This window comes from Pleurodeles waltl, chromosome 5, assembly GCF_031143425.1.
Source record: "Pleurodeles waltl isolate 20211129_DDA chromosome 5, aPleWal1.hap1.20221129, whole genome shotgun sequence".
NCBI classification, from domain to species: domain Eukaryota; kingdom Metazoa; phylum Chordata; class Amphibia; order Caudata; family Salamandridae; genus Pleurodeles; species Pleurodeles waltl.
Window position 1 is genome coordinate 1,672,358,822 of NC_090444.1, and position 72,089 is coordinate 1,672,430,910.

The following is a 72,089-nucleotide window of genomic DNA, read 5'->3' on the forward strand; positions in this document are numbered from 1 at the left end:
GCGTTCATCTGTTGACAGATGACGCACCTGTGGCAAGTGATTTCCGCGGCATGTCTGAATTTTGGGTTAAACCAATCAATTTTAAAGGATCTGATCATGGCATCTCTTCCCAGATGTGCCTGCCCATGATAGAGCCGAACAAACTGTGACAAAAGGCTATTTGGCAAGACTAATTTTCCCTCGTCTGAAACCCATAGATCATCAGCTCTTTGTACACATTGCATTCTTTGCCAAGAGCGTTTTTCTTCTTTCCTCGCACGACTTTGTAATGTTTTTAGTTCATCTAATGTGTCAACCACCCGCAATGCTAGGTTTAAACATGTGTCATTCTCAGTTTGTGGTAACAACGTGGTTCTAGACACGATTTTCTCACGTGCTTCTTGACAACCACCCGATCACCGGCTTGTAGAGAGTGGCCTGGATCGCCAATCGGCGGCAACGTGTTAGCTTCCACCTGGTGAGAAAAAGAGCGAATCACGTCAGCCAGACCTTTGCAGTAATCCAACACCATATCATCTGTAATATTCACTAGTGCATTTGCAGGTACTGCTGGCAATCTCATAGCTCTGCCCATGAGAATTTCATGGGGGGACAATCCCGTTTTCTTGTCTGGGGTGTTTCTCATTGACATCAACACTAGAGGTAAGGCATCTGGCCACTTCATATTAGTTGCTGCGCACATTTTTGCCATCCTTGATTTCAAAGTACCATTCATCTGCTCTACTAGTCCTGATGCTTCAGGGCGATAGCTACAATGCAGCTTTTGTTCAATGTTGAGTGCGGCATACAGGAGTTTAATCACCGCATTGTCAAAGTGTCTACCCCTATCTGATTCTATAGAGACCAGAAACCCGAATCTTGGTATCAGTTCCCTAAGTAGTAGTTTTGCAACTGTAAGACTGTCATTTCTACGTGTGGGATATGCCTCAATCCAATGACTGAAAACACACACAATCACCAACACGTACTTCAATCCTCCACAAACAGGCATTTCAATAAAACCATTTGCATTTTGTTGAATGGACCTCCAGCTCTCCCAATATGACTAAATGTTACCACAGTTCCTTTTCCGGCGTTCATCTGTTGACAGATGACGCACCTGTGGCAAGTGATTTCCGCGGCATGTCTGAATTTTGGGTTAAACCAATCAATTTTAAAGGATCTGATCATGGCATCTCTTCCCAGATGTGCCTGCCCATGATAGAGCCGGGCAAACTGTGACAAAAGGCTATTTGGCAAGACTAATTTTCCCTCGTCTGAAACCCATGGATCATCAGCTCTTTGTACACATTGCATTCTTTGCCAAGAGCGTTTTTCTTCTTTCCTCGCACGACTTTGTAATGTTTTTAGTTCATCTAATGTGTCAACCACCCGCAATGCTAGGTTTAAACATGTGTCATTCTCAGTTTGTGGTAACAATTCCCATTGCTCCTTGAACGATATACAGTTCAATGTACAAAATCTTGCGACTTGATCAGCATAGGCGTTGCCCATGGACACAAAGGCCCGTATTTATACTTTTTTTGCGCCGCATTTGCATCGTTTTTTGACGCAAAAACGGCGTAAACTTGCAAAATGCCATTGTATTTTGTAGGTTTGCGCCGTTTTGCGTCAAAAAGCGGCGCAAATGCGGCGCTAAAAAAAGTATAAATACGGGCCAAAATCTTGTGATCTGATGTGAGCACTGCATTTCACCACGGCAATTTCGAGAGGTAACTGAATCGCGTGTAACAAATCTCTTATTTGTTCACCATTCTTCACAGGAGAACCAGAGGAGGTCATAAAACCTCTCTGTGACCAAAGTTGGCCAAAATCATGCACAATTCCGAATCCGTATCTGCTGTCAGTATAAATAGTGACTTTCAAATTTACAGCTGCGTGGCATGCTTTTGTAAGAGCAATCAATTCTGCCACTTGCGCGGAAAACACTTTTTCGAGCCAGGAGGCTTCGACAATGACAGTTATAGTACATACTACATAACCAGCTCTCAATGTTCCTGCAGAATCTCTTAGACAGGACCCATCGACAAACATAATGCAGTCATTTTCTTTCAATTGAGTGTCCTGAATATCTGGACGAGGCTTGGTGCACAACTCAGTCACCTCAAGACAATCATGTTCAAATTCTTCGCCATCTTTAATTTCTGTATTTTCATTTGGAAGCAAAGTTGCCGGGTTCAGTACAGTGCATCTTCTAAGAGTGACATTAGGCGACCCCAGTATGATCGTCTCATACTTAGTGAGATGTGAATTTGTCATGTGCTGCGTCTTAGTTCGTGTCAACAGAATTTCAACTGAATGTGGAACCATTACTGTCAGAGGATATCCCATGACTGTGCCTTCACATTGTAAAAGGCTTTGACCAACTGCTGCAACTGCACGCAAGCAACCCAGTAAGGCTGCTGCGACAGGGTCCAAGGTAGCTGAAAAATATGCTACAGGTCGATTTGCATCTCCGTGGACCTGTTTTAAGACAGACAAAGAACAAGCATCACGTTCATGGCAAAACAACAGAAAAGATTTCTCGTAGTTTGGCATTCCCAATGCTGGTGCCCTGCACATGCATTCTCTTAATTCCAAAAATTACTCAAGTTCTTCTTTTGATAGGGTTATAGTATATGGCTCATCCTTGATTTCCTTTCCTGTCAGTTTTATTAATGGCTTTGTAATGATTGAGAAGTTGGGTATCCACTGGCGACAGTAGCCCACCATTCCCAAAAACATCCTGACATCTCTTTTTGTTGTTGGGGGATTAATTTGCAAAACAGCTGTTATCCTTTCTTTTGATATTCTTCTGGACCCTTTCTCAATCAAATGTCCCAAGTACTTTACTTCTTTCTGACAATATTGTAGTTTTCTGGGTGACACCTTATGCCCATTTTTTCCCAGATGATTTAGTAATGGAATGGTATCGTATTTGCAACTGTCTCTTGTTTTGGACGCAATTAGCAAATCATCAATGTACTACACAATAGTTGAATTAAAAGGCAGCACAAGAGGTTCCAAATCCTTTTTCAATATCTGATTGAAGATGGATGGTGATTCAGAAAACCCTTGAGGAATTCTGCACCAACTGTACACCTTGTCCAGGAATTTGAAACTGAACAGAAATTGACTGTCCTCATGAAGAGGTATTGAAAAGAAGGGTTGTGATAGGTCTACTACAGTAAACCATTCAGCATCACAGGGAACCTGGAACATTATTACTGCTTCGTTAGGTACCACAGGGCAACATTTTATCACAATTTCATTTATTTTTCTCAGATCCTGCACAATTCGAACTTTTCCACAGAGCTTTTTTAATCCCATTATGGGAGAGTTACATGGACTGCTCAAAACCTCTTTCAAGACTCCCTGTCTGAGAAAGTCTGCAATTATTTGTGACACTTCAATTAAAACATCTTGGGTCATGTGGTATTGTGGCACTTGTGGGAACACTGCATTCGGTTTTATCTGAACTTTGACTGGTTTTACTCCCTTTATCAATCCTACTTCTTTCCCGGTCAAATCCCACACTTTCTCTGTTACCGTTTCCTTGCAGTTCAACAGGCAGATCAATCAAAGTATGCATTGGGAATAGAGTAATCAAAGGGTAATCTTCATTTGTCCCTGTTTCTTCCTCTAAAAATTGACTTTCGTCTCCCTCATCGTCACTATTTGTTTGCACCTCAATTCCATCATTGGAACAGGTAACTGAACACTTTGGGGATTATTCTAACTTTGGAGGAGGTGTTAATCCGTCCCAAAAGTGACGGAAAAGTGACGGATTTACCACCAGCCGTATTACGAGTCCATTATATCCTATGGAACTCGTAATACGGCTGGTGGTATATCCGTCACTTTACCGTCACTTTTGGGACGGATTAACACTCCTCCAAAGTTAGAATAACCCCCTTTGTCTTGCACAGTAAGTCCCTTCCCAGTAGGGATACTGGACTTGAGTCCCATACTACAAACCTATGTAGTCCCTGAAAATTTCCAATCTCAACCTGTACTGGATCTGTAATCGGGTGAGTCAGATACTGATTTGCTACTCCAACCACTCGTTGGTACAGTGGTAATCTCGGAACTTCCGCACTCCTGACTGTAGAGCGTGTGGCTCCTGTGTCAACCAGAAATAAATCCTTATAGCCCATCACCTTCCCCTCGACGTATGGGCCTCTCTGATCCACCTCTAGGGATGCTGCAAGCCTGCACTCTTCACTATCTGAACTATCATCTGACCAATCCTCATTCATCCCATTTTCACCTCGTAGTGGGAACTGTTGTACAGTGTTGCTTTGATTTGTTACCTGGCCTGTGACCTGCTGAGGAAGCATCACCTGTTGCTGTCCCATCAGAGCCATTGGTAATTGCATTTGCTGTCTAGGCACCATAGGAATCTGCTGTTGTACTGGTTGCATTTGTATTGACTGGAAACGTGGCATTTGCATCTGCTGCATGGGCTGTACCCCTTGCATTTGTACCAAATTATTCTGAAAATTCGGGTTTTGATGTCTCATTTTCGGACCTCCTGAGTTTTGTAAGGTACCAACATTAGTACTTTGCTGAACTGCACCATCCTGCACCATATTCGGACACTCCCGCTTCCAGTGCCCCACGCCCCCGCACGCGTGACATGGTGACATCATTTTCGCTCCTTGAACATCATTTTGAATAACGACATTATTCATGTCCGAACCACGGTTCACAAACCCTCGACCTCGGCCCCTCGGTTGGGACTGAAACACACATTCATTTGCGGTTGGAGCTGTATCATCTATTGAACTCCATTTCCCTGTATTCCAGCCTGTGCAGCTCTTATCTGCATCACCATCACCTTTTCCTTCAACTTTTTCTGCTTCAACTCAATCTCATCACTACAGTACTTTGCATACTGCAACACCTCATCAATCGGTTTAGCTTGCCAACAAATCAAATGATTCTTAATCATTTGGCTAACCTCTGGTCTCAATCCTTCAACGAATCTAAACACAAGGTGGTTCATGTCTTTCTGTTCAATAGTCTCAGTACCACTGTAATGCTTAAATGCTTTCTGCAATCTCTCATAATAAGCATGTATTGACTCCTTAACTTCTTGGGAAGTCCGGTCGATTTTCTGCCAGTCGGTTACCTTCGGCGACACCTTTTGTTTCAAAAACTCAATCACTTTATGATAATACTTCATCACCTCTTCAGAAGGTACTCCAGTCACCTTGTCTCTCGCTGGCTCCTTCGTCGGCCAATCTACCCCTCTCTTGCACTCGAGACACAAATCATGCGGAACAATAATCTCAAACAAAGTATTCAAGTCCTCCCAGAGACACTTTGCAAGTTTCACAAACCTGTCCGTTTGTTGATACCACTCGATCGGTTTGTCTCTCAATCTGGGATAATCATTAGTAAAGGATAGAATATCTCCTCTAGTCCATGGCACATGTACTAAAACACCACCAGCTGTCTCTCTCATAGGTAATATTTTTACTGATTCCAAATCAGGTGAGGTTCTAGCTTGATTAGGTCCTGGGGTATCACCCTTTCCCTTATCTCTTTTCTTTGCCCATCGTCCTTCCCATTTCTCCAATGCACCCCAAATTTGTGCACTCTGCAACAGTTCTCTCAGATGTGCTTTCATGCCTGCAGATCTCATATGTTCACAATCTTTTGAGTCAAAATCTAGTCTGTAACTCCTTTTCAAATGCTTAGTGTTTCTGATATCGATATTGTATTTGTCTGCTAAATTCGCTAATCTCTGATGTACTTTTCCTACTTCCTTGGTAATCTTGGGACACAAGTATCTCAATTCTGCCTCTGTGTAGGACTCCAGTCTATTTACTCCCATTGTCCCTTCTACCAACTCGGCAGCCTCCGCCCCTAATCGTACAAAGTTCAGGTATTCATCTTGCTTTTCTTTCTCAGATTCAACTGTAGTCACTGCAGTCTTCTGTGAAGTATAAGTTTTTTCTAACCATTCATTTAACTGTTGAACTGTAAAACCCTGCAGTGAAATGTTCCCTGCATGTATCATTGGAGAATGTGAGGTATTCGTACTCATGGTTTGCAGAGTTAGAACTCCCAACCCTGCTTGACGCATTGCTTCGAGAGGTGCCCCCACTGGACTAAGGTCCATTAAGGGTCTTGGTGGTTCATTTACTTGCTCTCCAGGGGCCATTATCTGTGGAGTTCCTATAGATCCTCCTCTTATCGCCTCCTGAGTCATCACTCCCTGGTCACACACCCCTGCTTTACCTTGTGCATATAATGGCACTGGGGGACCAACAGTGATGGGTAACGATATTGCGGCAGGTGTCTGACCTGGACCCAGACCTCTTGGAGCCTCAACACCATAGGTCTGTTCCATTGTACCCGGAACAGGTACTAACGGTGGTCCCGCTAAAGGGTTATACCCTGGTATCAGCTGTGGTGGTGGTTGAGACATTAATTTCGGAGTCGATTCAATCTGTATTAGCTTTGGCTTTGTATATATCGGATCTGGCGGCACAATCAAATTCGTAGTAGTCTCAAGTACTGGAACATCAGGGTAGATTCTCTTTATCTGCAGTGGAGGCTGTAACTGTATAGGCATGTCTGGTGCAGTGGGTACACTGACACCATTCTGTATCAAAGCTGTATCGCTAGTCTGTACCGTATCAGTAACTCCCTTTTCCTGCATCTGGTTCCCAGGGTCCAAGCTAGTACTTGGAGCACTGTTGCTCACCACATATGGTGGCGGACGATCATGTAACAATCTATCCATGAATTCCTCATCGTCTGAATCATCTTCCTCTTCCCAGGATCTTTTATTCTCTTTAGATTTGCCTGAGTCTTTGTCGGTTTTACAGGAGGCTTTCTTTCCCTGCGTTTCTTCTCCTTGTGTTATCGCTGGGAATAACTTCAACCCGTCTACAATTCCCCGTCTCCACATTTTGCTCTCATTATCCCACCTAGCCTCTGCATCTGATTTTTCTGCTCTTCTCAGTCTTCTCTGAAACCTTTCTTGTCTATGTTTAAGAGCCATCAAGTCCCAAATCGCCAAAGCCTCATATTGTGCCGGTCTTGGAGGTGGTTTCTGCGTACTTAACATCCACCTCAAATTTTCTAGCACCTTTGGGTTAAACGTCCCATGTTCTGGGAAAGCTAGACACCCCTCCTTTTCTGTTAATTTGCACCACTGTTTCATCCATAAACAAGGTGCAACACCTTTCTCTTCCATAACTGTATAAGCTGGAGTACCCTCAGGTGGTGTAGGTTCCCCATCGGTTGCAACAATATATACATCTCCCTTTAGAGCGCTCTTGAATGCTTTGACAATTTGTAATTCTCGTATTTAATCAGAAATGGCTTAGTTCCCAGGACACTCTTCACCTGCCTTTCTTAACCTATTGCCTCTCACGGACGGCAGCCAATCCGTGCGCGACCCCTCTCGACATCTGACCTATCTCAGCGCGGCACCACTGACGTCACACTCACACACACTGCAGCTGACAAAGGGGGTCAAGGACCGCGGGGGCCAGGGATGCGGGAGCACCGCCAACAGGCTGGCGGTGCCCCGCAGGGCATTCTGACCGCAGCGGTTTGGCCGCGGTCAGACAAGGAAAACCGGCGGTCTCCTGCCGGTTTTCCGCTGCCCTGGGAATCCCCCATGGCGGCGCAGCTTGCTGCGCCGCCATGGGGGATTCCGACCCCCTCACCGCCATCCTGTTCCTGGCGGCTCCGACCGCCAGGAACAGGATGGCGGTGAGGGGTGTCGTGGGGCCCCTGGGGGCCCCTGCAGTGCCCATGCCAATGGCATGGGCACTGCAGGGGCCCCCGTAAGAGGGCCCCACTTTGTATTTCAGTGTCTGCTTTGCAGACACTGAAATACGCGACGGGTGCTACTGCACCCGTCGCACATACCCACTCCGCCGGCTCCATTCGGAGCCGGCTTCCTCGTGGGGAGGGGTTTCCCGCTGGGCTGGCGGGCGGCCTTCTGGCGGTCGCCCGCCAGCCCAGCGGGAAAGCCAGAATGGCCTCCGCGGTCTTTTGACCGCGGAGCGGCCATTTGGTGGCTCCCTCCAGGCGGGCAGCTCCCGCCGCCCCCGGGGGTCAGAATGACCCCCAAAGTCTTGCGGCTTGTCCGCTCCTCACTAAACCCCTATAACTCACACAAACTAATGCAAATTATTGCGAGCACCTTAAAATGACAACACAAATCTGTCGGTTTACCACAGGAAGGGTAACACATTCGCTTCAGAACTTTACAGAGATTTCACTTGAAGCCTCAGCCGCTACTCTCTCCTTATCAGTTCCCGCATACGCAAGCAGAATTCGACCCGCAAATTCTACTCTCGACTTGTCAATGTCTCCTTCTAGTGCACTTTAGAATTTGTCAAATCTCCATCGAAGGTTTCATACACACATTATAGCTCAAACTCGACTTGTCAACCACGCCCGATTGACCTATTAAACCGCACAGATTACAACATAAACAACATTTATCTTCATACTCCGGAGTCTTAGACCTCAACAGGTCCGTACATAACAACCAACCACGTGGATAATTTTGAGCACCAAGCGCTACATTCACATGAAGTACGCCGACTTCCCTACTCTCATACTGGGGAGTACGCCCACTCCTACTAAATAACACTAAATTTGGCCTAAATACACACACATTTTCACAATCACCTGCAAAATGCGTAAGCTTAGGCAAGCGCAAAGACCCTAACCACACACTCTTTGGCGACGAGAACATTCCCAACTCATTTAGGCAGGCTCCGAGATCCCGGGAAAGCCATGGTGAACTTAGAAACCCATCATACCTCCGAATTGCATTATCACAGAAAAACAAATTAAACAATGGATCTCCGTCCTAGGGCCCCCAAGGTCCAAACCGTCGCTCTGCTACCAAAACTGTTAACGCGTCCCTTTATGTCAATTTATACACAATAGGACTCATTTTAGGCCGATGAATCTTTTGACCCAGTGGTGAGACACCGTAGAACGAGATAACTGATCAATATATCAAGCAATATGTCAATGATGTTATCAACATATATCACCACAATATACTTTACTTTAGACATTGATTAAACTGTCGATGCGACCATGACCTTTCAGTCATAAATAACCACACCTTTATTTGAAGTTTTGTGAATTTTATTCCCTATTGATTACAATCTAATAATAAGAGTGTCAATCTCAAAACCAAGAAGCAAAAGAGCATAGTCACGATATGGCAACTGTGACAAGATTTTGATAATGCAAAGATCACAAACATAAAACACCAATGTGAGATATACACAGATCAGAGTGCATAGAACATCATATACATCTTAGTTCAGCATGGCACAATGTTAGTCACGTCTATTTGCGTCAGTCAAAGTGATTACCTAACCTAACCACTAATTGGCATCAGCATGTTGAGCTTCATGCAAAATAATTTTGTACACCAATTTGGAAAACATCTAGCTATGGTCTCTATCCAAAAATACAGCAGTTGGTACCTAGAAAGGAAAAGCAGATAGACAAATTACGATAGCAATTGTCATAATTACCCTCCTCGGAATGAGTCAGCATACAGGATCAGTCTTCGTCTTCAGGACATCATTTAGATCGCAGTCAATCTGCTTCGTCTAAGGGACGGGGGACACTTCCCTCATAAGGAGGAAAAGTGTAATGGGGCAGTCTATAGATGAGGATGGTTTTAAGTCTCAAATCACCAAACAGAGTGACAGAGTTTCTGGATGCAATGGATATCATTCCCTACCTAGTTCCCCGAGTCTTCTGTGTCATGGGTTTTTATCCCTTTTTCGCAATACCTTCCCCCCAAATTCTATTGGATAATCGCTATACCCCACTATCTTTAGCCTATCAAATTATGCATTAGGTAATACAATTGTCACCCCACGATAATTTATAACACTTTGATTGGTCTTCATAATTGACGTTTTTCGTAGGTGGCACATCCGGGGTTACTTCATTCTCTGGCACGTTCTTCAGGTCAAAAGTTCTCTTTTCCATGGTCGATTGTCCTTGAAAGTTTCCATATTTGTTGCAAAACGTATAAAACTTATACTAAAACAGCTAGCATGCGGATGGGAACGGAGCATGACTTGCAACATAAAACAAAGAAAAGAACACATACTGGGTCATGGCCTTTTGCGAGTCAGCACACTGAAGAAACAGAAAAATATGCTTTAATATGAGAACTACACGACTAAGTTTTCGGCTCACGCTAACTTAAGAATTATGGATTCTAATAAACGTAATTTTCATAGGTGTTAACATATTCAATTAATCATAATGCAAGCAAGTATTTCTTATAGTCGACATTAGTATATGTGTACAATAGCAGCTTCACAGTTATAATTGCGTTAAGAATACATCCAAGCGAATAATATTTTGTGATCGTTTTTGTATGCAGCATTGTTAGGTATAAGTATTTCACATCTAATATATGTAATATTTAAACTACGCTCTCTCAATATCACACACTGACAATGAGGGTTAATCGAAATGAGTACCAGGTCTGGTGGTTACCTCAATCCCCATTCCTACTGCAGTCAATGTAAAAGCATTCAGGTCAACTCTTTCTTATGAAGGTTCATGTTGGCCACATCCCAGGATCTGAAGGTCTAAAGAAAGTGGGCCTAGTACCTCAGTTGCATAGCCACAGTTACTGTGCACCAGCCTAGGCCATGTCTCATACTGTGAAAAGGCTTTGACAGGCTTTGCCCTCTGCAGGCAGAGCATGCAGAACCTACATGACCATCACATTTTCATCACAGCAGTGTCAGGAGGCAAGTGAGTAATTTTTCAAAACGTGTCAACAACGTTAGCGCGTGGCTGTAACTGCTGAGGTTGAAACCACCCACTATGCTGTGGACTTCCGCCGGCAGAGGGAGGTTCCTAAGGTCCAATTACTGAGGTCAGGCATCTGCCATTTTGGCTGTTGAAACTACAGTTTTGCAGACAGTAACATGCAGAAATGTGCATTAACATATCAAAATATGTAAATATCCCTTGATGTATAGATTCTCCTATAGAATCAGCAGTGTAATGCGTTGCTGGTCACAGATGCCATATTACTGTGGTGCACAGTAACCCACCATTGAAGGTATTTCTTGCGGTCAGAACATAACATACAATATCAAGGGGGACAAGAGGAGTAGATAGGTGAGTTATGTGCACATACATGTTTTAGACACATCTAGACAACCATGGGGATCATAGCTGGACCTTGAGTACCAAACTGTTTTGAGGTGTAGGGCCAGATGTACAAAGCTTTTATCACGTCGCAAATAGCGAATTTCGCTGTTTGCGACGTGCAAAAAGCACTTTGCAATGCACAAACCCCGTTTTGCGATTCAGTAACCTGGTTACCGAATCACAAAACGGGTTTGCGAGTCGCAATTAGGAAGGGGTGTTTTCTGCCTGATTGCGAGTCGCAGTGCAATGCAGGATTACTTTGTGACCGTGAATGCGATTGCAAACCAATCGCAGTTTGCACCCTTTTGTAATGGGTGGTAACCCATTCGCAAAAAGGAAGGGGTCCCTATGGGACCCCTTCCCCGTTGTGAATGGCACTGCAAACACTTTTTCAGAGCAGGCAGTGGTCCTAAGGACCACTGCCTGCTCTGAAAAAATGAAACGAAAACGTTTAATTTTTTTCGTTTTTGTAATGCATCTTGTTTTCCTTTAAGGTACCGGCTGAGCTAGAGGCCAAAATCCACAGCTAGGCACTTTGCAAAAAACAGCTCTGTTTTCTTTGTGAAAATGTGAGGTATCCACGTTGTGTTTTGGGGCATTTCCTGTCGCGGGTGCTAGGCCTATCCACGCAAGTGAGGTACCATTTTTATCAGGAGACGTGGGGGAACACAGAATAGCAAAACAAGTGTTATTGCCCATTGTCTTTCTCTACATTTTTTCCTTCCAAATGTAAGACAGTGTGTAAAAAAGACGTCTATTTGAGAAATGCCCTGTAATTCACATGCTAGTATGGGCACACCCAGAATTCAGAGATGTGCAAATAACTACTGCTTCTCAATACCTTATCTTGTGTCCATTTTGGATATACAAAGGTTTTCTTGATACCTATTTTTCACTTTTTATATTTCAGCAAATTAATTGCTGTATATCCGGTATAGAATAAATACCCATTGCAAGTTGCAGATCATTTATTGGCTCTGGGTACCTAGGGTTCTTGATAAACCTACAAGCCCTATATATCTCCGCAACCAGAAGAGACCAGCGGACGTAACGGCATATTGCTTTAAAAAATCTGACATCACAGGAAAAAGTTACAGAGTAAAACGTGAAGAAAATGGCTGTTGCAGCTGTAGTTAGACAGACCCTTCTCTCTGTTAAAAGGGGCATTCTTGTAACTTGGGTAGAGACTATCTAGGAGATCCATTCTTCTAATATTTTACTAGAGAATAGACATGTAATTCATCAGTGATCTTCGATTTTAGTACAAGTGTCACAAAAGTTATTTCTAGAATTCATGTTAAGTTCTGCCTTTTCCAGATTTGGGTTAAACCTAATTTGCTCCTCCTACAGTGACTTGTAATTAGATTCTCTCTAGCCCATACCACTTGGAATAGGTCTAAAATCCTTACATATTTGGTAATTCCATCCCTCTTGGTAACATGACCTGTTGGGAGCAAACAGATCTGTCACCATGGCATTCTCTCACAGCTCCAAACTAGGCAAGTCTGTCCGGAAGGAGTACATGAAGCTCCTCCAGGGGGATCAGATATTTGTCACCTATATCTGGATTGATGGCACCAGGACCCCAAGTGACCGCGCAAGTCAACACTGTCACTGCATCTTGCTTCCACACCCTTAAGATGCTGATGATGCAAATGGCTCCCAAGCAACACTAGAAAAGCTCACTCATGACCTAGTCACCAGCAAATTAAACTATGGTAACACCCACTACGCCAGGATCACCAAGCAACTTTCTAGAATACTACAAAGCATTCAGAACTAGGTAGCTAGACTCATCGTCAATTTTCCTCACAGAACACACATCACAAAACATCTCAGGGAACTACATTGGTGTCTGATTCACAAATGTGCTCAATTCAAACTCCTCACACATACACATTCAAGGCACTAAACAATTCAGGCCCCACCTACCTGAACAGTTGCATCTCCTTCCACCAACCAGCCAGACACCTCCGCTCCGCAAGACTCCTACTTGCACACATTTCATGCACACACATAACCAGACATGTTCCTATATCCCTCCTCAAGTGTGGAAAGACTTCCCACTCCCCATTAGAGCCTCCCCCTGTCCTTGAATTCCACATGAAGCTGAAGACCTGGCTTTCGCATTAACCAACCTACCATAGACAGTGCTAGGCACACACATCTGCTCAGTGCCAGGATACCCTTGCAGGTGATAGTGTCCTGTACAAATACAGATAACATAACATACTCTGCATGGAAACAATGGGGAGCTAACTGGACCCTGTTACACACGTATTAACAGCAAGGCAAGTAAATTAATTACAGGAACTGAACTGTCAGAAACCTCCCAGCATATGCTTAGCACTAAGTTGTGAGAGGAAAAGGGGCTCTTTACACAATAGTAACATACAAAAGGGGCATGGCCATCTGTGATTCACACTCACACATCAAGCAACGGACATAGGAGAGAAGGGCCTTTGAAGGCAGTCTTGTCAGAGAAATATTGGCACCACACTTCAAGTGATGGTGCAATACATAGGTCACAAATCACAATCAAGGATTTATCTTTGAAGAGGAGAAGGCTACATATGAATAGCACATGTAGACTCAAAGGCAGACTAAGGGAGCCCAAGCTAGTGAGATGGCTGAACCTCTTTTCAGTGGCTGTGTTTTTGGTACCCAAGTTTAACAAAGTATGGAACACTTTTCCATAGCTAAATCTCCCTTCTGCTATGTTGGAAAGTCAAAAAACTGTACTTCCTGGGGTAACATGTTATTAGAAAACCCAGCCGTAATACAAAAGAACACTGTTTCTTCTTTTCATCCATTTCCTCTTTCCCCTGAGTAACGGCACTATCCAAGTTCTCAGTCTGGATTTGGATAGCGTGAGTGGTTGAGTGGCATAGGGAACTTTCTTCTGGGACCTCATCTTACTCCCACGATATTGCACTACTTAGCAAAGGAAAACTAAAGAACATTATTAGTGCCATAACGTTCCATGAGTGAAGTATTAGTCAACCAAGAAAGGGAAACTTCAGCTAAACAAACAAGCCCTGCATGAAAATGGGAGCTTTACCTCAAGGGTAGCAAAAGTTGATAATTAAATAAAAATTGCAGGGTTTAATCATAAATGATATGGATGATGGAGGCCTATAAAGGGAACCATCCAGATTGTGTAAAAAGTGCAGAAATTGCTTACCTAAAAAAAGGGCAAACAACATCAGAAGGCCCACAACTGTTACATGGCAATAATACAATAGCAATGCTATATATATGACATAGTGGGCCAGATGTAGCAAAGGGTTATTCCCATTCTGTGTCAATGGGAAAATGTGTTCGTACATATGGCCCAGTGGCGGTTGCCACTAGGTAGTTTTAGTTAGGACCTATTTTCTATATAAAAAGCTTTCACTTGCCTATACATTTGGTGCCACTTGACGAATCTTCACAAAACTTTCCCAAAAAATGTACCAGTCCCGTCAGCTGCTACCTGGAACGTTTTGGTGTGATTTTCTGGGGGGTGAGGCTGAGAAAAAGAGGGAGTCTCAAAACACATTTTCCCCATTCATGTTTCCATAGGGAATTTGAACAGCAATAGCACAAAAACTAACGGACAGAATTGCACCAAATTTGGCAGGAACGTAGAGTGCATTTTTTTGTTTTGGTGTAATTCCGATCAGTAGTTTTAGAGAAATTAATGAAAATCCAAATTTGGCTTGGGGCGCGGCCGTGGTTCCTGGTGGCCGGGCGTGCTGCACGCCTTCTGTTCTTTACTTCATCGCACAAGGCCCCAAAGTGGGCATGGAGCCTCGGCGAGTCTTGGGCGCGGCACACCATCAATATTAACTGTGGGCACCTTCCCCCCTACCCCTCACTTCACTGGTGCAACCTGTCTTTTTCTTCTTTTCTCTCTTCTTTCTCCTTTTCCTCTTGTTTTTATTTTCACATTTAATAGCCATATTCTTCTTTCTCCCAGCATGCCTTTTTTTTCCCTGCATGCCTTAGGACCCTTTTTCAAAATGGCGTCTTTTCTCTATATGGTCCTATGATTCTTTCCCAATCCAATATGGTGACTTACTTCTTCCTGTTGGTCATTTCCTGTTTTAGGGTATATAAGGTGAATCTTCTTGTTCTCCTTGTGCTGCAACACTTCCTTTAGTGGTGATCTTTGCTCCTGTTATTTTTTTCTCCAGTTTTTTACCTTGCTTCTTCCAGCTTCTTCCAGTATTGTTTTCTCTTGTTGGAAGACTCACCTTTTTGCTTCTGTTTTGTTCCAAGGAGTTCCTGCTAGAAAGGTTTTTCCCTTTGGGGTTTTTTCCTCTGGGACTCCTTCTGGTGGGCACGGACTGCCTTTTGGCGTTCCTTCGTCAGCAGCACTGTGGCTACCAGAAAGGGCCGCCCTTACCTTGGTCAAGGCGGAACCTATAAGAATCAAGACCCCTCTGCAGTTCCAGTGGGCCAAAGACATAAACGACGAGTAGCCCGTGACAGATACCACTTCAACAACAGAAGTCGCGGAAGTGTTGTCAGCCATCTTTGGAATCGACTGAAGCCGAGTCCCACAAAAGAATTAAAAAAGAAAGAAAAGGGGGCAGGGTAGGGACACCCTGACCTATTCGCCCTTAGTTACGGACGGATATGTGGTTGATCTGCGACTCCACTGAAAAATCAATATGAAAAAAAGCGAAGCACGGTCTCCAGTGCTTCGTTAGTATCATGCCTCAGGATGGGACAAGTCCTGGGAGCTTATGTGTACATAAGCAAGGGGGACTCCTGGCCCCCCTCCCAAGTGCCCCAGGGAACCCCACCTCCCCGGGGCTTATTAGTCGTATGTGGGGGGGCAGAGCGCCCCCTTGGTGCCCTGAGGACCACCACCTCCCCAGGACTTTGTGCTGGTATGCGGGGGATTACTATACGTTAAAAAAACGTAGAAGTTCACTGAAAAAGCCAAAGGTTTAAGGGACGTTATAGTTAAGAAACAGAATTTAAAAAAAGCATAGAAATGCACTTAAACATTTCAAAGGTTACAGGGGCGTACTAGTTAGGCTCACATTTTAAATGTACGAAACCATAGAACTATAACTATAACTGGTCCATTTCTATGGTTTCGTATGTTTAAAATGCGAACCTAACTATAACGTCCCTGTAACCTTTGGGTTTTTAAATGAAAAAAAATATATATATATATATATAAATAAATCCAAATGCTCGAAAAATAGAGCTCAATCAGCCCAAGAGGGGTGGTGCGAGAACCGGCACGAGCAAGCCAGTAATTCATACGACGCAAAAGAAAAAATTAGTACTTGCACACTCAGGATTCAAGGAAAAGCAAAATACTTTTTAATCGAAACACAACGCGTTTCGGCTGACACAGCAGCCTTGGTCACAAATGTTTTCTTTTGTGTCATATATATATATATATATATATATATATATGTATATATAAACATATATATTTAGAGAGAGAGAGATAGATATGCAACATTCACAGAAGTAAACACGCTCACTCAGGGCAAAGTGTATTGGGTGCACAGCCTGCACAATGACTCAGCCTTGTTTAACCAACTGTGCCCTGAGTGAGCATGTTTACTTCAGTGGATGTTAAATGTGACACCTTTGGTAGTGGTACTGGTGTTTTGGAGGCATTGATGGACACTGGAAAATAAAACCTTCAAGAAACAAAGGTTCCACACCAAAAAATTCCTCCGAGCACACAGTTCAACTTAAATTAATTGACAATGAATTATGTATCAATTTCTACACTATTTAATTACAGGCTTCACAAAGATCATCTAGCTAACGTGTTTCATCTAAGTAGCTTGTATGCCATCGACTCTCAGAGCTAGAACAAATATGAATACAGTTTTAAGAGGTGTACAGAATTCAAGTTGCATTTCGATCAATGATTACATAACAAAAACGAAATAACAATAAAGATCGATATGTGAAAAGCCATGTGACAAGAAGCCAAAAAAAATACATAAGTATCATAAGCCTCACCAGTTACGAGTATCTCAAATCAAAACACTTCAGTGACCTGTGTTGCGTAAACTACGAGTCTAGCATAGCTCTACAAGGTTTGCTTTCCCAGCCACGGGTGATACAGGTGAACTTGGCTCAATGCACCAGCGCTAAATATGAAAGACAGGTTATTGTAGCCCTGCGGAATCCCACACAATACGTTGTTGAAGTGGAATCATTGCTTTTGGGTTACTAACAATCCCTAAACCGGGATCGGGGGCACCATGTACTGGAAACAAACCTATTTAATTTTTCACAATATCACAGACAGAAATGATACTAAGATGAATAGACATTTTTAACTAAAAGCATTTATTGCAACTGGGCAAACCTGTTTCTCAGCACATCTAAAATAACCACACAGAATATCATAAAAACAGTGAGAATGCATGTTGCGCACAACCAGAATAAAATGAACATTTCTAACATAGTGAAAATGTAATCTAAAAACCTAACACCATAAAGGCTACTTCTATGCGCTCTGCTAAGAGAAGGAGAAGCAAAATACTGCATACCTTCTTGACAGCAAAATCTGTGGTTGTCAAAGACTCTGAAGACACTATTCCCTGCAAATAGAAAACACACACCGTGGCAGTGTCCTTTCTCCTAGACTCAGCTTGTTATCTGCATCAGATACGGTGCAGCATATTCTTGGTGCAGTGGCAGCAGTCAAGACTGTCCCTGGCAGTATTTAGTGCAATAATATGGGTGAAGAACCTCTCCTGGCAAGTGGTCAAGTGGCAATCCTTTTATACTATCTCTTATCAAACATTGAAATTTCAGACATCAGCTCAGGAATTCTTGACATTGACTATTTGCATCAAGGTGTGTGCCCTAGATGTATAAGGTAAATGAACGTCAATTCAGACTACTCTGTTTTGAATATCTGTCTACATTTACTCTTATTTAACTATGACCTTGTGATAATAAGACACTTGACACAGAGTGATTTTGCATTAGGTGTCTTTATCTATGTCATTGTCTGAATGACTTGACACTTTCACAGTTCATAAAAAGATAAGATGAAGTCTGCAACAATAGTTGACATGACAATGATTTTGCAGAAATGGAGAAGATGAAGACTCAGTTTTCTTAAAATTGAGTTGGGCCTACCCAAGATGGAGTCGAGCCTTATTAACTTTAAGCCATCTGATCCTATTGGGGTGAATCTGGAATAAAATCCATTTATAGAGCATCAGAAAAACCTCTTGTCAAAAACCAAACAAATAATATCATTCTCTGATGAGTTTGAAAACGCGCCCCAACATACACAAAGAGATGGAAAATTGTACTCACAAAATCATGTTATGGGGAGGTGTATCCCTTAATTTCTGAAAAGTCCATATCCTGTGGCACTACATGTACCCAGGGCATATAAATTAAATGCTTGTGAGCCTGCAAGACTGCTTGTGCCACCAACAAAAGCAGCATTTTTAAACATATCTTAGGTATGCCATTGCAGCCTGTGGTAAAATGTTAAAACAGTTGTTTCATCCTAAAAAAATAAACCTTTTGTCAGGCCTATACCTGCCTTTTTAATACATACAATTCACCCCTAAGATAGGCCCTAAAGGATCATAGGGAAGGGTGCATTGCATTTCAAAAGTATGGTATGTGTTCTTAAGCTCTACATGTTCTGGTAGTGAAAAATACCTAAATTTGTATTCATTACTGTAAGACCCACCTGTATAACATTGGAGTAGAAATATCATGTTTAGACTTAAATTAATTGTAATTTAAACTCCTCCTTAATAGGAAAATCGGATTTTAAGTCACAATTCTGAAAATGCCACTTTTAGAAAGTTAGCATTTTTTTACCCTAACCACTGGGTGCCTGCTGGCAGTGTCCTGAGGCACATGATTGAATGGCTTTGCTGTAGGGGTTGGTGTATTCTTACCAGCAAGTAAAACAAATGGGACTGGGTGTAGGCAGGATGGTTGGGGCGGAGCTGTTCCCTGTCCCATTTACACTTAAAAGGGTTTGTCTCCAAAACACACAACAGAACTGGACACCAGCCTTTTGTCACCCTAGATTTCTTGGAGCCTTGGCAGGGGAAGGAAAGAACTTTCCAGAACCAGATTTGAGGGTAGCATAAGGGATCCTCCACTCCAAAGTCTGGCACCAGGTATGAACTTTGGACCCTCAGGACACCTCTTGAATACACTCCTGGAACTGTGGACAGTACAGAAGGACTGTCTTGTTTCCCAGAGGACTGACCTGCTGCTTGAGACCTACCCTGCTCTCTGAGAAAGAAGAATAAAAGAAGACTGGATCTGTTCCTTTCATACCAGGCTAACCCAAGGGGTGGTTGGCTGACCTCCTGCTCTGAGCTACAGGGACACACAAGCTCCACAAGCCTCCCTGCAACTGCCCAGCTGACTTGCTGCAATGGGCCTGCCTGGACTGCAACTGGAATTTCCTTGACTCTGCTGGCCTCTGCTGAAGTGAATTTGTGATCCCCAGGAGGTGCCTGCCAAGGTCCTGTATCCTTGGCTGGTATCCTTTGAGCTCCTCCTGTGAAAGAAAAGAAAATCATCAAGTTTTTGGCTTCTCGCAATTGCGAACAGGCTTGTTCGCAAGAAGACCCTGCCGCTTGTGATGACCACCAACATAAAGCTTTGGTGAGCCCGGCTATTTAAACTACAGTGACCACTGGTGTAGATCAGCAATGCAAGATCTGCACTTCACGCTACACCAACAGCAGCACGTTGTGACTGCCGGCATGAAGCAGCAACGACCATCTGCAACACTCAACCGGATCTTCGTGATACTAGGGTGACTTTTTCAGAGGGACTAACCTGTTCCCTGTATCCAATCTGTGCTCAATCACTGATGGCCTGAACCTGTGACTTTCCCCCGGTGTAATCATGACCAGATGACTGCGAGTGGCGCTTTTTGCTTTGAGACTCTGCTTTTACCTGAAACTTTGAAACTGCATATTTATCTATAGTTCTGTTATCATTTTGTTTATTAAAATCTTCTCTATTTTTCTAAATTGGTGTGGAATTTATCTTGTGTTGTGTTTCCACTTTATTACTGTTTGTGTGGCATAATTGCTTCACACATTGCCTCTAAGTTAAGCATGACTGTTTTTTGCCCAGCTCCCAAAAGGTTATTCACAGGTTAATTTAGTGAATTTTGTGATTCATCCTGACAATGACTGTGGTTGTTGCATTAGTAAGGTTTTCACAACCCTCAATCAACAGCCCAATTTCTTACAAAAAACATTTGGTTTTACATTTTGTGATTAGAGGTGTTCCAAGGTGGAATGTGTCCAGCAGGTCCCAAGCAACAAAACCGGCACCCAAAGGCAGTGAAACGGGCACCTACCCTGCCAGCCCACCAACACCCCTGGTGCCTGGTAGACCAATTCGGCTCTGGATCAGTTATGTTTAAAGTGACAGGTTCATAAACAATAATAAACACATAATAAACACATATTAGGACTCCATAGTTCACATCACAACAAGCAATCACTTATCCCAACCTATATACATCCCTTATTACAGTATGAGCATTAAAAAAATACTATCAATGTCTGTGAGTGATTACTTATCCTTTCTGCTCCTCGTGAGCAATTTCAATGTTTCAAGTGATACCTCCTGAAACAGTACTTGGAAATATAGCCTACATTTTTAAATACAAATGGTTTTCTAGAGTACTTATTTATGTCCAGTTCAGAGTTTCTTCAAATCCAAAATATCACGAACAGTGTGCAAGGTGCTTTTTAATTCTGGCAACCGAATCCTAGGTTCCTACCAGCAGCAACTATGCACCTTTATTGCCTAGCAAATACCCTCTGGACCATGAGGACATAACAATCTGTGATTTCAAAATGGCGACTTCCACTTGCAAAACATGTGAGGATCCTCTGTCAGGCAGTTTAGAGTAACTCCCTTTCATGCTAGTCGAGTAAGAAGAGATAAATGTGGGCCACAGATCATGACATCAGACAACACACCACTATTGATAGAGCGGTCCGTACTAATAATTTACCTGTGTTCGGACGCTCTTTAGGCCGATGAATCTTTTGACTAAGTGGGACTCTCTGTACTCCTAATCGATCAATTGCGTCAAATCAATAATCAATAACGAACATAAGCAATGCCCTGATCAACATAACACTTAACAATTAATCCAGAATACATTTCGGCGAACCCTGACCTTTCAGTCAGGAATAACCACACCAGTTTATTCAAAGTTAGTGAATTTTATTTCCCTATATTAACAAAGCTAGCACAATGTAAATGTGTCTCAACACCAAATGATAAACATAAATGAACATTAATAGCTGTCCATAACGGCGAAACAGGTGCAATCTATGAAGCATTTGAATCACAAGACATTCGATAATGGCAATGCAAATCACTAATACGATAATCTGTAATGAACTAATCGCATACATTTAGTCAGCATAACAAGATCTCAAATTGCATCGTGCAACATATGGAATCCTCGTCTAACCTCAAATTAGCATCGGCATGTGGGACTTCATGCAAAAACAATTTAGCAACATTAATTTAGAAAACTCCTAACTAGGGCTCTTATCAAAATCAGCAGTTGGTTACCTAAGAGAAACACAATGCAATTTTACAATTTCCTTTCATATTTACCAATTACGATCAGCAATCAAGGAAGTCTTCGTCTCACAGGTACCGTTCTTCGGTCAGCATGGGTACCGTTTCGATCAGCATGGGACGGGGCAAAGGGGCAGGGGTGGACGGGGCAATTGCCTCACGGCGGCAAGGTAAAACTACTACTTCATGCAAAGGGATCAAATCAAAGTTAAAGTCACTAGGGCAAGAATCATTGAAGTCTCTTTCTCTCGATTAGAGAAAGCATCAAAAGTCTCTTTCAAAATGGCGTCGCAGCAAAGTGGGCCATAATAGCTACGAAGTCTACAAAATGGCGTAGTGTCCGAGTAATGGCCGCAATGGCAATGGCAATGGCCTATGATGTCCGGGTAATGGCCCCTTTCTCCTTGTGCACCTGGGTTTTATAGACAACAGTTCGAATCCAGTAGGGTCTCCATTGGAGGGTTCATAGGTTAGCTTCAAATTGTCCAATCAAAAACGACAGTTCTCAAGCTTTTACTTAAGCATACATTATCCTTGGAGATGGGTACGCACGTTGCAACATTGTAGACCAATTAGTTCACTTTCAGAGCCTCCATTGTCCGCACCTGCAAATCGACCTTGGAGTAAAGAGAAAATATGCCAGGCTGGCACGAAACCTTAAGATAAGCATGTGAACGGTTTCTGTGGAAAAGTACAGCTTCAAGCAAAATACACGTTTAATAGCACATTGGAAAAATACGAGCATCTAAACCGTGAGACCAGGCAACTAGGCCAAAGCCTCCGCTAAAGTAATGCTAAGCTAAAACATTTCAAGCAAGCAAATCATAGCACACGTTTACGATTATGTCGGATTAGTGCAATTCTAATACACCACGTTATATAAAGCACGCTTATAAATGTTGGCAAACTACTCTGAGGGCACATTTTGTCCCTGTACAATCTTTATTAGTTCGGTTAAAGTCACACATGATTATTTCACACTACATTTACGTGTTAGTAAATGTAAAACCTTCATTTTCTGCTTCATCAATCCCTCCTCTGATGACTACTAGTCATCACACCAAATCATGCCCACAAATTTTATTCCATTAAAATTCTGTCAGTTCCCTTTTCCTTTTAATTCCCCTAGTTTGCGCTTTGCATTCTTCTGCCATTCTTTTCATAATTTTCTCTTCTTTTCTTCTCTTAATTCTTTCCATAATCATTATTATTCCCCTTTTTATTCCCCAAATCCCAAATATGCAAATTATTACTATTAATATCCCCTCTATTATTTTTAGCAATATTCCATTCCAAATTCCCCCAATCCACTGTCCCACTGAAGCAAGTCCTTTTCCAACCTTCTCCCACACTCCTGGTTCTTTCAATTCCTTCAAATCTGCACTTTCTTTTGTTAGATTAGCAAGCATAGTTTTAATTTTCACACTATTGTCGGGAATATAAGTACAACAGTGACGTGCACCAAGCATTTTGCAAACACCACCATCCTTTGCTAAAAGAATGTCTAAAGCAAGCCTATTTTGAAGAGTCATAGCTCTTTCCGCTGCAAGTTCAGCATCTATCAGGATTATAGCACCTGAAAACTTCGTCAACATGTTATCCACTATAGTAGACAACTTTCTTATCTTGATGGAATTCAACACAACTCCCAACGAAGGAATCATGGCTCCAAATATATCTCCTACCACAGCAGCTGCGGTCTCTCTTTTCTGGATACGATGGGATCCAGAGGTCTTTTGAATCATCGATAGGTCATCCAGTTGATAAACCTTTGGGAACACTATACCCAAATAACATCTCCCCCACCATCCCTTTGGAAGACGATAATAGGCATTATACCCACAAATGTAATATACACCTGGAATGACAGGGTCAAGTCCGTTCATCATGAATGTCCATTTGGCCTTGAAAATAAACGTATGTTTACACTCACTCGCTCCTACAAAAATATTGTCATAATAAGATTCACCTCGATATATACAAAATTTCCCTACATGCCAAGCATCTAAAGCTATTTTCCCTTGCGTCTTTATTGCAGCAAAATCATAATTATCTACTGAAGTCCTCTTATGTAGCTCTTTTTCTAATTTCGCCTTTATTTGTGCCCTTCTATCATCTGTGCGATCTAAAAAGCTTATTTCTACTGCAGAGAGCGAGCAGGTAAGATTTTCCCTATGAGCGTGAGCCGTTTCAAAAGGTAGCATTGGCTCGAAAAATTCTCTCATTATTTTAGCATCCCAATCTTTAGCAATCTGGCTTAGCTGCGCTATTATAGGAACATAAGCAAAAGTAACATCATAATTCGAGTAAAAATACTGTATGTTAGTTTGACCATAAAATCTAGACATTACTATACTACATGTAATCCCGTATGTAAGAGGCATGTGGTGATATGTCACCCCTTCCTTTACTGATGTCGGTATCTGTGTACACACATAACAATCTTTCGCATCCATTGTCTCAACATATTCTGTTAGCAAGCGATAGAAAACATTATACGAAAGCTCTTTCTTATCGTGCAAGAGTCTCTCATCCAATGCTAGTCTCTTCAATGCGGTTAGTTCAGTGACAGTAACAGGAGCAAAAGTAGAAGCATCTATTCTCTCATCCTCACCCTTTCCATGCATTCCAAGCACTGTTGCCATTATTATTAGTACACATGCAATTATCAAGCCTATACACACATATTTACAATATTTCTTTCTATTGTTTTGCGTCATGATCTGTATAGAATCAGAGAGCTAGAAGCACCTGTAAAAGAAACTATTTAGCAATTCAGTTACAAAGCTGAGCGAGCACAATGTTCACACCGTCTTCTTCAAAAGGCCAGTCACTTATTGGTTAGCAGCATTTGTCTCAATTCGGCAATAACTCAGTCTTTATCAGTTCAGCAAGTCTCATCCGGTTTAACAATGTCTCAGCTGGTTGTTTGTTTCACGTTAGATTGTAGCAAGCAATATCATTTATTACTCTTTCAATCGACAGAGTCCATAAAACTTTTCTTTTCTATTGGTATCTCTTCCTCTTCTTCGTTCTCGATGCTTAGAGATACAAACTCGTCAGTCCAATCCTCATTGACTGCATATGCCCATTCAGGACCGGAATACCTTCTGTTTGGTATCCTTTTCCTTTTCAATTTTGCTTCTCTTTTCGATTCTGCCTCGCTGGTACTTTCCTCTTTTGTCAAGTCTTTTTCTTCACTCGAGGTTGGTACCACGACAGACACTTCCTTTCTTTTCTCTTTCACTTTTGGCCTTTCTTCATCATTCAAACCTTCTCCAGTCCTTTGTTTTACTGGTGATATACTTAGTCTCCTCTTTGCACCGTGTCCATTTGACGGACCTGCAACCTTTTCTGTAGAAGTTTGAACTGTTTCGTTCTGTTCTGCCTTGTCCCCTCCCTCTGGGAAATCGATCACGTTCTCTTTTTCTTTTTCTGTATCGTCTGTTTCTGGGAAAGCCCTCCTCTGATCAGGCTCTCCTGCTTTTTCACCTTTTTCGAGCCCTTCTTCACCGTTACTTTCGTCAGGCTCTGTATTACTTTCAGCTGCTTCAGGTTCTTTGTCACCTTCAGCTGCTTCAGGCTTTTTGCTACCCTCAGCTGCTTCAGGTTCTTGGTCACCTTCAGCTGCTTCGTCGCTGTCTGAACTTTCTCCTTGGTCTTCCCCAAGTGAGTCGGACTCTTCGTCCTCAGAGAATATCTCTTTCTCTCCCGTTTCTACCTGTTCGCTTTCAGTTCGGTTTTGCTCTGTTTCAGCACTCAGCACTGTTTTATCAGGCACTGGCAGTTTTAGCGCTTCAACTTCCTCCTCTGTGGGACACAACACTTTCTTTGTGTGACTGGCGTGGATCCAGTTGGGAACCCCCGCACACTTCACAGCGGTAGTTGTCGTCAGAATCACTTGAAAAGGGCCTTTCCAACGGGGTTCCAGACACGACTTTCTCACGTGCTTCTTTACCACGACCCAGTCACCTGCTTTCAGTGCATGTCCTGGACCTTGGATCGGTGGCAAGGTGGTCGCTTCCACCTGGTGAGAGAAAGAGCGAACCACGTCAGCCAGACCCTTGCAGTAGTCTAACACCATATCATCTGTAATATTCAAAAGCGCGTTCGCGGGAACTGCAGGAAGTCTCATAGCCCTGCCCATGAGAATTTCGTGCGGAGACAATCCAGTCTTTCTATCAGGGGTGTTTCTCATTGACATTAGCACTAAGGGCAATGCGTCAGGCCATTTCAAATTTGTCGATGCACATATTTTCGCCATTCTCGATTTCAGTGTACCATTCATCTGCTCCACCAGTCCTGATGCTTCAGGGCGATAGCTACAGTGCAGCTTTTGCTCAATGTTCAGCGCTTCGCAGAGTAACTTTATCACCTCGTTATTGAAGTGACTTCCCCTATCTGATTCTAAAGAGATCGGGAATCCGAAACGTGGTATCAACTCCCTCAACAATAGCTTGGCAACTGTAAGGCTGTCATTTCTACGTGTGGGGTATGCCTCAATCCAGTGACTAAAAATGCACACAATCACCAACACATATTTCAGACCTCCATGCACAGGCATCTCAATGAAGTCCATCTGCATACGACTAAAAGGCCCGCTTGCCCTACCAATATGGCTCGCGTTCACAACTGTTCCCTTTCCTGGGTTCATTTGCTGGCAAGTGACACATCGATGGCAAACTGCTTCTGCAGCTTGACGAAATCTGGGGTTAAACCAATCAGTTTTGAACAATCTTATCATGGCATCTCTCCCTAGGTGAGCTTGCCCATGATAGAACCGCACAAGCTGTGATAAGAGACTATTTGGCAAAACAAATTTTCCCTCATGTGAAACCCATAACTCGTCTTGTCTCTTTATACATTGTGATTTAATCCAGGAATCTCTTTCATCCTCCCTGACATTATTTTGTAATGCTTTTAATTCATCTATTGTATCTACGACCTTTAAGGCAAATGCTTCAGCTGGTTCGAGTTCTGGTTCACTTATCGAATTCCATTCATCCCTGAGTAATATACAGTTCAAGGCACAAAATCTTGCGACTTGATCCGCATATGCATTTCCCAGAGAAACATAGTCCTGTCCTTTCGTATGAGCACTGCACTTTACCACTGCAACTTCAGCTGGCACTTGAATGGCGTGTAACAATTCCCTTATCCTTTCCCCGTTCTTCACTGGGGATCCTGAAGAAGTCAGGAAACCTCTCTGGGACCATAGTTGTCCAAAGTCATGCACAATCCCAAACCCGTATTGACTATCAGTGTAAATGGTGACTTTCATCAATGCAGACAGTTGACATGCTCTGGTAAGGGCTACAAGTTCTGCTACTTGTGCAGAATAGACTCCTTGAAGCCATCCCGCTTCCAAGACACCTGTTACAGTACATACAGCGTAGCCTGCTTTCAAAATCCCCATCCCGTCTCTTAGACATGAACCATCAACAAAAAGAATTTGATCATTTTCATCAAGCTTAGTATCCTTAATGTCCGGTCGAGGTTTTGTGCAAAATTCAGTCACCTGAAGGCAGTCATGCTCGACGTCTTCAGCGTTCTCAATTTCAGCATTTTCTCCAGGGAGCAAGGTTGCTGGATTCAACGTAGTGCACCTTTTCAGCTGCACATTCGGTGAGCCCAGAATTATCGTTTCATACCTTGTCAGTCTTGCTCCAGTCATGTGCTGCGTTCGGGAGCGGGTCAAAAGTATCTCAACTGAGTGAGGGACCATGACTGTTACTGGGTGTCCCATCACTATTCCTTCACTCTGAGTGAGGCTGATACCAACTGCTGCTACGGCGCGCAAACACCGTGGGAGTGCTGCTGCGACCGCATCCAAAGTAGCTGAAAAATACGCTACCTGTCTGTTCACGCCACCATGGGCTTGAGTCAAGACAGACAAAGAACATGCATCACGTTCATGACAAAACAATGTGAAAGGCTTTGTGTAGTCAGGCATACCTAGAGCTGGAGCCCTACACATGCATTCTTTCAATTCAACAAAAGCATCCATCTCATCTCCTTTCAGTTCAATTTGATCCAAGACATCCTTCTGAGTCAGTTTCAGTAAAGGCTTTGCTAGAGTCGAGAAGTTGGGAATCCACTGGCGACAGTAGCCCACCATTCCCAAAAACTTCCTCACCTCCCTCCTTGTCTTTGGTGGACTCATTTGAAGTACGCTTGTTATTCTTTCCTTCATTATTCTCCGTGACCCTTTCTCTATCTGGTGACCCAAGTATTTCACTTTCTTCTGACAGAACTGTAATTTGGAAGGAGACACCTTGTGTCCATTCCTTCCCAAATGATTCAAGAGAGCAATGGTATCGGCTGTGCAGCCACTTTCTGTCTTTGATGCAACCAGTAAGTCGTCAATGTACTGTACTAGGGTTGACTCGAATGGCAATTCTAATGCTTCCAAATCTTTCTTTTGAATCTGATTGAAGATTGACGGTGACTCAGAAAACCCTTGAGGAATTCGACACCAACTGTATACTCTGTCTAGGAATTTGAAACAAAAGAGGAATTGGCTGTCCTCATGAAGAGGCACAGAAAAGAATGCTTGTGACAAATCGATGACTGAGAACCACTCGGCATCGCAAGGAATCTGAAACATTATCACAGCTGGATTCGGCACGACAGGGCAGCACTTGACTATGATGTCATTTATTTTCCTCAAGTCCTGCACAAGTCGGACTTTTCCACTTGGCTTTATTAGTCCCATTATTGGTGAATTACATGGACTGCTTAACACCTCTTTCAGTACTCCCTGCTTTACAAATTCGTCAATGAGTTGGGCAACTTTCATGAGGGTATCTTGTGGCATGTGGTATTGTGGGGTCTGGGGAAAGATTGCATTGGGCTTTACAGTCACTTTCACTGGTTCCACTCCTTTCATCAATCCCACCTCTTTCCCTGTCATGTCCCACACCTCCTTTCCGACTGTCTCCCGTAATTCGGCTGGAATATCTTCTTCAGTTATCATCGGGAAAAGACAAATCAGAGGATAGTCTTCATCGACAGTTTCCATCTCATCCCCCTCTATACTGTCCTCTTCTTCCCCATCACTGCTCGTCTGGATTGTTATTCCCTCGTTCGAACACATGATCGAACAACCCAATTTGCACAATAGGTCTCTTCCTAACAGTGCTATCGGGCTTGAGTCACATACCACAAACTGATGTACCCCTTGATAGTTACCGATGCTGACTGGTACTGGATCCGTTATTGGGTTCGTCAGGTGCCTGTTTGCTACTCCCACCACTTGAACTGTCCTCCCTGAGAGTGGCAAATTTGGTACTTCACTGCTCTTAACAGTTGAACGTGTGGCTCCTGTGTCAACCAAGAATGAAACACGATGACCCATTACTCTTCCCTCTACGTACGGACCCTTTTGATCAACTTCCAAGGATGCTGCAAGCACACAATCTCCTTCTTCTTCTGAGCTCTCACTCTCCCATACATTGTTTATTCCACTCTCACTGTGTAATGGGAACTGTTGTACGGTGCCATTTGTACTCATTACCTGACCCGAGACCTGTGGAGGAACCATCACTTGTTGCTGACTCATTGGTGCCAAGGGTATTTGCATTTGCTGATTAGGTACCATAGGTAACTGCTGTTGCATTGGCTGCATTTGCGTCATCTGCATACGGGGCATCTGCATCTGCTGCGGCTGCATAGGTTGCAATCCCTGCAATTGATTTACGGTCTGAAAATTTGGGCTTGGACCTCTCATTTTCGGTCCCCTCATTGTCTGAAATGCATTGACATCATTGTTTTGCTGACCAACACCTGCACCTGCACCTGCACCTTCCTGCACCACCATCGGGCACTCGCGTTTCCAATGACCGACAATTCCGCACACGTGACACGGCATCACCTTCTTCATTGCCTGCACACCCGTCACAACAGTGTTCAAATCCGGACCATTATTCACAAAACCTCCTCTGCCTCTGCCTCTCGCCTGTGGCTGAAACGCCATGTTTCCCTGCAACTGCGGCTGCTGTTGCGGTACCTGCTGTTGGAACCCTTGCATCCCTTGTAAACCTTGCAGACCTGTCTGAGCTGCCTTAAGCTGCATCATCATCACCTTCTCTTTCAACCTTTTCTGCTTCACTTCAATTTCGTCGCTACAGTATTTCGCATAATTCAACACCTCATCAATCGGTTTCGACTGCCAACAAATCAAATGCGACTTTATCATCTGACTTATCTCCGGTCTCAGCCCTTCCACAAACCTGAACACAAAATGAAGCATGTCCTTCGCCTCTATTGTTTCCGTGCCACTGTAATTCTTGAACGCCTTCAACAACCTCTCATAGTAACTATGAATCGATTCTTTAGTCTCTTGGGCAGTTCGATCGATCTTCTGCCAATCCACATTTTTCGCGGGTACCTTCGTCTTCAAATGCTCAATCACCTTATAGTACAAGCTCATCACCATAGGTGATGGTGCACCCGTCTCCCTGTCTCTTTCTGGTTCACTTGTCGGCCAACCTACAGCTCTTTTGCAATCCTCCCACAAATCTGCTGGAACCACAATCTCAAAGAGAGTGTTCAGATCTTCCCAGAGACATTTTGCAAGCTTCACAAACCTATCAGTCTGCTGATACCATTCGATCGGTTTCTCCCTCAGTTTGGGAAAATCATCCGTAAAAGACTGAATATCGCTTCTGTGCCATGGTACATGTACTAATTTTCCCCCTGCTGTCTCCCTCATTGGTAACATAGTTACTGTATCACTGCTCTGTGGTCTTTTCTCATTATGCTCTGTAGCACTGTCCCTCCTCTTTTCCTTCCTCTTTACCCACCTGCTTTCCCACTTGTCTAAGCACCTCCACACTTGTGCACTCTGCAGCAATTCTCTAAGGTGCGCCTTTATGCCTGCTGACCTCATGTGTTCAAAATCTGTGGCCCCAAAATCCAACCTATAGCTTCTGCTCAAGTGTTTCATCTTGCCTATGTCAATCCCGTTTCTGTCCGCTACTTCCTACAAACTTTTATGTACCTTGTTCACTTCCTTTGTAATCCTGGGACATAGATACCTCAGCTCTTCTTCCGTGTAGGACTCTAACCTATTCACACCCATAGTCCCTTCCACCAATTCTTGTGCTTCCATGTTCAACCTGACCCTATTCATATAGTCTTCTCCTTTCCCACTGGCTGAACTTTGTGTGGAATTCAAACTGTTGAACCACTGTGTCAGCTGTTGCGCATTCACCCCCATAAGTGTAGCGTTCACATCGACTGCCATTGATGGTTGCGGCAACTTTTCAGTGTTCGATGTCAGAGGTATTATCAGTGGGGGACTCGACCTCACCAGTGTCGACTGAGCACATATGGGACTAAACTCCATCAAGGACCCAGATCCCTTTGGCTGAGCCGCTATCGGAGTTATCCCTGGAGTGTTTTCTATGCACCTCCTCTCTGTCCCATTCTGCAGCATTGATCCCTGACCGCTCATACCTAGGTTGGGCTGACTGTACAAAGGTACCGGTGGACCTACAGTAATGGGTAGGGATATCGCATCTGGGTTCTGTCCATTTCCCATGTTCTGAGGCATGTTCATTCCCACACCATGGGTCATCATTGCCGGCATGCCCATCTGACTCCCCGTCATTTGAGCATGTGCGTTTCCCCCCTGCATCTGCTTTTGAGGCATCAAAAACTGAGTTGATTCAGCTTGTGTCAATGTCTGGTTGTGACCATTCTGTCCTCCCCTTACGGTTGGATCTATAATCATTCCCGTACTATTGTCGCTGCTGTAATATCTTGGGACCTGCGGCTGATAATTTTCTGCAGGTTTCAACATGGGCACATCTGGATATATTCTCCTAACCTGCGGTATCTGCGGGGTGAACAGTAAACTCGGGTCCTTAGATCCCGATGACGCTCCTGAACTCTGGGTTTCACTGTTCTGTACCGGTGCCGGAGGGGCAGAACTGGTACTTGGACCTTGTCCATTCTCTGCATAAGGTGGTGGATGGTCGTTCAGCAATTGCATTATTAACTCCTCATCCTCTAACTCCTCTTCTCTTCTCAACTTTTCCTCATCCTCTCTATCCTTTGAACACTTCCTGTCTGTCTTACAGGTAGCTTTCTTACCTACCTCCTCTTCTTCCTTAGTAATTGCGGGGAAAAATTTTATCCCCTGCAATACATCTGACCTCCACACCTTCTGCGCATTATCCCACCTAGCATCCGCTAGTGTCTTTTCTACCTTTCTCATCCTGGTCTCAAACTTCTTCTGCTGTTGCTGTCTAGCCATTAGTTCCCAAATTGCCAGAGCCTCAAACTGGGCTGGCCTTGGAGGCACCTTCATGTCGTACATCGTGAATCTCAAATTCTCTAGGATCCTTATATTGAATGTCCCATGTATCGGGAACGCTACGCTCCCATGTTTCTCTGTCAGTTTGTGCCATTGCTTTAGCCAAAGACACGGAGCTACCCCCTTCTCTTCCATTACAATGTAAGCTGGTGTACCTTCGGGCGGCGTTTCCTCTCCTACGCTCGCTTTAATGTAAGACTCCCCCTTCATCGCACTCCTGAATGCTTTAAAGAATTTCATTTTCTCGTCTTTTATTTCACAAAGTTTGTAATCAATAGGTGACTTTAATTCCCGGAATACTCTTCGCTTGCCTTTCCCCTTCCAATCGAGCCCCACGGACTGCGTCCAATCCGTGCGCGACCCTTCTCTGCAACCAACCTATCCCAACGCGGCTCCTAGTGACGTCACACTCACACACACTGCGGCTGACAAAGCCTCGCGGCTAGTCCTCCTTCACTCACCTCCTCCCGTAACAACTTTTTGCATGTATCGCGAGCTACCAAAAAATAAAACAGATCTGTCGGTTTACTACAGGAAGGGTAACACAGTCGCTTCAGGACCTTAGGGACCTTTCACTAGCCTCGGCCGCTATTCCGTCTTTCTCGGTCCCCACGTTCGCAAGCAAATCTGACCCGCAGACCTACTCTCAACTTGTCAATGATCTATTCTAGTGCACTTAGGATCTTGTCAAAGCCCGAAGTCGAAGTTTTTTTTTCACTCCCTAACACACGTACCGACTTGTTGACCACGCCCAATCAACCTACTAAACCGCCCAGACCACAACATGGATCAACATACTCCGGAGTCTCTTGACCTCGCAGGGCCCGTCTCAACAACAACAACCACGTGGACCTTTTTATGCACAAAGCGCCACACGCACATGAAGTTCGACGACTTCCCTACTCTCACCCTCGGAGCCGCACCTCCGCTATTTCTATGAAGTTCGACGACTTCTCTACTTCTACGCTCGGAGTCGCACCTCCGCTATCCTCTAAAAAGAAAAATCCTCGCAACCTTTTCACACACCCTGCGGCAATAAGCTGTGCAAGCGCAAAACCCTAACTTCACTCATACCATCACTAGTACCGCCAACGCCGATTCCACACCTCCATTCTCTCCATTCGCAAGCTCCGAGATCCCGGGAAAGTCGCGGTGGACCTAGCCCATCCTCATTCTGTCAATCTATTTTATCCAAGAAAAATCTAATTCAACTTCTCAAGTGAGGTCTCGAAATGCGTAACCGTTAATTCAACACCATGTACTCTAAGAGTACAGGGTCCCAAAAGACGAAACCGTCCTCTGCTACCATCTACTGATAGAGCGGTCCGTACTAATAATTTACCTGTGTTCGGACGCTCTTTAGGCCGATGAATCTTTTGACTAAGTGGGACTCTCTGTACTCCTAATCGATCAATTGCGTCAAATCAATAATCAATAACGAACATAAGCAATGCCCTGATCAACATAACACTTAACAATTAATCCAGAATACATTTCGGCGAACCCTGACCTTTCAGTCAGGAATAACCACACCAGTTTATTCAAAGTTAGTGAATTTTATTTCCCTATATTAACAAAGCTAGCACAATGTAAATGTGTCTCAACACCAAATGATAAACATAAATGAACATTAATAGCTGTCCATAACGGCGAAGCAGGTGCAATCTATGAAGCATTTGAATCACAAGACATTCGATAATGGCAATGCAAATCACTAATACGATAATCTGTAATGAACTAATCGCATACATTTAGTCAGCATAACAAGATCTCAAATTGCATCGTGCAACATATGGAATCCTCGTCTAACCTCAAATTAGCATCGGCATGTGGGACTTCATGCAAAAACAATTTAGCAACATTAATTTAGAAAACTCCTAACTAGGGCTCTTATCAAAATCAGCAGTTGGTTACCTAAGAGAAACACAATGCAATTTTACAATTTCCTTTCATATTTACCAATTACGATCAGCAATCAAGGAAGTCTTCGTCTCACAGGTACCGTTCTTCGGTCAGCATGGGTACCGTTTCGATCAGCATGGGACGGGGCAAAGGGGCAGGGGTGGACGGGGCAATTGCCTCACGGCGGCAAGGTAAAACTACTACTTCATGCAAAGGGATCAAATCAAAGTTAAAGTCACTAGGGCAAGAATTATTAAAGTCTCTTTCTCTCGATTAGAGAAAGCATCAAAAGTCTCTTTCAAAATGGCGTCGCAGCAAAGTGGGCCATAATAGCTACGAAGTCTACAAAATGGCGTAGTGTCCGAGTAATGGCCGCAATGGCAATGGCCTATGATGTCCGGGTAATGGCCCCTTTCTCCTTGTGCACCTGGGTTTTATAGACAACAGTTCGAATCCAGTAGGGTCTCCATTGGAGGGTTCATAGGTTAGCTTCAAATTGTCCAATCAAAAACGACAGTTCTCAAGCTTTTACTTAAGCATACATTATCCTTGGAGATGGGTACGCACGTTGCAACATTGTAGACCAATTAGTTCACTTTCAGAGCCTCCATTGTCCGCACCTGCAAATCGACCTTGGAGTAAAGAGAAAATATGCCAGGCTGGCACGAAACCTTAAGATAAGCATGTGAACGGTTTCTGTGGAAAAGTACAGCTTCAAGCAAAATACACGTTTAATAGCACATTGGAAAAATACGAGCATCTAAACCGTGAGACCAGGCAACTAGGCCAAAGCCTCCGCTAAAGTAATGCTAAGCTAAAACATTTCAAGCAAGCAAATCATAGCACACGTTTACGATTATGTCGGATTAGTGCAATTCTAATACACCACGTTATATAAAGCACGCTTATAAATGTTGGCAAACTACTCTGAGGGCACATTTTGTCCCCGTACAATCTTTATTAGTTCGGTTAAAGTCACACATGATTATTTCACACTACGTTTACGTGTTAGTAAATGTAAAACCTTCATTTTCTGCTTCATCACTATGCTGTCCACAAATTAACTGCTCAGTCAGCCAATGAGGACTTTTTACTAATTCCCTCATCTCTGTTACCTGAAACTCCATTACACATCCCAGCTCCGACACTTGAGCAACAAGCATATGTATCTAGCCAGTATTATCTTCTCTCTTTCCTGTGTTAAACTATAGATGTTAGGCCTGGCCGTAATTTTAATTACACTGAGTAATCAGTACAATTTCAGTAATTCGTTGTTATTCGTTGATGCACAATTACCAATCCTAACGTGATTACGCCCGCCCCACTCACGTAATTAAAAGGAACAAAAATTCTACTGTGAGGGCACATTTAGCGAGGGTGACGAGCTGTTCGTAAAGTTGTTTGCGTTCTGTGGTATTTAGCACTATTTTCTTAGAACAAAAAGCATCCTTGTGTCCATTTTGGACACAAGGTGCATTTTGCGCAGAGGATCTAGTGTTATATGTCAGGAGTAAGTTGGAGGAAAATCATACCCCAAGTGCACTTTTAGTGTGCACGAATGGCTGTTCATTTTGTTTTTCATGTTCTGTTGCATTTAGAGCTATCTCTTAGTGCAAAATGCGTCCTCAAGTCCCTTGCAAAGAGGCACTTTTTTTTTATGAAAATTTTGCTGAAAGCAGGATTACTCTTCTAGCATTAATGTGCATATTCTCGCGGAACTTGTGGGTAAATCAGTATCCATATGCTACACAGAGTTACTTCAGCTATGCACACCCCTAATATGTGTAGTGTAAAAAGGTTTAATATAAAGAATTGTCTATACTTTGTTTCAATCATCACCTTTCTATGTAACCCATTTTATACCTATGACCTAACCTATTATCATATGAATATTCATTGCCCTTCTCGTAGAAATGCTTCATTTATAATTTAATGTATGAAAATTAAACTTTAAGCAGCGTCTGAATAGCTCAATGAGTTGAACTATTGCCCCTGAAACAAGCATTGATTGGCAGGTCTTTTCTTTGAACCTGACATCCACTGATTCAGTCTTCCATCATTCTGAAGACAGTAAATTGAGGACCATGAAATTGGTTAATAGTAACTTATTTTATTAAAAGTGCTATCAAAGGGTAAAAGTGCTGCTTGAAGTGCTACGAGAATAATAGAAATTCTTCTTACACAAATTAGTAGGATGGACGGACACTAGGGTGAAGACTAAAATGTGAGAGTGATAAGAAGAGCAGCCACATTTCAAAATAGGCATGACCAGAACATAGCAATATTACATTCTGTACCAGCAGAGAAATGTTTCTTTTTAACAAGGCGCTAAAATACAGTACTCAACAACAATGAATAAGAATAATTATTTGAGTGCTTTCTTGGGATGGCTTCTGAAAGATTGGAAGATAGAAGCAAGGGAAGGGCTGCCATGTGTGTACTTTTCAATTTGTAAAATCTGCTATGAAAGAAAAGGTTGCTCCTCTTATAGGCCTGTAAAACAATAAAAAATACAGACACTGAGCAGCTGTTCCCTCTTCACTTGCAGTCTGCCCTTTGATATATTTTATTTAACATTTTTGCATAGAGCAAACAAGACCCAAGAGGGCCAGAGTGCTGCATATAGAGCATCAGCATTTCACAAGTCAGACGCATCAATCCGATGGATACAAAGCATAGGCTAGTGCCTAGACAGCTAACTTTGCTTTAAAGCCTGCTGCCCATTGCTATTACAGTTCTTAAAGGTCATTAACCAAGGGGGAGGGCTTTTAACACCCAGTATATGATGAGGCAGAAAACTATAGGTTTATTATAACGTTCCACTCTCTGGAGGTAGAATGTTGTAAATTAAAAAGGGAGAAACAGAAAGACAAACATCGGAACACAAGAGCAGAATTGGCCATGAGCCTCCATACAATGATGCTGACAGCAATCCAATGTTCTAAGAATGAAGGTTTTATACCATGCTACATAAAACTCTTATGCTATTTCTAAGTGATCCACTCAGCAGTTGTTATTAAGGATAATATCAAAGTTAAAAAATAATGGATACCCAAGAACATATACAAAGAGTCAAACAATGGTCTATCTCATCCAATAGTACTTGGGAACTATACCAGTCTTGACATCAAAAGAAAACAGAGGAAATAGTGTCAGATGACAAGTTGTGTTAGGCAGGTGCAACTGGAGAGACAATCTTGGAAATCAGTGGTGCGAACAGGATACTTAGGAGGGATTGGAAGAAGATTTTTTGTGGAGAAGCAGCTGTTTTAGTTTGATGTGCATGTGGAGACTGAGGTAACTTTCGGAAAAAAACACAGTGACTTAGAGCTTTTAGTGATAACTATGAACCTTTTAGGATGTGTATGCAGGACAGCTATTGTGAGGTCAGGGTTGGGGAGGGAGAGGCAGAGATGAGTAGAAAATCACTTTTATTGGAGTTGTGATTTAGATGGTGGACTGTCATCCAAGACAAAGTGTTGTCCATAGCCTTTGTCAAAAAGGAGATATCCTTAAGGGAGGAGACCTTGGCACAAACTTCAATTTCATCTCATTATTATTGAGGCAATATTGCAGAAACCTTTATTATGCCTGCCAGGGGGACATGGTATAGTTTGAAGAGTATAGGAGCTGTAGAGGAGATTTAGGGAACCTCTTGTTATAGGGCAGCAGGGATAAAGAAATATTTGTTGGTGTCCCTTTGCATGGTAATGGAGTCTTCTGAAGGTTGTATTAGGATGTTCTGCTGTCATTGTTGAAAACCACCAATAGTAGACCCACCAGTCATAAATCTGCCTTCTCAAAGATGTGTAAGCCTTCCTTAATGCTTTGCAGAAGAGCTGCTTCACTGCTAAACCAAGGTATAAACGTACATTTTAGAACATCCAGTAGGTTATTAAAACAGATAAACAGTCTTTCTGAGGAACAGAAATGCCAGACACTCAATAAAAACTTTTAAGGTCTTTTCGGTCAACAGTGGCACTAAGTGTGTGTGCAGATCTTTGGCAAGGTAATCTCTTTTCAGATATGAGAAGTAGCAGAAAGGCTCAAGAGGAATCTTTTGTAAGAGAGACTGAGACAGGATACAATATTTTTGACTTGCTTATGAAAATATGTAGCAAATTTCGCACATTTCTTGTCTGGGTCTTCCACTTTGACAGAAGTGTTAGGATTGGTGCCTGATTTAACTTAAGCAGATGGTCTTTTGCCAAATAAATTTGGAAATTAACTCAGGTAGATTTTGCATTAGCTAATGGTCACAGATTTGTCAAGGACAAGGAAAATGCAAATGAAATTCAACTGGGATAGGGTCAGAAACTAGTAGACAGTCATTATGAATTTATTAGGATCAATAATTTCACCTAGGATAGTCATGGTCTATAGCAGAGGTTCCCAACCTTTTGACTTCTGTGGACCCCCACTTTATCACTACTGGAACCCGGGGACCCCAACTGAATCATAATTCGAATCCGGGGACTCCCCACTGAGTCAATACTGAAAGCTGGGGGCCTAATCTGTTAGTATTATTTAATTTTCTAAGCAGTCATGGATCCCCTGTGGAGGCTTAACGGGCCCCCACGGGATCCTGGGACCACAGGTTGGGAACCGCTGGTCTTTAAACATTGGTGGATTAAGACTTTATTGTGTAGGCAGACAGGGAGAAGGAACGACATGGGATTGTTGTTATTGCATCAATGCAAGTTTAAATCATTGATAAGCTTGTTGTTGGATAGACAGACTCTGTTAAGTGGCCATAGAATCCGTATATATTCAACACAGAAGTTATTATGAATTTGCACGTGATAAATGAGGAATTATTCAGATTTCACATTCAAAATGTGATTTTTATATATCATAACTACAACACCCTTATTTTACTTACGTGAACAAAAAGGATGATAGAGTAATGAGATAGGATACATAGGATCTAGAATGGTGGAGATGTTTTATTAAGGCGAAAGTCTTTCAATATCTGGGGTTTTAAATCTAGAATTTCAGTCAAGAAAGTAATCTTGAGCCATTATTTTACAGTCCGCCTATAAAGTTGCATGATTCTTTAGCGGGTAGCAAAGAGAATTTCATTCAGGGTTTAAAGTTCCACCTGTCTTTTGGAGAGACAATTTCATGAAGGAATAGATTATGGTCAATTAAAACAGGATACTAATTCAATCATTTGCAGGTTGGTAAAGTCTCCTACTAGTCTTTGAGTGATAATCCTCTTATATAGGTTTAATTACCTCACAGAGGAGGGTCGGTGTTGCTGAGATGGGTTAATTTGTTGATTGCGAGAATGGATTGTATAATCTATGGAATAGTATGAATTGTGGTAAAATGTCGGACATTTTCAGAATAAATCTTAAAGAGTGATTTGATTCGATTTTGGCTTCTTATAAATTGTGTTACTACCACCAGGTTTCATGGTGCAGAAGAATTATGCTGGTCATTGTGGGCCATACCTTCACAAGGGGAGCATAGCAGACGAGGAATGATTTCAGAGCTTTACAAAATGGTGAAAAAATTGTGAAATAAGTCTCATGGAGAAAGGAAGCTGATTTCAGTCTTCAGACCTCCATGTTGAATACTGTTTCTTGGTGACATTTTCAGTAGGTGTTTTCCTTCTAATTTAATTGACTATTTGGTTGTCCTTAATGCTAACTTAATTCAGATAGGCAGGAATTCTCAGTCTGGTGGAAAGCTTTATGAATAAGCCCAAACAACTGGAACAGAAGTGTTTGATCCACTGCCAGGCAATGACGTTCTCTGCGAGCTCCACAGATATGGTTGAATTTCCTCAGCCGTGCTCTGCACTCCTTAAAACTTGGTTGAAAGCCTAGATGTAGACTGTTAGAAATTGGGTTTTTGGTTGGCAGTCAGGTTACCCCCTGTCCAAGCAAAAGCCCTCACTCTAGTCAGGGTAAGTCACACACAATCCAAGATTATCCTGTGCCCACCCTCTGGTAGCTTGGCACGAGCAGTCAGGCTTAACTTAGAAGGCAATGTGTAAAGTATTTGTGCAATAAATCATACAATACCACCATATAGCACCACAAAAATACACCACACACTGTTTAGAAAAATATATAATATTTATCTGGATAATTGTAGGTCAAAAAGAATAAAGTTTGCAATGGGAAATTGTAGGGATATCACTGAAAAGTGATATACAGTGTCTTAAGTCTTTAGAATATAAACAAAGTCTCTTTCAAGCACAAGTACCTGGTTTGGAGTGGAAAAATCTCCTCAGAGGGCCACAAAAGAAGAGGTGCGTGGAAAAAGGGTGTGTGCATCGATTTCTCCCCAGCACACATGGACTTGCGTCGTTATTTTCCACGCGGGGAAGTCGTGCGTCGTTTTCCAGCACGCGAACAGTCTCTTTTCATGGATCGCGGGGATTACCAGATGTCCCGGGTCTGTGCGTGGATTTTCCTGCTTGTTTTCCGGCTGCAGTCGTTCTGCGGGGCTGCGCGTCGAAATTACGATCTCACGGCAGGCGTTGCGTCGATTTCTCCTCTAGAGGTCGGGCGGCGTTGTCCTTGCGAAGCCGTGCGTCGGATTTTCGGTCGTCCCAAGAGCGTCGCGTCGATCAGCGTCGGTCTGCGGTGTTTTTCTCGCCGCGGAACAAGCTGTGCGTCGAAAATTTCGGCGCACGGAGCGTCCAAGTGAAAGAGAGAAGTCTTTTTGGTCCTGAGACTTCAGGGAACAGGAGGCAAGCTCTATCCAAGCCCTTGGAGAGCACTTTCACAGCCAGACAAGAGTTCAGCAAGGCAGCAGGCCAACAGCAAGGCAGCAGTCCTTTGTAGAAAGCAGACAGGTGAGTCCTTTGAGCAGCCAGGAAGTTCTTCTTGGCAGGATGTAGTTTCTGGTTCAGGTTTCTTCTCCAGCAAGTGTCTGATGAGGTAGGGCAGAGGCCCTATTTTATACCCAAATGTGCCTTTGAAGTGGGGGAGACTTCAAAGAGTGGCTAAGAAGTGCACCAGGTCCCCTTTCAGTTCAATCCTGTCTGCCAGGGTCCCAGTAGGGGGTGTGGCAGTCCTTTGTGTGAGAGCAGGCCCTCCACCCTCCCAGCCCAGGAAGACCCATTCAAAATGCAGATGTATGCAAGTGAGGCTGAGTACCCTGTGTTTGGGGTGTGTCTGAGTGAATGCACAAGGAGCTGTCAACCAAGCCCAGCCAGACGTGGATTGTAAGGCACAGAAGGATTTAAGTGCAAAGAAATGCTCACTTTCTAAAAGTGGCATTTCTAGAATAGTAATATTAAATCCGACTTCACCAGTCAGCAGGATTTTGTATTACCATTCTGGCCATACTAAATATGACCTTCCTGCTCCTTTCAGATCAGCAGCTGCCACTTCAACAGTGTATGAGGGCAGCCCCAATGTTAGCCTATGAAGGGAGCAGGCCTCACAGTAGTGTAAAAACGAATTTAGGAGTTTTACACTACCAGGACATATAACTACACAGGTACATGTCCTGCCTTTTACCACACAGCACCCTGCTCTAGGGGTTACCTAGGGCACACATTAAGGGTGACTTATATGTAGAAAAAGGGGAGTTCTAGGCTTGGCAAGTACTTGTAAATGCCAAGTCGAGGTGGCAGTGAAACTGCACACACAGGCCTTGCAATGGCAGGCCTGGGACAATGAAAAGGGGCTACTTAAGTGGGTGGCACAACCAGTGCTGCTGGCCCACTAGTAGCATTTAATTTACCAGCCCTATGCACATAAAGTGCACCTTACTAGGGACTTATAAGTAAATTAATAGTCCAATCAGGTATGATTCAAGGTTACCATGTTTTAAGGGAGAGAGCATATGCACTTTAGCACTGGTTAGCAGTGGTAAAGTGCGCAGAGTCTAAAAACCAGCAAAAACAGTGTCCACAAAGTGGAGGGAGGCAGGCAAAAAGTTAGGGGTGACTACCCTAAGGCTGTCAGGTCTAACATAGACTATGTAATTAGTGCAGCTTGGAGGAAACACAGTCCAAGACCATAGCTATGGCAGCTAACAGCGGCAGGATATATCTGAGGTGTAGTAGCATTCTCGCTGTTTCTTTGAGAGCGCATCCATAATTGCTTGCAGGAGTGATGAAGACACAGTGCCAGGTCATTGTATTTTCTTTATTGTTTATTAGTTGTTCCCTCCCTATCAAATGTTTCTCTACTTAAGGGAGAGCTCATTTCCACCCCACCTATACCAGGGATATCCCTTGCTAGAATTCTTTTCTCCACGCTTCCTGTCCAGGGGTAGGACGTGGTGATCAGTGTCCTGGCTGTGGACCTACCTGGGAGGGTGGTTCTTGAATCCCTGTGCGGTGACATCTAATATTTAGGTGGGAACTAGCAAACAAATGTTGGGAATAAGAAGGAATAATGGTGTGGTGATCGATAAGATGACTTGAGACTAAGATGAGGTATCTCAATGAGGTATGGAAAATCTATATTCAGCCTCATCAACCTAGAATCATTATTGCAGTTGGCATGAACCAGAAGGGATGGGATGTACAGTGGGTAGAGTGGGAGAGATGACGAGTGCTTCCTGAAAGATTGAATCCAGTTTTTGTGTGTACATTGTCACCACGATGACAATAGATACATTGTGACCGACGAGCAAGGAAGAAGTAATAACTAGTATATGTCCAAAGTAGACTGTGAAATTATGTGCTTTGAGAAATGCAAGAGCGCATTATAGGAAAAAAACCGAAGTACATAGAAAAATGGATGCAGTGTAACAAAAAAGAGAGTGTGCTAACCTATAACTAGTAAAGATACAACTGGAGTGCAGGTGTATCCAGTCCCAAGCGTTGCATTTAATTTCATATATTGTGTTTAATTTGTATTTATTTACTTGGTTTTCTGAGGCACTTGAATAATGTAAATGTTGATCAGTAAAAGCATCTATTGACACGGGGAACAAAGATCTTTTCATAAATAAACTTTAAAAATGTGTTCTTTACCTCCCATCTTTGTGATCTCAACTTGTCTTTTATAGTATAGCCGCCTATTTTTAATATTATTTCCAAATTCTAATTGAAGCTTCTTTTAAGAATCCAACAGCGGACAAGACGTTCAGCATCCTGAGGCAGTCTTTATCAATGTTGCAAAAAGAATATGTCAAAATAAGCAAACGCTAGGAAGAAACACGTTCTCCCTACTGAACTCACATTTTGTAAACAATTATATAGAACAAAAGTGCTTGAAAAGGACATAAACTCTGAAAAATCACAAGGCAGCAATTTAAAAAATATCCTGCAAAAACTCTGTTTGAAAATTGTGTTTTAACTTAGGCAGCCTGCAAATGAAATTTAGCACATTTACAACTATGCGACCTTGTAATATGAAGGTACTAGGACCTTTGGGAGCGCCTTGTTGCGCTCTCTTGACCTGTCTATGCAATGTGCAGAGATGGATAAAATCGTCATAAAAAAGCGCAGCCATATGTGGCAGGTGGTATAGTCTTTGAAAACACAACGGCCGTATGGGCACTGCCAGCCAAATCTAAATCTGAAGTCATCACTTTCGTATTTGTAATGTAAACACAGTCGGTCATAGTGAGTGACTCACAGGGCATTTGGCATATCATTACTCAGTCCTCGTGCCATATAACATGTCCCAGAAGAACAGTGGTGACAGGCATCCGCGCCTGTGGCTCTGAAGTCACTGGGGGTGCCAGGTTCTGACGTCTTCCCTTGAAGTCTTTTCTTTGCAACAAACCCCCTTAGTTGCCAACACACACACAATGACTTGGTAACAGATATAGCCCTCGAGAATCGAAGAATGGAGTGTGTTTAATGTTGGATAGCAAGCAAAGGTATAGAAGATGCCTTATCCAGATCGGATCACAGTTCTTGGAAATCTGTCATTAACTTTACATAATGATAATCCGTGTTTTTTAATAGTGCTTCGTACTGCTCTTCTACTGTTTTTAAGCACTGTAAATAAATCATGTTAGTCCTATCCACTCATAGCACTCCATTTACCGGCCTGCACAGCAGTGGTGCTGAAACAGTTTTAGGGCGGGCAGTGCTGGCCAGTAGCATCACCTCAGCAAAGGCACAGAGGATGTGTGACAATTTGTCCTTGAAAACACAACAAATGCTGCCAGAGGACAAACATTTGAAGGGCCCTTTTATTGTTCATTCTCTGGCCCTACTCTTCATGTTTTATGGGGTTACTGCAGCACCCACTCTCTCCCCGCACCCTTCATCCCAGCACCTCTGATCGGGAGGATAGAAAGGCTGAACTTTTGACTTGCCAGTCACTTCTTTTTTCCAAGCATTCATCTCATTGACCGCTTTTTCAAAGACTGCATGGCCACCAAGAGGGACATGTTGGAGCTGACTAATATTTTTTGTATTGGCACCCGCTCAATGGTCATCATTTTATCATTTTTTTGGTATCACCTTTAATTGGTATTCACTATCAATGTCGTGCTAAGTGCTCTCAAAGGTGGTCTTCCCTGTTTTGTGCTGGAGTGTGACTAGAGCCCTTGAAATGAAGGTGGTTTCAGAAGAGTAACTTTTGGTGTTTGTGTATTAAGTTCATTATTGATTGAGGTAGTTAATGGTTCCCCCTAACACAGATGTGTACTAGGTGATGGATTTTGAGCAGAGCTCTGGCCTTGAGGTTGACGTGATAGAGCAGCAGGAGGAGAAAGAATCCATAGAATTATAGATGAAAAACTGTGTATTATTGTGATGGTTTTCTTTGAAGGGGTCTGAACAATATCAAATAGACAAAGAGAGTGAAAAACATTCCAATAATTTACACTATGCATGTTATATTTAGTTGTACATTTTCTCCGGATCATCTGCTCCTGCTTCCAACATGTAGGCAAGGGCAGAGGAGTAATAGCTTACATATATAAACTGTAAAAAAAGTCATAAAAATGTTGCCACCTGCCACTGATCCTTACTCCTTTTGAGACCACATAATCCTCCTTTGAGGGAGTGTAGGTAAGTGGATTATTAGTAAGTGGAGGTATGAACCACAATCACTAATAAGGTCCAGTCAAGTTTCAATAAATTAATCCTTGCTCAACACTGGGGGGCTTAGCAATGAGCAGTCAGGCTTAACTTAGAAGGCAGGTAAATGTAAAGCATTTATTATCACCAAAACAGTATATTAGTAAAAGGCACAACAAATTATAAATTCAACACCAATTTAAAAAAAAGGAAATATTTATATCTTTAAAATGGCATAAAAACAACAAAAATCGGAACCGGAGATATGATTTTTTAAAGAATAAACCGTGGTATAGTGCTGAAAAGCATAAAGCACCAACTGCGTCTATCTGGTCGCGCTCTACCTGGTCAAATTTACAAGTTCAAGCCAATCACAAAGGAACATGCGTTTGATACAGTCCCAGATTAGTCTTCATGAAGTTTTACCTTCTCAAGTTTTGTGCCAAGAGTCCCGTTTGCGGGATAGAAGTTCCCCGAGAACAGGGAGAGTGTCACTAGTAATGGTCAGCAGGCACAAAGAACTGGCTGGGCATTGCGAATAGAAGGGCTGGAGCCTTGCAGTGCTGATCCACGTCAACAACTGATGTCTGCTGGGTAAAGATACAAGCTTGCTTCGGCTTGCGCTGCTTCTTTGTGCAAACAACATGGTTCACTGCAAACTGGCCTGTTCGTCATCACGAAGACACCAAAAGCTTGAATTAAAGAGCTCAGGAACCACTCCAGGGGCTTACGACCTAAGAGGTACATCATATGGGTCAGGAACCCCTTGCAGATGGACCCACAAGCTCTTGGTTCCGTTGGGGAGAGAAGTGTCCTCTAGTGCTGTCCAAGCGTTCTGAAGCTTTGGATTGCCACTTGGGTGCTAGGACGCAGTTTTCCACAATGCACCTTCACAATCCAGAATATATTCAGTTGGCACTAGTCAGCTGGGGTGATCCTCTCTTCGGACTTGCGGATAACTTCTTCCCGCACTTTTCTACCCACTGCTGCTCAGGAAGTCCACTCCTTTTCCTTTAAGACAGGCACAGACCTTTCTTTGGTGGAGCCTTGAGAGTGCAACAGGTTTAGACTTTCTCAATGCAAGCCTTCTTTGCTACATTCCAAGGGTCCAGCAGGGCAGTCTTTCTTCTCTTGTTGTTCCAGGCAGTGTTCTGATGGGCTGCTAGAGATTTTCTATATTTATTCCACATTCTGGACTGGCAAGAGGGGGGAACCCCAAATAATGTTGTTCAATTTACCACCCTCTGCTGTGACCACTTCATGTGAAGTGTGGCATATCTTTGTCCCAGAATGCACAGTTCTTCAAAAAATCAAAATAGTGAAATTCTTTCCTGTAGGCCTGGCCTGGCTAACCTTACCCACAGGTGTGGCTAACTTTTACCTACACTCCCCTTCCAGCCCCTCTCCTAATCTAAATAGGGGACTCCCATCTGGCTGGGGATCAAGGAAGTGGGGACTGGCCTGGATCTTGTAACATATGTTCTTCTACCTTTGAAGTCCAGTTTATCTCCCCAGCCCCCTTCCAGTCCTGTCTTCTCCGGGATACAGATCTTCTTTATACCTGTAAGAGACAAATGTAATAAAGAGATAGTTTTGACTTAGCAATTACTTTTAATTTTCAAGTTGAATCTTGACTCAGTTTTACTTTAACCCCTTCGCTGCCAGGCCTTTTCCCCCTCCTGTGCCGGGCCTTTTTTTGCCTATTTGGGGCAGTTCGCGCTTAGGCCCTCATAACTTTTTGTCCACATAAGCTAACCAAGCCAAATTTGCGTCCTTTTTTTCCAACATCCTAGGGATTCTAGAGGTACCCAGACTTTGTGGGTTCCCTTGAAGGAGGCCAAGAAATTGGCCAAAATACAGTGAAAATTTCGTTTTTTTCAAAAAAATTGGAAAAAGTGGCTGCAGAAGAAGGCTTGTGGTTTTTCCCCTGAAAATGGCATCAACAAAGGGTTTGCGGTGCTAAACTCAGCAGCTTCCCAGCTTTCAGGAACAGGCAGACTTGAATCAGAAAACCCAATTTTTCAACACAATTTTGGCATTTTACTGGGGCATACCCCATTTGTGCAATTTTTTGTGCTTTCAGCCTCCTTCCAGTCAGTGACAGGAATGGTCATGAAACCAATGCTGGATCCCAGAAACCTAAACATTTCTGAAAAGTAGACAAAATTCTGAATTCAGCAAGGGGTCATTTGTGTAGATCCTACAAGGGTTTCCTACAGAAAATAACAGCTGAAAAAGAAAAATATTGAAATTGAGGTGAAAAAACCATCAATTTTTCTCTACGTTTTACTCTGTAACTTTTCCCTGCAATGTCAGATTATCGAAAGCAATATACCGTTACGTCTGCTGGACTCCTCTGGTTGCGGGGATATATAGGGCTTGTAGGTTCATCAAGAACCCGAGGAACCCAGAGCCAATAAATGAGCTGCACCCTGCAGTGCGTTTTCATTCTATACCGGGTATACAGCAATTCATTTGCTGAAATATAAGGAGTAAAAAATTGCTATCAAGAAAACCTTTGCATTTCCAAAAAGGGCACAAGATAAGGTGTTGAGGAGCAGTGGTTATTTGCACATCTCTGAATTCCGGGGTGACCATAGTAGCACGTGAATTACAGGGAATTTCTCAAATAGATGTCTTTTTTACACACACTCCTATATTTGGAAGGAAAAAATGTAGAGAAAGACAAGGGGCAATAGTACTTGTTTTGCTAATCTATGTTCCCCCAAGTCTCCCGATAAAAATGGTACCTCACTTGTGTGGGTAGGCCTAGCACCCGCGACAGGATATGCCCCAAAACACAACATGGACACATCACAGAAAACAGAGCTGTTTTTAGCAAAGTGACTACCTGTAGATTTTGGCCTCTAGCTCAGCCGCCACCTAGGGAAACCTACCAAACCTGTGCATTTCTGAAAACTAGAGACCTAGGGGAATCCAAGGAGGGGTGACTTGTGTGGCTCGGACCAGGTTCTGTTACCCAGAATCCTTTGCAAACCTCAGAATTTGGCTAAAAAAACACATGTTCCTCACATTTCTGTGGCAGAAAGTTATGGAATCTGAGAGGAGCCACAAATTTCCTTCCACCCAGCGTTCCCCCACGTCTCCCGATAAAAATGATACCTCACTTGTGTGGGTAGGCCTAGCACCCGCGACAGGATATGCCCCAAAACACAACGTGGACACATCACAGAAAACAGAGCTGTTTTTAGCAAAGTGACTACCTGTAGATTTTGGCCTCTAGCTCAGCCGCCACCTAGGGAAACCTACCAAACCTGTGCATTTCTGAAAACTAGAGACCTAGGGGAATCCAAGGAGGGGTGACTTGTGTGGCTCGGACCAGGTTCTGTTACCCAGAATCCTTTGCAAACCTCAAAATTTGGCTAAAAAACACATGTTCCTCACATTTCTGTGGCAGAAAGTTCTGGAATCTGAGAGGAGCCACAAATTTCCTTCCACCCAGCGTTCCCCCACGTCTCCCGATAAAAATGATACCTCACTTGTGTGGGTAGGCCTAGCGCCCGCGACAGGATATACCCCAAAACACAACGTGGACATATCACAGAAAACAGAGCTGTTTTTAGCAAAGTGACTACCTGTAGATTTTGGCCTCTAGCTCAGCCGCCACCTAGGGAAACCTACCAAACCTGTGCATTGCTGAAAACTAGAGACCTAGGGGAATCCAAGGAGGGGTGACTTGCGGGGCTCGGACCAGGTTCTGTTACCCAGAATCCTTTGCAAACCTCAAAATTTCGCTAAAAAAACACATGTTCCTCACATTTCTGTGGCAGAAAGTTCTGGAATCTGAGAGGAGCCACAAATTTCCTTCCACCCAGCGTTCCCCCACGTCTCCCGATAAAAATGATACCTCACTTGTGTGGGTAGGCCTAGCGCCCGCGACAGGATATGCCCCAAAACACAACATGGACATATCACAGAAAACAGAGCTGTTTTTAGCAAAGTGACTACCTGTAGATTTTGGCCTCTAGCTCAGCCGCCACCTAGGGAAACCTACCAAACCTGTGCATTTCTGAAAACTAGAGACCTAGGGAAATCCAAGGAGGGGTGACTTGCGGGGCTCGGACCAGGTTCTGTTACCCAGAATCCTTTGCAAACCTCAAAATTTGGCTAAAAAAACACATGTTCCTCACATTTCTGTGGCAGAAAGTTATGGAATCTGAGAGGAGCCACAAATTTCCTTCCACCCAGCGTTCCCCCACGTCTCCCGATAAAAATGATACCTCACTTGTGTGGGTAGGCCTAGCACCCGCGACAGGATATGCCCCAAAACACAACGTGGACACATCACAGAAAACAGAGCTGTTTTTAGCAAAGTGACTACCTGTAGATTTTGGCCTCTAGCTCAGCCGCCACCTAGGGAAACCTACCAAACCTGTGCATTTCTGAAAACTAGAGACCTAGGGGAATCCAAGGAGGGGTGACTTGTGTGGCTCGGACCAGGTTCTGTTACCCAGAATCCTTTGCAAACCTCAAAATTTGGCTAAAAAAACACATGTTCCTCACATTTCTGTGGCAGAAAGTTCTGGAATCTGAGAGGAGCCACAAATTTCCTTCCACCCAGCGTTCCCCCACGTCTCCCGATAAAAATGATACCTCACTTGTGTGGGTAGGCCTAGCGCCCGCGACAGGATATACCCCAAAACACAACGTGGACATATCACAGAAAACAGAGCTGTTTTTAGCAAAGTGACTACCTGTAGATTTTGGCCTCTAGCTCAGCCGCCACCTAGGGAAACCTACCAAACCTGTGCATTGCTGAAAACTAGAGACCTAGGGGAATCCAAGGAGGGGTGACTTGCGGGGCTCGGACCAGGTTCTGTTACCCAGAATCCTTTGCAAACCTCAAAATTTCGCTAAAAAAACACATGTTCCTCACATTTCTGTGGCAGAAAGTTCTGGAATCTGAGAGGAGCCACAAATTTCCTTCCACCCAGCGTTCCCCCACGTCTCCCGATAAAAATGATACCTCACTTGTGTGGGTAGGCCTAGCGCCCGCGACAGGATATGCCCCAAAACACAACGTGGACATATCACAGAAAACAGAGCTGTTTTTAGCAAAGTGACTACCTGTAGATTTTGGCCTCTAGCTCAGCCGCCACCTAGGGAAACCTACCAAACCTGTGCATTTCTGAAAACTAGAGACCTAGGGAAATCCAAGGAGGGGTGACTTGCGGGGCTCGGACCAGGTTCTGTTACCCAGAATCCTTTGCAAACCTCAAAATTTGGCTAAAAAAACACATGTTCCTCACATTTCTGTGGCAGAAAGTTCTGGAATCTGAGAGGAGCCACAAATTTCCTTCCACCCAGCGTTCCCCCATGTCTCCCGATAAAAATGATACCTCACTTGTGTGGGTAGGCCTAGCGCCCGCGACAGGATATGCCCCAAAACACAACGTGGACATATCACAGAAAACAGAGCTGTTTTTAGCAAAGTGACTACCTGTAGATTTTGGCCTCTAGCTCAGCCGCCACCTAGGGAAACCTACCTAACCTGTGCATTTCTGAAAACTAGAGACCTAGGGGAATCCAAGGAGGGGTGACTTGCGGGGCTCGGACCAGGTTCTGTTACCCAGAATCCTTTGCAAACCTCAAAATTTGGCTAAAAAAACACATGTTCCTCACATTTCTGTGGCAGAAAGTTCTGGAATCTGAGAGGAGCCACAAATTTCCTTCCACCCAGCGTTCCCCCACGTCTCCCGATAAAAATGATACCTCACTTGTGTGGGTAGGCCTAGCGCCCGCGACAGGATATGCCCCAAAACACAACGTGGACATATCACAGAAAACAGAGCTGTTTTTAGCAAAGTGACTACCTGTAGATTTTGGCCTCTAGCTCAGCCGCCACCTAGGGAAACCTACCAAACCTGTGCATTTCTGAAAACTAGAGACCTAGGGGAATCCAAGGAGGGGTGACTTGCGGGGCTCGGACCAGGTTCTGTTACCCAGAATCCTTTGCAAACCTCAAAATTTGGCTAAAAAAACACATGTTCCTCACATTTCTGTGGCAGAAAGTTCTGGAATCTGAGAGGAGCCACAAATTTCCTTCCACCCAGCGTTCCCCCACGTCTCCCGATAAAAATGATACCTCACTTGTGTGGGTAGGCCTAGCGCCCGCGACAGGATATGCCCCAAAACACAACGTGGACATATCACAGAAAACAGAGCTGTTTTTAGCAAAGTGACTACCTGTAGATTTTGGCCTCTAGCTCAGCCGCCACCTAGGGAAACCTACCAAACCTGTGCATTTCTGAAAACTAGAGACCTAGGGGAATCCAAGGAGGGGTGACTTGCGGGGCTTGGACCAGGTTCTGTTACCCAGAATCCTTTGCAAACCTCAAAATTTGGCTAAAAAAACACATGTTCCACACATTTCTGTGGCAGAAAGTTCTGGAATCTGAGAGGAGCCACAAATTTCCTTCCACCCAGCGTTCCCCCATGTCTCCCGATAAAAATGATACCTCACTTGTGTGGGTAGGCCTAGCGCCCGCGACAGGATATGCCCCAAAACACAACGTGGACATATCACAGAAAACAGAGCTGTTTTTAGCAAAGTGACTACCTGTAGATTTTGGCCTCTAGCTCAGCCGCCACCTAGGGAAACCTACCAAACCTGTGCATTTCTGAAAACTAGAGACCTAGGGGAATCCAAGGAGGGGTGACTTGCGGGGCTCGGACCAGGTTCTGTTACCCAGAATCCTTTGCAAATCTCAAAATTTGGCTAAAAAAACACATGTTCCTCACATTTCTGTGGCAGAAAGTTCTGGAATCTGAGAGGAGCCACAAATTTCCTTCCACCCAGCGTTCCCCCACGTCTCCCGATAAAAATGATACCTCACTTGTGTGGGTAGGCCTAGCGCCCGCGACAGGATATGCCCCAAAACACAACGTGGACATATCACAGAAAACAGAGCTGTTTTTAGCAAAGTGACTACCTGTAGATTTTGGCCTCTAGCTCAGCCGCCACCTAGGGAAACCTACCAAACCTGTGCATTTCTGAAAACTAGAGACCTAGGGGAATCCAAGGAGGGGTGACTTGCGGGGCTCGGACCAGGTTCTGTTACCCAGAATCCTTTGCAAACCTCAAAATTTGGCTAAAAAAACACATGTTCCTCACATTTCTGTGGCAGAAAGTTCTGGAATCTGAGAGGAGCCACAAATTTCCTTCCACCCAGCGTTCCCCCACGTCTCCCGATAAAAATGATACCTCACTTGTGTGGGTAGGCCTAGCGTCCGCGACAGGATATGCCCCAAAACACAACGTGGACATATCACAGAAAACAGAGCTGTTTTTAGCAAAGTGACTACCTGTAGATTTTGGCCTCTAGCTCAGCCGCCACCTAGGGAAACCTACCAAACCTGTGCATTTCTGAAAACTAGAGACCTAGGGGAATCCAAGGAGGGGTGACTTGCGGGGCTCGGACCAGGTTCTGTTACCCAGAATCCTTTGCAAATCTCAAAATTTGGCTAAAAAAACACATGTTCCTCACATTTCTGTGGCAGAAAGTTCTGGAATCTGAGAGGAGCCACAAATTTCCTTCCACCCAGCGTTCCCCCACGTCTCCCGATAAAAATGATACCTCACTTGTGTGGGTAGGCCTAGCGCCCGCGACAGGATATGCCCCAAAACACAACGTGGACATATCACAGAAAACAGAGCTGTTTTTAGCAAAGTGACTACCTGTAGATTTTGGCCTCTAGCTCAGCCGCCACCTAGGGAAACCTACCAAACCTGTGCATTTCTGAAAACTAGAGACCTAGGGGAATCCAAGGAGGGGTGACTTGTGTGGCTCGGACCAGGTTCTGTTACCCAGAATCCTTTGCAAACCTCAAAATTTGGCTAAAAAAACACATGTCCCTCACATTTCTGTGGCAGAAAGTTCTGGAATCTGAGAGGAGCTACAAATTTCCTTCCACCCAGCGTTCCCCCAAGTCTCCCGATAAAAATGATACCTCACTTGCGTGGGTAGGCCTAGCGCCGGCGACAGGAAACACCCCAAAGCGCAACGTGGACACATCCTAAATTTTGGAAAAAAACCGAGGTGTTTTTTGCAAAGTGCCTACCTGTAGATTTTGGCCTCTAGCTCAGCCGCCACCTAGGGAAACCTACCAAACCTGTGCATTTCTGAAAACTAGAGACCTAGGGGAATCCAAGGAGGGGTGACTTGCGGGGCTCGGACCAGGTTCTGTTACCCAGAATCCTTTGCAAATCTCAAAATTTGGCTAAAAAAACACATGTTCCTCACATTTCTGTGGCAGAAAGTTCTGGAATCTGAGAGGAGCCACAAATTTCCTTCCACCCAGCGTTCCCCCACGTCTCCCGATAAAAATGATACCTCACTTGTGTGGGTAGGCCTAGCGTCCGCGACAGGATATGCCCCAAAACACAACGTGGACATATCACAGAAAACAGAGCTGTTTTTAGCAAAGTGACTACCTGTAGATTTTGGCCTCTAGCTCAGCCGCCACCTAGGGAAACCTACCAAACCTGTGCATTTCTGAAAACTAGAGACCTAGGGGAATCCAAGGAGGGGTGACTTGCGGGGCTCGGACCAGGTTCTGTTACCCAGAATCCTTTGCAAATCTCAAAATTTGGCTAAAAAAACACATGTTCCTCACATTTCTGTGGCAGAAAGTTCTGGAATCTGAGAGGAGCCACAAATTTCCTTCCACCCAGCGTTCCCCCACGTCTCCCGATAAAAATGATACCTCACTTGTGTGGGTAGGCCTAGCGCCCGCGACAGGATATGCCCCAAAACACAACGTGGACATATCACAGAAAACAGAGCTGTTTTTAGCAAAGTGACTACCTGTAGATTTTGGCCTCTAGCTCAGCCGCCACCTAGGGAAACCTACCAAACCTGTGCATTTCTGAAAACTAGAGACCTAGGGGAATCCAAGGAGGGGTGACTTGTGTGGCTCGGACCAGGTTCTGTTACCCAGAATCCTTTGCAAACCTCAAAATTTGGCTAAAAAAACACATGTCCCTCACATTTCTGTGGCAGAAAGTTCTGGAATCTGAGAGGAGCTACAAATTTCCTTCCACCCAGCGTTCCCCCAAGTCTCCCGATAAAAATGATACCTCACTTGCGTGGGTAGGCCTAGCGCCGGCGACAGGAAACACCCCAAAGCGCAACGTGGACACATCCTAAATTTTGGAAAAAAACCGAGGTGTTTTTTGCAAAGTGCCTACCTGTAGATTTTGGCCTCTAGCTCAGCCGCCACCTAGGGAAACCTACCAAACCTGTGCATTTCTGAAAACTAGAGACCTAGGGGAATCCAAGGAGGGGTGACTTGCGGGGCTCGGACCAGGTTCTGTTACCCAGAATCCTTTGCAAATCTCAAAATTTGGCTAAAAAAACACATGTTCCTCACATTTCTGTGGCAGAAAGTTCTGGAATCTGAGAGGAGCCACAAATTTCCTTCCACCCAGCGTTCCCCCACGTCTCCCGATAAAAATGATACCTCACTTGTGTGGGTAGGCCTAGCGCCCGCGACAGGATATGCCCCAAAACACAACGTGGACATATCACAGAAAACAGAGCTGTTTTTAGCAAAGTGACTACCTGTAGATTTTGGCCTCTAGCTCAGCCGGCACCTAGGGAAACCTACCAAACCTGTACATTTCTGAAAACTAGAGACCTAGGGGAATCCAAGGAGGGGTGACTTGTGTGGCTCGGACCAGGTTCTGTTACCCAGAATCCTTTGCAAACCTCAAAATTTGGCTAAAAAAACACATGTCCCTCACATTTCTGTGGCAGAAAGTTCTGGAATCTGAGAGGAGCTACAAATTTCCTTCCACCCAGCGTTCCCCCAAGTCTCCCGATAAAAATGATACCTCACTTGCGTGGGTAGGCCTAGCGCCGGCGACAGGAAACACCCCAAAGCGCAACGTGGACACATCCTAAATTTTGGAAAAAAACAGAGGTGTTTTTTGCAAAGTGCCTACCTGTAGATTTTGGCCTCTAGCTCAGCCGGCACCTAGGGAAACCTACCAAACCTGTGCATTTCTGAAAACTAGAGACCTAGGGGAATCCAAGGAGGGGTGACTTGCGGGGCTCGGACCAGGTTCTGTTACCCAGAATCCTTTGCAAACCTCAAAATTTGGCTAAAAATACACATGTTACTCACATTTCTGTGGCAGAAAGTTCTGGAATCTGAGAGGAGCCACAAATTTCCTTCTACCCAGCGTTCCCCCAAGTCTCCCGATAAAAATGATACCTCACTTGTGTGGGTAGGCCTAGCGCCCGCGACAGGATATGCCCCAAAACACAACGTGGACGTATCACAGAAAACAGAGCTGTTTTTAGCAAAGTGACTACCTGTAGATTTTGGCCTCTAGCTCAGCCGCCACCTAGGGAAACCTACCAAACCTGTGCATTTCTGAAAACTAGAGACCTAGGGGAATCCAAGGAGGGGTGACTTGCGGGGCTCGGACCAGGTTCTGTTACCCAGAATCCTTTGCAAATCTCAAAATTTGGCTAAAAAAACACATGTTCCTCACATTTCTGTGGCAGAAAGTTCTGGAATCTGAGAGGAGCCACAAATTTCCTTCCACCCAGCGTTCCCCCACGTCTCCCGATAAAAATGATACCTCACTTGTGTGGGTAGGCCTAGCGCCCGCTACAGGATATGCCCCAAAACACAACGTGGACACATCACAGAAAACAGAGCTGTTTTTAGCAAAGTGACTACCTGGAGATTTTGGCCTCTAGCTCAGCCGCCACCTAGGGAAACCTACCAAACCTGTACATTTCTGAAAACTAGAGACCTAGGGGAATCCAAGGAGGGGTGACTTGTGTGGCTCGGACCAGGTTCTGTTACCCAGAATCCTTTGCAAACCTCAAAATTTGGCTAAAAAAACACATGTCCCTCACATTTCTGTGGCAGAAAGTTCTGGAATCTGAGAGGAGCTACAAATTTCCTTCCACCCAGCGTTCCCCCAAGTCTCCCGATAAAAATGATACCTCACTTGCGTGGGTAGGCCTAGCGCCGGCGACAGGAAACACCCCAAAGCGCAACGTGGACACATCCTAATTTTTGGAAAAAAACAGAGGTGTTTTTTGCAAAGTGCCTACCTGTAGATTTTGGCCTCTAGCTCAGCCGGCACCTAGGGAAACCTACCAAACCTGTGCATTTCTGAAAACTAGAGCCCTAGGGGAATCCAAGGAGGGGTGACTTGCGGGGCTCGGACCAGGTTCTGTTACCCAGAATCCTTTGCAAACCTCAAAATTTGGCTAAAAATACACATGTTACTCACATTTCTGTGGCAGAAAGTTCTGGAATCTGAGAGGAGCCACAAATTTCCTTCTACGCAGCGTTCCCCCAAGTCTCCCGATAAAAATGATACCTCACTTGCGTGGGTAGGCCTAGCGCCGGCGACAGGAAACACCCCAAAGCGCAACGTGGACACATCCTAAATTTTGGAAAAAAACAGAGGTGTTTTTTGCGAAGTGCCTACCTGTAGATTTTGGCCTCTAGCTCAGCCGGCACCTAGGGAAACCTACCAAACCTGTGCATTTCTGAAAACTAGAGACCTAGGGGAATCCAAGGAGGGGTGACTTGCGGGGCTCGGACCAGGTTCTGTTACCCAGAATCCTTTGCAAACCTCAAAATTTGGCTAAAAATACACATGTTACTCACATTTCTGTGGCAGAAAGTTCTGGAATCTGAGAGGAGCCACAAATTTCCTTCTACCCAGCGTTCCCCCAAGTCTCCCGATAAAAATGATACCTCACTTGTGTGGGTAGGACTAGCGCCCACGAAAGGAAAGGGCCCAAAACACAACGTGGACACATCACATTTTTTTATAAAAAGCAGTGCCTACCTGTGGATTTTGGCCTGTAGCTCAGCCGACACCTGAGGAAACCTAGCAAACCAGTGCATTTTTGAAAACTAGAAACCCAGGGGAATCCAAGATGGGGTGACTTGCGGGGCTCTGACCAGGTTATGTTACCCAGAATCCTTTGCAAACATCAAAATTTGGCCCAAAAAACACTTTTTCCTCTCATTTCGGTGACAGAAAGTTCTGGAATCTGAGAGGAGCCACAAATTTCCTTCCACCCAGCGTTCCCCTAAGTCTCTCGATAAAAATGGTACATCACTTCTGTGGGTAGGCCTAGCGCCCACAAAAGGAAATGGCCCAAAACACAACGTGGACACAACATATTTTTTCACAGAAAACAGAGGTGTTTTTTGCAAGGTGCCTACCTGTGGTGTTTGGCCTGTAGCTCAGCCGGCCCCAGGGGGGGGGGGGCAGAAATGCCCTAAAATAAATTTGCCCCCCCAACCCCCACCCTCCCCCGCCGGGAGCGACCCTTGCCTACGGGGTCGCTCCCCCTGCGTGACATTGGCACCAAAAAACAAATCCCCGGTGCCTAGTGGTTTCTGCCCCCTTGGGGGCAGGTTGACCTAAACTCAGCCAATCTGCCCCCAAGGGGGGCAGAAATGGCCTAAATACAATTTGTCCCCCAGGGGAGCGACTTTTGCCTGATGGGTCGCTCCCCATCTCTAAAAAAAAAAAAAAAAGAAAAAAAAGAAAAATTCCCCTGGCGCCTAGAGGTTTCTGCCCCCCCCCCCCGGGGGCAGTTCGGCCTAATAATAGGCCGATCTGTCCCCCGGGGGGGCAGAAATGGCCTAAAATAAATTTGGCCCCCCAACCCCCACCACCTCCCCGGGAGCGACCCTTGCCTAAGGGGTCGCTCCCCCTGCGTGACATTGGCGCCAAAAAACAAATCCCCGGTGCCTAGTGGTTTCTGCCCCCTTGGGGGCAGATTGACCTAAAATTGGCCAATCTGCCCCCAGGGGGGCAGAAATGGTCTAAATACAATTTGCCCCCCAGGGGAGCGACCCTTGCCTGATGGGTCGCTCCCCATCTCTAAAAAAAGAAACAACAAAAAAAAAAACACAAAAAAAAAATTGCCCTGGCGCCTAGAGTGTTCTGCCCCCCCCCGGGGGCAGTTCGGCCTAATAATAGGCCGATCTGTCCCCCGGGGGGGCAGAAATGGCCTAAAATAAATTTGCCCCCCCAACCCCCACCGCCCCCCCGGGAGCGACCCTTGCCTACGGGGTCGCTCCCCCTGCGTGACATTGGCGCCAAAAAACAAATCCCCGGTGCCTAGTGGTTTCTGCCCCCTTGGGGGCAGATTGACCTAAAATTGGCCAATCTGCCCCCAGGGGGGCAGAAATGGTCTAAATACAATTTGCCCCCCCAGGGGAGCGACCCTTGCCTGATGGGTCGCTCCCCATCTCTAAAAAAAGAAACAACAAAAAAAAAAACACAAAAAAAAAATTGCCCTGGCGCCTAGAGTGTTCTGCCCCCCCCCGGGGGCAGTTCGGCCTAATAATAGGCCGATCTGTCCCCCGGGGGGGCAGAAATGGCCTAAAATAAATTTGCCCCCCCAACCTCCACCCCCCCCCGGGAGCGACCCTTGCCTACGGGGTCGCTCCCCCTGCGTGACATTGGCGCCAAAAAACAAATCCCCGGTGCCTAGTGGTTTCTGCCCCCTAGGGGGCAGATTGACCTAAAATTGGCCAATCTGCCCCCAGGGGGGCAGAAATGGTCTAAATACAATTTGCCCCCCCCAGGGGAGCGACCCTTGCCTGATGGGTCGCTCCCCATCTCTAAAAAAAGAAACAACAAAAAAAAAAAACACAAAAAAAAAATTGCCCTGGCGCCTAGAGTGTTCTGCCCCCCCCCCGGGGGCAGTTCGGCCTAAAAATAGGCCGATCTGTCCCCCGGGGGGGCAGAAATGGCCTAAAATAAATTTGCCCCCCCAACCCCCACACCCCCCCCCGGGAGCGACCCTTGCCTACGGGGTCGCTCCCCCTGCGTGACATTGGCGCCAAAAAACAAATCCCCGGTGCCTTGTGGTTTCTGCCCCCTTGGGGGCAGATTGACCCAAAATTGGCCAATCTGCCCCCAGGGGGGCAGAAATGGTCTAAATACAATTTGCCCCCCCAGGGGAGCGACCCTTGCCTGATGGGTCGCTCCCCATCTCTAAAAAAAGAAACAACAAAAAAAAAAAACACAAAAAAAAAAATTGCCCTGGCGCCTAGAGTGTTCTGCCCCCCCCCCCCGGGGGCAGTTCGGCCTAATAATAGGCCGATCTGTCCCCCGGGGGGGCAGAAATGGCCTAAAATAAATTTGCCCCCCAACCCCCACACCCCCCCCCGGGAGCGACCCTTGCCTACGGGGTCGCTCCCCCTGCGTGACATTGGCGCCAAAAAACAAATCCCCGGTGCCTAGTGGTTTCTGCCCCCTAGGGGGCAGATTGACCTAAAATTGGCCAATCTGCCCCCAGGGGGGCAGAAATGGTCTAAATACAATTTGCCCCCCCAGGGGAGCGACCCTTGCCTGATGGGTCGCTCCCCATCTCTAAAAAAAGAAACAAAAAAAAAAAAAAACACAAAAAAAAAATTGCCCTGGCGCCTAGAGTGTTCTGCCCCCCCCCCGGGGGCAGTTCGGCCTAAAAATAGGCCGATCTGTCCCCCGGGGGGGCAGAAATGGCCTAAAATAAATTTGCCCCCCCAACCGGCACACCCCCCCCCGGGAGCGACCCTTGCCTACGGGGTCGCTCCCCCTGCGTGACATTGGCGCCAAAAAACAAATCCCCGGTGCCTTGTGGTTTCTGCCCCCTTGGGGCAGATTGACCTAAAATTGGCCAATCTGCCCCCAGGGGGGCAGAAATGGTCTAAATACAATTTGCCCCCCCAGGGGAGCGACCCTTGCCTGATGGGTCGCTCCCCATCTCTAAAAAAAGAAACAACAAAAAAAAAAAACACAAAAAAAAAATTGCCCTGGCGCCTAGAGTGTTCTGCCCCCCCCCGGGGGCAGTTCGGCCTAATAATAGGCCGATCTGTCCCCCGGGGGGGGCAGAAATGGCCTAAAATAAATTTGCCCCCCCACCCCCCCCCCCGGGAGCGACCCTTGCCTACGGGGTCGCTCCCCCTGCGTGACATTGGCGCCAAAAAACAAATCCCCGGTGCCTAGTGGTTTCTGCCCCCTTGGGGGCAGATTGACCTAAAATCGGCCAATCTGCCCCCAGGGGGGCAGAAATGGTCTAAATACAATTTGCCCCCCAGGGGAGCGACCCTTGCCTGATGGGTCGCTCCCCATCTCTAAAAAAAAAAAAAAGAAAAAAAAAAAAAAACACACAAAAAAAATTTGCCCTGGCGCCTAGAGGTTTCTTCCCCCCCTGGGGGCAGATCGGCCTAATAATAGGCCGATCTGCCCCCAGGGGGGGCAGAAAAGGCCTTCCTAAAAAATTGCCCCCCCTGGGAGCGACCCTTGCCAAAGGGGTCGCTTTGTTGCGTGACATTCGCGCGCAAAAACAAACTCCCTGGTGTCTAATGGTTTCTGCCCCCCTTGGGGGCAGATTGGCCTTATCAAAATAGGCCAATCTGCCCCCAAGGGGGGCAGAAATGGCCTAAATATATATTGCCCCGTAAGGGAGCGACCCTTGCCTAAGGGATCGCTCCCCACCTAAAAAAAAAAGAATTCATCACAAAAAAAAGAAAAAAAAAAAAAATGGTCCCTGGTGCCTAGAGGTTTCTGCCCCCAGGGGGGGCAGAAAAGGCCTTCCTAAAAAAATGCCCCCCTGGGAGCGACCCTTGCCCAAGGGGTCGCTCCCTTTTGCCAATTTCAAGAAAGAAAAAAAAAATCCCTGGTGTCTAGTGGGGTTTCAAAAGCCGGATTGCAAGCAATCCAGCTTTTGAAACCTGTGAGAGACTTCAAAGGGAAGGAAATACATTTCCTTCCCTTTGAAGCCTCTGGGGGCCTCCCCCATGGGATTGAAAAAGAAATGCAAAAGCATTTCTTTTTCAATCGCGCTGGAAGCTCTGCTTCCAGCGAGATGGGGGAGACCCTGTGACTAATCAGCGCGCGCTCGCGCGCTGACGTCACAGGGGGGGTTGGGGGGGGTCGGGGGTGGGAGGGGAAGGTCTTCCCCTTCCATTCCTGACTTGGGGGGGTGGGGGGGAACCCCACAGAGGGAGCGAGAGCGCTCCCTCTGGGCTGTGTGCCGAGGACGTAGTGGTTACGTCCTCGGCACAGCAGCACTGTGCCGCAGGACGTAACCACTACGTCCGCGGCACAGAAGGGGTTAAAGCCAGCCTGCAAGCCAGGCATGGCTTCCAGACACATCAACACCTTAGTGCCCACTTAAGTGCATTACGTCCACTGGGGTCTCTAAACCTACATTCCCTACCATATACTAGAGACTTACAGGTAACTTGTGTTGGCCAATTAGAACTATACCAATCACTGTATACTTTTTAAGGACACAACACTGCCCCTGGGCCTGGTTAGCAGAGCCCAGGGCACTTTCAGAGTCAGTAAACACCAGTGTCAGTGAACAAATGGGGGTGATCAGAGCAAAAAGGATGACTTTCTAAATAGTGGCAAAAGGGAAAGTGAGTGCTTACCCTGGGTGAAGTCGCAACAATGGTTATTCATCTTGGTTTACTCCATTGTGATGCCACTAGATTCTGATTCAATTATTTATGCCAAAGGCTTACAACGGAAGCTATATACAACATATTTTTTTCAGCATATTATTTACTACATAAAACCTGATGCCATCACACTCATTTATGCGTGCACACACACACACACACACACACAATTAACATTTTATTGGGCGCCATTTACTCCATAAGTTCTACTTTTAAAACTGCGCTTTTTCAATTAATTCCTCCAAATGTATATGTTGGTTTCAGGAAGTATGGTTTCAGTGTATATATGCTCCCAGTTCACCCCCTAGTACCTATGCCGCAAATCAAAGAAATTAGTTGGTAAAAACAAGAAATGAGAAGAGGCAGATACAGATGTCCTGCAGCAACCTGGGAGTGCAAATGGTGTCATGGCTCATAACCCTTGGAGTCTTGAGTTCCCCCAAAAAGATGCATGTGACTCAAAGGAATTCCTACGCTCCTCACAGATGAACAGAGCAGTGTTGTGCAAGAGAATCAGTTGACTGCTTCTAGTACCTGTAGAAATGATGAACAAAAGGTAAGGGCTTCTATGACTTTTTCAGAGTCTCTTAACATGCCTGCATGGGTTGCAGCTGGGATCACCATTTCAGGGGGCTCTTGGCCACACTGGGCCAGATGCTGTTTTTTGTGGATTCATAAGTTTTGACAATTTAACCATTAAGTGGACTTACAACACATGGGACCACTTGCACTTTTACTCAGCACACATTTTAATATTTTCACAATAGTTTTAACTGGAGGAAGGGCCTCAGAGCTGAACTATTCAGTTTCCCCAAGAATTGTGCCAAAAGTTTACCATTTATTTCAATTGTTTTTTTTCTGCTTTCTTCTTTTTAGATCTTGCATACAGGCAGCTTTTAGCTGTCTGGTGTCCAAGACTTAGGGCCTCATTACGACATTGTCGGTCCTCAGACCGCCAATGCCACAGTGGCGGTCAGACCGCCACACTCCAGGCAGTCTTACTGCCACAATAAGACCTGAGTCGTGGACAGCCACAGCAGTGCTGAGTTCAGTTCCGCCACACTGATCACAAGTCCAGTTTCTGCCAGCATTTTAATGATGGAGACCCCGTCATGAAAAGGCTGGCAGAAACCCAGTGCTGTGGGCCACGGGGGGCGTTCCTGAACTGCCCATGAATATGTCTTGGGCAGTGCTGGGGCCCTCCTGCCCAACACCCTCAGAATGCACACTGTCTGCTTTCCAAGAGTTGTAGTGCTACGGTATTGGCCTCGGCTCCCTTAAGGGAGCCAATACCAATGCCATAGCACTGTTCCTGCAGGGCTGACCAGCAGGAACATTACAGTATAATACTATTTTCCCACCAGTCAGCCCAGTGGGAACATCATAATATTAAGGGGGATGAGGCAGGGGTTGATGTCTGCCTCATCCCCACGATTTTGGCAGTCAGCTCATCCAACTACCAAACTCGTAATGAGCACCTAATTGTTTATAGTACCAATACTTATGGTAGGCTTTGTGTCATCCTATTGTTTTTCATTTGGTTGACTTTCTTATCAGTCTCATTTGCGTGCTTCTTATTTGAAGCCTTTTCTTCATTTCATTGTGTTTTTTCTTCCGTGGAGGAGAGATTCTTTACCATTCTTCTACCTGGAAGACTTGCATCCTTCTATTCCATACATCTAGGAAACTGTTTTCTTTTTCTTTGAATACTTCCATGTATTGCTTTCCACCTCACATCTCCACCCCCCCCCCCCACAACCAGTGTTACTCTGTTACCTACAAATCCTCTGCTTCTTATCCGTTTCTGCTTGGCAGTTTTTTCTATTTTTCATCAAACTATTTCCCTTAACCTTCTCCGTTGATCCCCTTCCTTCGTTGCTCACTGTGCTCAGTATGTTGAGTTGTTCAGCAGTTTGCTACCAGGGTGCCATTGTCTCTTAAAAGTGCTTTAGCTCACTTTTCATGTTTTTTTTTTATTCACTGCTCCAAGATGGGTGTCTGTCATCTTGGAATGGTAAACTATATGTAGTTAAAAAACAAAGGGCCTGATTACAACCTTGGAGGAGGGATTACTCTGTCACAAATGTGACAGATATCCTGCCTGTGGTACAACAAGTTCCATAGGATATAATGTAACTTGTAATAAGGTGGGGGGATATCATTGCGGAGTGACTGTTTTAATTTTTTTGTTTTTGCTAGTGGTGCTCAGCAGTGGCAGCAACATTTTTGACAATGCTGAACAGCATCAGCAGCAAGCATGGCCAAATACAAACTATCACCTTATATCTAAAAAAGCAGAGACCTAATAACTTTACAAATGCTTTTTTATGAATGGTACTCCACAGCTTAACTCTTGTAAACCCCCTCTTTTGATTCACAGTGTCAAATACAGCAAACAAAAAACAAATCACTGTTTAGCATGCACGTCTTTTATTCATTATAGGATTGAGGCATCAAAAATATAGGCCCTCATTACGACTTTGGCGGTCCTATGACAGCCGCGGTGTAGGTGGCAGTTGCACCACCACGGATCCTGTGGAGCAGACCATGTTTCCACTGACCATATTACAAGGTTGCACCCCGCCAGGATTTCCACCGGTTGCCCCACCACGAATAGGCTGGTGGAAACAAACCACATAAAAGGGGACACTGACCTTCAGGAACACGGGTACATCCGCAGGCGCTATGAAACCCAAACTGGCAGCCTTCCCAATGCTCTTGCTGGCCATACGACTCCAGAACCAGCGATGGCGACAAAGACACAAACTGTAAGTGCACACTGGAGGGAATGACATTAGTACACACACACCTGGCATGGCTAGCCACGGCCACACTCGTACACAACCAAACACCCGTACGAGCACACACACACTCACACATATCCACACTCACACACAAACCTTACACAACAAATTGCACATATGCAACGCATACATGCTGAAAGCCAGGACAAATATGTGTCCATAGACACTAAGGGGTCCCTGGTACAGATATATTCAATCAAAATTAGGAAAGAATAAACTTACAAATAGGCCTACTGGCCAGTCCGACTGTATTGTGTGCCCCAGGCACACAGGGTAATTTCCATGGCTCCTGACTGCATAGTAGCATCCACACGATAGGGGCATCAATGGGGCATGCAGGTGCCTCACGGGTGAATCCAAGGCGGGGGTTTGGGTTTTAAGGGGGGATCCTTAGGTGGGGGCTTGGAGGGAGTGTCCTGCAACTTTTTATGTTGGGATGTGGCTTTCATCCTGGATTTAGATTTTAGGGGACGGGGCTTGGCTTTTGATTTGGGAGAGGTAACCTTGGCCTGGGTGGAGACAGATGTCTTAGGTGGTGGAGGGGCATGGCTGGTACCAAGTGCACTATGGGAGGCTTGGGAAGTGGAAGGTAGGGGTTTTGGGAGTGGAACAGGGTGCTTGGGATAACAGGGAATGGGCCAGTGGGAGGGAACAGGGAAAACTCATGCAGGAACATTTTTTTAGGGGCACAAGACTGGGAATGGGAGTGACGTTCGGGAGTGGAGGGAGAGGGAGTGGTAGTGAGGTGTGCACAGTGAGGTGCCTTGGGTGCAGGTGCAAGCGTGGATGTCATGTGTGTGCTGTGTGACTGTTGCATGTGTGAGTGTAGTGGGAGGAGGGGGGAGGAGACGCAGGGAGATGCCAAGGGGGATGTGTCAATGTATGTTGTAGTGGTGTGTGCAGGTAGGGTGGATGTGCTGGATGGGGTGGTGTTGACAGTTGTGCTGAGTGCACATGTGGTGTACGGGGTGCATGCATTGGGTCTGCTATTGTGACGGTGGGAATGACTGCACTTGTGGGAGGATCTGGGTCTGATGATGTGGTGTCTACAGATATAAGTGGTGTAGTGCCTGTGAGGAGAGAGGTGGTGGGGAAGACCGTGTAGGGAGTGGATGTTGCTGTATCTGCATCTGAATGTTGTGTGTGTGCATGGCCCTGGTGTCTTTTGTGGTGCCTGTGTTTGTCCTTGCGATCTGGGTCTGTTGATGTGGATTCATGTTTGTATGAATGAGTGCCTTAGATGGGTGATGGAAGAGGAACATGTAGTTGAAGGGGGGACGGAAGAAGAAGGAACACTGGCTGCCATCAATGTGGAGGCCAGAGCCTGAAACAATATCTGCAGAGCAGACAGGGCACTGTGAATGCCTTCCAGGTAGGCATTTGACTGCTACATCTATGATGCTAGTCCCTTGATGGCATTCACGATTATTGACTGCCCCACAGAGATGGACCTCAGGAGGTCAATATCCTCTTCATTGAGGGCAGCAGGGTTGACTGGGGCTGGGGCTGGGGCAGAGGGGCCTGCAGTGAAGGAGATGCCCACCCTCCTGGGTGAGCGGGCATGGGCAACTGGGTGGAAAGCTACAGGGAGGGCGGTGCTGGTAAGGGTGGTGGCGGACAAGGATGGTGCTGGGATGGCTCCAGATGGGCCCACCACTGCCAGGGAGCGTTCATCAGAGGAAGAATCCGAAGATGTAATTGTCGATCCTGTTTCTCTTGTGGGACTCCCCTCATCCTCCCTCCCACTGGTCTACTGGTATCAGACTCCTGGGTCCTGTGGACAGCAGCTTCCCCACTCGCTGGTGCCCCTTCTCCTTTGCCTGATGATGCTGATGCACACAAAGACACAGGTGGAGAGGGAGGAGGGTGGCAGAGAAAGACAGGGTGCAATGGGTCAATACCAAGCCTACATACACACAGAGTAGCAACAACATTATCTGCTGCCATGCCATGGCAGGCCATACCCTCACCTATACATGCCACATCAGTAGGACACTATGGGGGATACCACCGCCATGATGATGGAAACTGTCAATGTTGGAGCACTCCTGTACTTGATGAGGGACAACCTAGTCACACTTGCCCAGTTTGTGGCACGTTCCCATGGTCGTGTGTGGGGACATTTTCTGTACACCATACTCAACAAAATACTGCATGGGTGGTTAGCATGCTCACTCTTGACAAATAGGATAGTGACATCTGGCCCCATTGCACCCATCAACACATACAGTACATGGCAGCTGATTGAGGACACACTAATTACGTCACTCACAGTGGTATGCTGATACTAAAGGCAATGTCCTGACACCTCACTTGTACTGATGCTGATGCTAGGAGCTTGGATCAGGAACCCTGTTGAGGGTCACCACACAATTCTCAAATTGGAAGTAACTGCCCACATATTTCCCTGTCTGCATGGTATGGGCACACATGAACAAATTCTGTCAGTGTGGCTGATACCCATAGTCAGCGTGCTACTAACAATGACCTACGCTACATCATTCCACCAGTGGGAAACCCAAAGCCATATAGGCAGAACATTATCAAGGTGTGAGTGTGTACTTACCCCCTTGTGTCTGCTGTGCTGCCCTCAAGCGCCCATCCACCTCAGGGTCGGCCATCGCCAAAATGCAGGCCATTAGTGGGGTCAGGATCTGATGGGCACTCCTCCCTTGTTGAGAGGACGTCCCCAGCTGGGTCGCTACAGTCTTCCTGGCTCAGAGTTTCACATCCTCCCACCGCTTTCTGCAGTGGGTGCTTCTCCGGGCATGGATCCCCAGGGTCCACACTTGCTTAGCGATGACACGCCAAATCCCTTTCTTTTGATGGGCACTGACCTGCATGGGTGACACAGACAGAAGGACAAAGTCATGTAGATTGGCATTACAGGGTTAGCAGTGGACATCACACATCTAACACATTTCATGGCCACAGTCACATGCCCTTATGCCACTAATGCTCAGACTCCTCACCCATCTCCATACATCCACTCCTTCTGCCTCGTCCCAACTCCTTTCTTCCTCACACACATCACAATCACACATGAAAGTGACATGAGGCTCACCTGCTGCTCTGGGACATACAACTGTCCATACAGGGGTAGGACCCTGTCCACAAGCTTCTCCAGCTTTTCCTGGGTGAAGGCTGGGGCCCTATCTCCTGCTGGATGTAGCATCTTGGCTTCTAGAGTCAGAACACAGCAGCACACCCAGTGGAAGTCTTGCTTGCACGAGTGTCAGGAATCAAATGAGCTACATAACAGTAAATGGCGGTTACAGCCGCAAGGCACATGACCGGCAGTGATCACCATTGGCTCCAGTCTCCCATAGGCAATAATGTCATCCAATGAGGTTTTGTATGGTGGTTCAGACTGCCTACTGCCATGACGTCTGACACCGGCGGAATGAGGTCACTACCAAGTGTCCTGTGCATACGGGACAGGCAGCTGCCATTTTACATGCAAAAAGTGAATAGTAGATTAATTTTATGTGCATCATGGAGGATATGTAGTGACTACTGCATAGATTGGCAATGTCGACACAGTGCATACATCAACATTTGACTTCTCCTCTCTCCTGTTCCCAGATACGGTGCAATGGTGATGATGAGACATTCCCCTGTGTACCGGCCCCTAGTCGACCTGGCTACCCTGAAAGAGATGCACGTCATTTAGATGTACCGTCTGAATTGTCAGATCATTATGGAGTTGTGTAGCCAGTTGGAGCCTGATCTGTTGCCTGACATACGTCATCCCTATGCCATCCACCCCTTAGTGCAGGTGTTGTCTGTACTCCACTTCCTTGCCTCAAGGTATTTTCAGATGACAGGGGGCTTGGGAGTAGGGATGTCACAGCCGTAATTTCAGATGACAGGGTGCTTGGCAGTAGGGATGTCACAGCCTATGTTCAGCAATGTGTTGAAGGATTTACTGTGTGCTTTGCTCAAACTTCTGCCCTCCTACATAATGTTCCCCTCAACGGGGGGATTTGAACACTATTAAGGGATGTAGATGGCACCCACATTGCCTTGGTTCCAACCAGGATGAATGAACAAATGTACAGGAATCAGAAAAACTTTCATTCCACTAATGTGCAGGTGGTGTGTCTAACTGACCACTACATCATGCAGATAATGGTCAGGTTCACTGGTTCTGTACATAACACATACATTCTGCTTAACAGCAACTTCCCACACATGATGGCACAACTACAGAGGGACCGGGCATGGCTCATTGGTATATCTAATAGGATATGTCCCCCTATAATATCACGTCAATTCAAAATCTACCCTGTGTCCCCACTGGTATTGAGATGTGTCCTACCTTTGTGCACACAGGTGACTCTGGGTCCCCCAACCTTCCCTGGCTGCTACAACAAATGGCAAACACTGTTTCAGCTAGGCCCACAGCAGGAAGAGGTGTATTATCGAGAGGACCTTTGGCCTACTAAAGGCCAGATTCCGCTGCCTCCATGTGTCCATGGGTGCCCTACTCTACAAACCACTTAAGGTCTGCCAGATCGTTGTTCCCTGCTGCATGCTGCACAATCTGGCCCTGAGACGTCACATCCCATTGCTGGATGTAGAGGAGGTGGCAGCTGGACCAGTGGCTGATGAAGGGGACTTAGTGAGTGATGATAAGGATGCAGCTGACTCCAGAGCAGAGTTAATTCAACAGTACTTCCCATGGGAAACAGGTATGTGCCATGTGTGATGTATGTTACCTGTACTCCTGTCTGCATTGTGCCATAGCTCCTCCTGGTGTCTGTCATCGATGGAGGCGTTGAGTGCAGTTCACCCTCTGGGTGGGTTGGGGGGCAGTTTGGCCATCAGAGGAGGTGTTTCAATTCAAATGTGAGTGCTATTTCCACTGTGCTGTTGTGTAGCATCACTCATGCAATTGTTTGTCCATGTGCTATGTTCCCTGTACTGCTTTGACAACTGCAATTGTCATGCCAAGGATGTTGTTGTCATCAGTATTGCTATTATTCCTCACAGTCCACAATGGGAGAACGTGTCACCCAACTTCTACAGCCTGTGTAACCTGCCTTTAGGTGAAATTTATCAGGGAGGGAAGGACTATTGGGTATGGATGCCTTGGAAAGGTAGACCTAACATGGCTATATGGTGTGTGATTCCACATGCTAACTCACACTAGGGATTGAGACATTGTGCAGCATGTGTTTTGAGTGGCCTACAGTGTCTCCTATCATGATAGTTTTACCTGCATTGGTCTATTTGCATGGCAATTTTGTGGTGCAACTGTGGTTCCTGCCTTGCCTTGTGGCTCCCTTGACACATGTATACAGATTATCTCTGCCCTACCATCAACCTTGCTGCATATTGCTCCCTCTTCTGTCTATCTTACAGACATTTGCAGGGTAACGGTTTGACTGTGATGGAATGTCAATCAAATGTATGTGATTCTTACTCATTACAATAAAGACACATAGTCAGTAGCTGTGCTGAAACGTATTTAATGTTACTCACAAGTGCAATGTGTGATGAGTGGGGACATGGTGGGTGTAATTATCAGAGTAGTTGTTCTAGGTGTAGGCACTCCAGGTCCAGTATCCAAGGGGGAATGGATAAATGGAGGCATGACAGAGGAAAGTCAACAGGATGTGTCAATGGCAGACAAGGGAGAATGTCAGGAGAGGCTCACTTCCTAGCAGATGTCTTGGTCTTGGCATCAGGTCCTGCATGATCCTGCATGATTTCTGGATGGAGGTCCTTGCTTGTGTGAGGGTTCCTCAGCTACGGGCAGTGCTGGTGGTCAGCGGGTCCTCTGGCAGGGCCTCCATTTCACTAGCTACCGCAGAAGTGGCGGGCTCATTTGCATTGTGGCTAGTCAAAGGGGCTTGCTTGTGGGTGGAGGATGCACGCAGGATGGTGGTCAGTTCCTTCAGTACCACTGCAATGGAGGCCATGGTGGCATTGAGGGTCTGCCACTGGTGCATGGCATCATGGTGGTGTTCCCTCTGCAGCTTCTGGTTCTATTGGACGGTTGCGAGGATCTTGCCATAGTGTCCTGTGACTGGTGGTATGCTCCCAGGACTTGGGTAATGGCCTCCTGGCCAGTCCTTTGCTGTGGGTGCCCCATCCTTTGGACCACAGATGCCCTACCACTGTCCCTGGCCCCTGTGCCCCTGGCACAGTGTGCCCACTCCCAGTTGCACCAGGACCTTCATCATCTTGGCTGTGTGACCTTGACTCTGGTCCCTGTACTGTGGGTCACACTGCTGATTGACCTGTCCTTGGGACACAGGTGTGGTGATGTAGGGTTGACTGTTCTGTGGGAGCCACATGGAAGGGGCACTCTGATGTGTCAAGGGTGGGGCTTGTGGTGGTGAACTAACCTGTTGCCCCAGAAGGTGCAGGCAAGACATCAACTTCCAGACATCCACTGGGGCCTTCATCCAGGAGAGGGCTGTCTGTCTCTGGCATGGGTGCCAGATGGTAGTGGCAGCGGGACCTGTGCACAGAAAGAGAGGGAGTTACATTGTGGATATGTACTTGCTGGTTCATCGTCTGATGCTTGGAGTAGCTTTACTTGCTTCCCAGTGAAGGCAATGACAGCTTCAGCACTGCAGACATTGCTTGCGTGTGACATGTTGTGGCATTGTTTCAATTTGAAATTTCAGGTTGGGGATTGTGGATTGCATTGCTGTCACTGCCATGTGTTGGTACGCTGTTGTGGATCCAGTAGATATGGCATGTGCTATGGTTGTCCATGCAAGGGTTCCACAGTGAAGTGGGACTGTGCATTCTTGATGTGTGGAGAGTGATGCATTGTGTAAGTTTTGGTGTTTGAGATTGTGATTGATATCTGTGCATTAGGGTGGGACTGTGTGGGGATAGTGGCAGTGGAGTAGTGTGGCATGAAGGGGAGGTGTTTGGGGTGATGGGGTGCAGAAGTGTGAGATGTAGTGGATTAGGGTGTGTTGGGTGGTGGGGACGCATGCTGGACAGGAGTGGTTGGTGCCTTGGGTGTGATGTTGACTTACCAGAGTCGAGTCCTCCAATGATTCCTGTTAGGCCTTCACGATGCGTGATGTCCAAGATCAGGAGGAGCAAGTGGGGGTCCACTGCCAGTTTTGGGGATGGCAATCTGGTGCCTGGATGCCTGGTGCCTAGATGCCCTGGAACGCACCTTCCCCCACAGGTCGTTCCACCTGTTCCTGATGTCCTCCCTTCTGCGTGGATGGGTGCTCACTGAGTTGACCCTGTTGACGATCCTCTGCCATAACTCAATTTTCCTGGATATCGAGGTTTACTGGATCTGGGCTCCGAACAGTTGTGGCTCTACCCTGACGATTTTATCTACCATGACCCTCAATTCATCATCAGTGAAACATGGGTGCTTCTGATGGGACATGGTGGTTGTGGGGGGGGTATTGTGTGTGTAGGGTGCAGTGTAGGGTGGTGGGTGGGGGTGTTTGATTTTGTGTGTTGGTGGTATCTGGTGTATGTGTGCAGTGGCAATATGGGTATTGTGTTGGTGATGCATTTGTATGGTGTGTGATGTTTGGGATGTGTGTTGGTGCCTATGGTTTAGATGTGCAGTGTCCTCCGTTGGTGTGCTCCACGGCCTCTGTGTTGGTAATTGCGGTTGCAAAGGATTGTGGGGGGGTGTGAGTGTGTGTTATATAGTGCAGTTAGCAGGTGTGTGTGGTGTGTGTCAGGTGTGGGGTATTCAGACTATCCAATGTGGTGTCAGGTTCTGGTGAAGGTGGTGTTTTGACAATCGCGGTTTCGCACCGCCAATGTTTACTGCCGTGCAATGACGTCCGTTCTGATTTGTGGGTTGCAATGTAGAGGGCGGGGTGTTGTTGGCATGGTGGTGCTGGTGGTGGGACCGTCTCTCTCCCACCCTCGGTCG